The following is a 61499-nucleotide window of genomic DNA, read 5'->3' on the forward strand; positions in this document are numbered from 1 at the left end:
TTCCTTAAGAGACAACACCTTGGGCCAGAATTCCAGCTGCACAGGTGGGAGAGGGAGGGAGAGAAATCACACACACTGCACTGTGCTGACCTGGCCTTGCCACTGGCTATCGTGGAAAGCATGGCTGGAGACTTTTTGGAATCGGAGTGGAATATTAAAGGGATGAGTAAGGAAAACCAACTTCTCCTCACTTTTGATTTGCTGCCTTGGCTGGAGGTCAGGAGTCATTTTGCATCAACACACTATTTCTGGAGTCAGGCTGCCTGTGATGTGAAATGTGCTGATGCACAGGTAACTGATCTTGGAAAAAAACATGGGCCCATAACTGGCCTAAAGAACCATCTCAAAGAGAAGGTTTAAAATAGATGCAGCTGATGAGCTCCACTAGAGCTGCTGCCCCATGTGGACTGTGGAGTTCTCTGACCTTCAACAGCTTGGGCATGGATGACTGTGTCTCCTGGGCACAAAAGCATCAGCACTTTAAGAGGCACTAAGACATGGAGAAAGTATTTCTGACCTGAAAACACAGGTTCCCCACAGAGGCTTCTTGCCAACAATTCAGCTTTCTAGTTCTCCAAGTACTCACTGTCTATGCCCTATGCCCACAGCAACATTGCCTTGACCACAAAGGGCTTTCTTCTCCAACAGCAGAAAATCAGGGGGCCAGGGGGTGAAGGACAGAAAGGAAGAGAGAAGCCAAGGAGAGAGAGACAGATGGAGCAGGAAAGGGAGAGGGAGACCAGAGGACAAGTAGGTTAGGTACATACTGTGAGAAAGAAATTAAGAAAGAGAGTGAAACACAGAAAATGACAGAGAAAAGAGAGGAAGGGAAGAAGATACTGAGAAGGATGAGAAAGAATGCAACACTGAGAAAAAAATATTGAGATGGGGAGCAAGAAAATTCATGAAGAGGAGGGGAGAAAGAGACAGAAAGTAGAGAAGGAAGGAAGGAAGGAAGGAAGGAAGGAAGGAAGGAAGGAAGGAAGGAAGGAAGGAAGGAAAAGAGAAAGGAAGAGAGCAAACAATTGAGCACCATTTGGATGTTGGTACCTGACAACCTGGTACTGGACTTAACTCTGCGGCTTTTGATCACTGCCCTTGTGAACACCCTGCCCACCAACCCATATCACACCCAATACCCTACAATGGGTGCCTTGCTAAGAAGTGTAAGAGAGTGTCTTGAAAAACAAATCTGTTCTCTGAATCTCTGCTCTCCTGTCACTGCAGGAGGGGCAAGCAGGCTGTATCTAGTGCCTCATCACATCCCAAGGCCTTGGGAGCAGTGATGTTAAAATAAAAGGCTAAAAACACTCAAGTGGGGCAGCTTGGGAAAACAGAAATGCTTGTGGGGGCTGGGAAAGATGAGAAGAATGTGGGACACTCATTGGAGAGAGGAGAGAATGGGTTCACACTGCAGGCTTTGCATGACATCTGACTACTTTGCAAGCTGGTAATGCTTCTAGACACAGAGTCTAAATGTGATGGCAGACATACAAGTCAGTGCACAGAGTATTAGAATTTAAGCTAGGCAGGAAGTTTTCACATCCTAAAATGCTCTTGGAGATGTTAATAATTTCCTCCTCATTTATTATTCCAAAACATTTTTTAATGTTTGTTCCATCTTGAAAGATACCTGCCTCGGTTAGCCAAAAATCTGGCTTTAATGAAGAATAGATTATGCATATGCCTCCATATTGCAGTACTACTGAGCTACAGAACTACTGAAATCAAACAAGGAGATGCTTTGAAGTAACACAGAGAAAAATCTGTTTTTCCTAGTAGTGATTTGAGATTGTGAATGAGCCCTTGTGGAAGGGAGGAGAAAACAGGCATGAAAAATATAATACATCAAAACCCACAATAGTTCTGTGTGTAACTGCCTGAACCTTACCCTCTTGCAGGAGGTGTTAAAATTGATTTGTAGCTCATAAGTAATATGTGACAATTCTTAAGAAGAGTACAGCTACATCTCAGACGAGGATAACATAGATGTTTCTTCAAATCATGGCATTCAAAAGCAAGGTTATCAAAACCAGATACCTTTGTGGCACCTGTTATCTGTCAGTGATTTCAACTGCTCAGTATGTTCTCCGATGTTTTCTGCGAGGAGCAGTCACTTTTTCAAAATTGCACTATTTTAGTAACCCTGATTTCCTTTTGATCCAGATCCTTCTCCACCTTTAACTGCTTCTACCACCTGTTGTCTTTCTTCTAGACTGTTCCACCCAGACACCACTCAGCCTGCTCACCCCACACACCTGTTCTGTAACAGGAGCTCCTCAGCTGCTTTTGGTGAGTGATGGAAAGGGCATCCTGAAGGTCAATGTCCTCATCCAGGACTTCTCCAGATCTCTTCCATGGATGCTTCCTGGAAAGACAGGAGGAGCCTAAGTAACTGTGCAACTTTGATAGTCACTCAGCACCTGCCCAGATGTTGTATTTTTACCTTCTGCTCCACTTCACAGTTAAGTGATGCTGAAATATCTTTGGAGTTGCAGTTTCTCTCTTCCATCTCTCTCTCCTGAAATACAGAAGTGTGAAACATTGTACATGCTTATGTGGCATATCATGCTATACCATTAAGCTATATCATAATGCATTGAAAAAATTAACCCAAAAGCAATCTCAAGAGAGTAAAATTAGGAGACAGAAGGATCGTCCAAGTCCCTCCTGCTTTGGTGCATGGGACAAGGCAGTCTTCACAAATAAGTCCTAGCCCCAGAAATACTAGATTACTTTTTCCATGGCCAAAATTTCCCTGTACCTATTCTGTATCTCTTCCCCTGAATATTTTGAAGATTCTGGGGGTTCTGTTCATCAACCTGTTTTACTCAAAAATCAATTAACCCTTTCAGTCTTACCTCATATGGAATTCTTGAACTACATAGCACTGCAACACTACTTTGGATTAGACACTTCCTGCAGGGAAGCATACATTTCACCAAATCCATGCACTTACAGGAGAAAGGGATGTTAAGTTAAGGAAAGTGTGTCCTACCATCTCCAGAGTCCAGTGCCCAGCTGCATCTTAGTACTGGGAAGTGTTGGGATGAGAAGCCTTGCTCTGAATGATCAGTGTTTCAGCAATTCTGTTTCTTTGGTACTAACATTCCTGGCAGCTCTCGTTTTTCACAGAGGACAGCAGAAATGCTGCTGCAGTGGGAGTTGAGCATTCCTTGTCAGAGGGCTTATCAGGGGTCCACAGAGCACACTGATGCCTCCAGCATGCCCTGTCATACTGAGAGCATGGCTGACAACAGCACAGGCAAGCTGAAAATCCTATGGGGAATGTTTCTCAAATAGTGTTGCACTGAATAATCCACAGATTTATAAGATCTGACCACCTTTACCCCCTTTTTTCTTTCTTTTTTTTTTCCTTTTTCTGGAGATCTTGATGGTTTTCATTACTTGCAAATCACAGTTTAGTTTTTTTGTCTGACAAGAGTCACATCTGGCACAGCTGAGTATAAAAAAGAAGAAATACTGTTCATCTGCGATAAGATTAGCAGTGGCAGTCTGAAGGCATAATTGTTTCATTGTTGACCATTCAGAGACATGCTGTAATAACAATAGTGCTGCACCAAGAATAATTTTTATCAATATGATTAAGAGACAAATTATTTTTAAATGAAAACTATTTGTGGAGCTAAAATTTTCCCTCCAGAGTTACTTGTGAGTTTTTGATTGTAATGAAAATTTCAAGAACATCTAAAAAGCCAACAGATGATCAGGGTATAAAAAAAGCACAGACCTGCGCAGAAAATCTGATTTTTCACTAGAGAGCAATTAATAATGTTCCAGCTTTTTTTTATTCAATAGGTTTTGGAAAAAATAGAAGAGTATCAATACACCAAGAATACAGGGTACTTGTCCAGCATTGCTAAATGAATTGAAATCTGAAAAAACCTGAATTACTTTCTAGTGCATATAAACAGTGCTCAAATCAATGCTGGGGAAATGGAAATGGCAACAAAAATGTCAGGCTTTATGAGGGACTCAGGAGTGCTTCTGAGAATATATCCCAGCACTTGTACTTTATGTATCAATAAACACTGTTAAATAAGGACAAAAACATGCTGCAAGTATCAATTCAGCTTTTGTAGAGTAAAACCAAAGTGTGTGCAAAAATGTGTCATCATCAATGCTGAGTACTCCAATGCTCAGGCTGGAGCAGAGAAGTTCAGCAGCAGCAACAGAAGCTTCCTGGCAGCTGTCTGATTGAGACCAGAACCAAAAGCAAAGCAGTGCTCAATTACATATAAAAAGATATTCAAAAGGTTATCAAGGTAAATAGAATTTTCCATTGATGGTCGCTCATTTCTCTATTTAGATGACAAAGATTTGTCCACAACACTGTTACTTTCATATCAGGCCTAAGATCTACCCTAGGACAATAGGATTCAATGCAGGCAGTTCATTTGTGAAGGAAGTTTGAAGTGGAAGAGACATGAGAGACTGTGAGACACCCTCTTTTTTGGCATAGTTACTTTTAACTTTGTCTGTTCCTTTATTCAGTTCAGGTACAGTATCAGAAATACCTGTCTTTCTCTACACAGGAGGGAAGAAGTCTGAGATAAGAATTTGCTTAAACAATACTGTTACCAAATCTCCGTGCAGACATTATCAGAAATAATCAAAATGTTGGGGTGTGGACCAACTTCAAATATCTTCAAATCCATGTTACTAACATTATCAGGTATTCTATCCTGATTAGCCCATGAGAATGATTGGCAGGAATGGGTTACCAGCAGAACAACCTCAGAAAGGATGTAGGTATAAGTAGAGAGAAAGAAATTGGAAAAAAAAAAAAAAAAGACAGAGTCCCAAACTGTGGAGAAAAGTAAGAAAATTAATGTCACTTTAAGAAATAATTTCAAAAAGAAAACATATAAATAAAGAACAGAGAATAAGACTGTGAAATTAAATGTAACAGAAATTAATGGGAGTAATACAATAGCAGCATAGACATGCAGTGTCTTTCTGACACCAAGACTGGGCACAGTGCAGCCACAGCACAAATATGCTATGCAATTTCTGCAACTAGACAACACTATCTCAAAAAATTTGGGGAAGAAAATCCATTGGGATACCCATATAGGCATGGCTCTTATTTCTGACTCAGAGATGTGGGAAAGGAGCAGGGTCAAAGTGGACCAATTCCTTTTCTCAGTAGAGGAAATATGCAATGCCATAGTATTTTTGGGATCGGGCACAAGTCAGAAGTCAATACACATCAAGAACAAACCCTGTCTCCAAATGGCAGGAAGGGGTCCCTCATCAGGGTTCTATACACTAAACTCAAGTCCAACATAAGGGAGGGAATATGTAACTCCAGTTCATTTCCTCCTTTTTATTATCCAGCCACTTAGCCCTTGCTGAACAATGTGGAAGAGTTTTATCTGTATGAGTAACAGCAGCTGATCCATCATGCAGTGCAGTTAAGCAGCAGCACACTTGTCTTCTGCTCTACAAAGGCAAGCCTAGAACAATGACAAATCTGGTGACAACTGCAAAAGAATTAGTCATCAGAGAACTGTAGCTGCTGGAGCACAGACATACAAGCACTTCTGGGAAAAAATCACAGGCTGCAGGTTTCTGCAGGTTTCAACAAGATGTAACTCAGGAGCTTGAGAATACAATATTTGCACCAAAAAAAACCACAAAACAAACACACACACACACAAACAAGCAATCAAACAGTAGTTGTTAACAGACCAGTAAAAGAAAACACTGAAGCACACCCTAAAATTTTATAAATTATATCAATAAACCTTGCTTTGTACAATGGCAGTAGGTAATCAAACACAGGTTACTTGAAGAAGTGGGAAAGTCCTCTGATTCCTTCAGATATCCAATACCTGTCAAAGCTGCCTTTGTACAAGTCACGAGGAACACATCCTGTGGCCTGAGGAGACTGAGATCCAGGGACAGGTCTTGGGCACATGGAGTGTCTAAGCCCAGGTACTAGCATGTTCCCCTTGTACTTATGAACATCTACATTGACTCTGCTGGGACCTCATCCTGAACTGCCCGAGGAGAGTGGGGTGAAGTCTCTTGTGCCGTCAGTATTTGCGTGAGTGCTCAGTGTGTTCACCTGGTCTGACATGTGGCCAGCTGTGTATTTCTGTACATATGTGTTGCATGTGTGTTCTCCATGTGCCTATGCCTTCTGGAAATTCTTGCACAGCCTCACTGCTTGGTTGGACCTGGACTTGGATCTCTGTCACAGTACCAGACTCAGCTTTGTTATCTGACAAGAAAACCTCGGGAACAAATCCAGCAGGAAAGCTGCAGTTAAGGTGGAAAACAGGGAGGCACTGAGCACTGGGAGATAGGGAAAGGACTGATTCCCACCAGACAGCCAATCTGCCAGCTGATGCCCTTCAGCGAGCAGGGCTGCAGGGGCCCTTGCCGCTCAAAATATTCTGGCAGTGTCTGAGACAACAAGGGAATGACAAACATACTTAGCAAGTTCCTCTGGCTGACCTGGCTGGGAAGGCACTGACCTCTCTATTTCTTTTCTGTATTAGCCACATGTGTTAGTTGCTCAGTGCTGACAAGGAGGAAGCTTGATGGGAAGCAAATAGATCCAAATAAAAGGGAGGGAAACCAACCAGAATGGTAGGGTTGTGATGAAAGTGTCCAGCCCAATATGCCCTCAGAGAACTATAAGTAAAAGCCTTTGGCCACTGGCAAACCAGGCTTGTTTGTTTGAGACATTTCCCAGCAGACGAGATGGCAGAGCATTTGATTCAAGGTAATAGAAAATGCAGATATGTGTGAGAACCCTGTGCATTTCCACAGAGACACAAACTCACACATATACACACTCTCCTGCACATTAATATATCTTAAAAATGGTTCCCTCATCATCTGCAATTTGACCATTGCAATTCAAGGAACACATTTCCAGCATTTTCTTCTCTGAGTCTTACAGCCAAACGATAAATTTCCCTTTTCCTTTCTAAGAGACAAAACTGAGCTGGTATCAGCAGCCAGCCTGTGCTGTGTCCTTGCTCTGAACTCTTTGCTCTGTACATGCATTCCTGCCAACACACTGCTTGTGCTGGAAGCACCCTGAATGCTTTGCATAATGTGGAAGCCAATCTTCCTTGTTATGCAGATGAATAGATGCCACAACCTGTTCCCAAACAACCAGAGTAGCCTTGCATAAGTGGATTGTTTCCTGGGCATGTCAACTGCACTTTGCCACTGGCAGGATTGCTACATCTCAGGTGAAGAAGTGAGAGAACTGCTGCTTTGGCAAGTGCAAACTGCATGAAGCCCAGAACCTTCCCTGTAGCTAAACTCAAGTCACTGACAACCACAGCCCAATGTTGTCCAGTCTCTGTGGTACACTGTCAAGTTCCCAATAACACAACTCCCTTTTCTGCAATTCTGTGAGCCGGGAGTACATGCTGTTTTCTCTGGCACTGATGTATCATTCCCGGCTGAACAGAAGGAGGATGAAACTCATTTGAACATGAAATAGGTTGCTAAGTGAAATCTTCCATGACATTCATATATGCAGTCTACAACTTTACTCTGTTTTTGTCCTGAGTTAGTGCCTCTGGAGACTCTTGATTTTGAAGACTCAGAGAGCAGAGATGATGCTGCAAACAGCTTCTCATGAGCCAAACACATGATGATCCTGGTTCCCTGTGGAAATCTGATGCCACCTAGGATACCTCCCTCCTGTTGTATTACACAGGGAGGAGTTAATCCAACAGGATACAAGGACCCTTTTTCTGCAGTTCCACAGGCACACTTCTACTGCCAAAGGAGGAAATTTCAACTCCCAATGCAAAAACAGAAGTGGAGAAATCACTCTCTCTGGAGCAATTTTATCACCTAATAAGAGGGGAAAATTACTCTGTGACACACAGGAATCTCTTTTCTTATCAGAATGCTGTTTCAAATACTTAGGTGAGAATTGGGAGGACAAAACAGAAGAAAAGGGATTGAATATGGCCACAGTCAACAGTGTCCATAGTTCTCTGAGGAAAAATTAATCCACCTACACAATCACATTGAGATTCACTCCCTGGAGGGCTTCAGACTCTGCACAGCAAGAGGAAGGCAAATACAGATCAGAAATATTAGAATACTATAAATGGTGTGGGACAAGCATATGTGGGTATGGTTGTGAGGAGAACTATCACTTTAAATAAAATTCTAACATCTAAAACAAATGTATAAATCCCTGAGTTTTTATATTTGGCCCAGATCATGTTCCCTTTACAGCTGGTGGAGTCAAGTGCTTCAGAGACCTGTACCCTCCCCCTCAAATTTTACAATGTCAGCGAAAACTTAGATTCTTTCTTCTGAAACCTGACCCCTGAGAGCACTGATATCAATAGTCTTAAAAATAGGCCCATCAGCTGGGGTCATCAGAGATGTGTTTGTATTGGAATTGTTAAGCCAAGAGATTTTCATACCAAATCAATCTCCAGCGGGTTTCCCCAGCACAGGCAAGTTCATTTTGAGAACTTCATAGGATTTATGTACACAGTAGACAGACAACTTTTTCACCTCTTCAACACTAACATGAATCAGAATGAGGGATATTTTCAAGCACCCTGCACCATCCCTCCCACTGAAAACGGCATTCAGTGTCATCTGACACAGGCATCTGAAATGTCAGCTCTTGAAAATGCTCTGTCAGCCTTGGGCCCTCCAAGCTGAAGAGGAGGCAATCAGCAGAACTAAGATAAGGTATGTCAAACCTAGATAGGGAAATGAAAGGGAGTGGATGGTTTGCTGAACTTCTCTATACCAGAAGTAGGAGCATCAGGTAAAATCAGCTGGTGGCCAAGCACAGAGGGACAGGATACTTAAAACCAGCCATTGTTATCTACTCAGATCATCACCACCAACCCTACTGAAGGTAGGTTCAAAGATCTGACTCAAAGATCTGCCACACAAACGCATGGGAACAGAACAAGGTGCAGACTCCTGATCCCACATACAACCAAGGCATCAAGACATCAAGTCTGGCATGTGCTTGAGCCAGGAGTACTTGAGGAATGGGGTAGTGTTTAGGGAAAGCCTGAGTACATCTGCCTGTTTCATACTCCCCTACTGTCCAGCCTCAGCCACCATCGAGCCACTGCCAGGACAATGCTCTGGGCTGGCCTTTGTGTCCTGCCATGTCTGTCACAAGAAGCCAACAGGCAGCATCAGGGCAGGGACATCCCCCTTGCCAAGGGGCCATGGAGAGCCTGGAGCCCAGGTGCTGCTGCTCTGCAGCCAGGACAGCTCTGTTTGCACAGGCAGTGCCGGGCACAGTCGCTGCTTGTGGCTCTGGGCAGAGCACACAGCTGGGAGAGGAAAAGCTCTTTGCTTCCAGCCCATGGGGTTTGAGCCACAGTCTCAGATGCCCACTGGGTTCAGGTGCCAGTGTATGACCACAGCACAGCTGGGCCTGCTAACAGCTGAGCAAATGCCACTCATGGGCTGCTATGGGCAGTGGGACACACCAGCAGAACTTTCAGCAAAGCTGCTGAAGTTTATCACAGATTCTGGCTTTTTTCTTCAATGCCTGGCCTATAACCTCAGTGTTAATGCTGTCTGATGAGATACAAGCTAACGTAGCGAGCCATGCTGTTATTGCACATTGTCTGTACCACAATCTGCAAAATCAGGCAGCAATGCCTGAACCGCATGTGTGCTGCTGCTTCTTCCCTAAGCAGAAGAGCCTTGACTTGCTACTTAGCCTGCTCTCTAGCTGGGATCATGAAATTATTCAGAACAGCTGAGATTTCAAAGCTGTTCAATGGTTACCTAATCCAACACCCTATTCAAAGCAAGACAAATTACTGCAGGTTGCTCAGGACTTGTCCAGCCACATCCTGAACACCTCTAAACATGGCATCTCTCTGGACAATCTGTTCATGACTTGGATCACTGCCAGGGTAAAAAAAAATTTTCCTTATTTTCCTAATTTGAATTTCCCACATTCCAGCTTGTGTCCACTCTTTCTCACCATAGCTGTGGATGGTAAGATCTCCCTTTAGCCTTGTCATCATATTGAATAAAAACATTTATTTTAGTTTCTCCTTAGACATCATGTGGTCTAACCCCCTGACCCTCTTGGTGGCCCAAATACTACAAAACAGTCTTCAGAAACCAAATTCTCACCCAGAGTTAGTTGTGACCATGTTATGTTCTTGGTAGTTTTATGGTGCCTTTTTAAACAGTTCTTTAGGCCAAACTCTCTTTCGTTCCACTGGAAAAGTGTTTTCTCATGTATCTTTTTTCACGGACAGGTTTGATATTGACTACCCTTCACAACTGCTTTTTGCTGCTTCTTAAGTCAGTGGTTTCTAGATCACTCTTTTTCATGCACCAAGACATGATTTAACCCTTTTGTGTCATGCCCTCACGGCCCTTATAGAGTGGGAAGATAACTCTCAGCAGCATGGGAAGGACATTCCTTCCCAGTGCCTGGGGCCCCTCAGTGATGGTGAGTGTGTGGTGCGGGGTGGCAGGAATCACATTTGATTTGTGATTCCACTCGATATTGCAATCACTCTGTTGTGCTTGCATTATGACTCCATCACACTGCTGTGTCATTGTGCTGAATCAAAATCGCATGCAACATCAAACATCTTGAAATAAGTACATTTTGTGTTAAACATTAAAAACCCTTCACATGTGCAATATCTAAAAGGACCAAACCTGGTCCCCGTCATAATTTCCTCGGAGGTGCTCACCTATGGATTTGTTGTGGGAGGCAACTGAGAGTAGGCTGCTTCTCAGAGCAGATAAAAAGGAATTGAGCTCTGGCATAAATTTTATAGGAGAGTTAATGACATTGCTGAATCTTTATGGGAGGCAAATCCCTCTGGAAACTTAAGTCACCAGGGACAAATGAGAAAGAACTAATAAGAACTCAATAAAAGCCAAGAATTCCAAAGCCCTGTATTCCAAAGGATGCCATGACAAATGCTGACCACGTCATTCATTTTTATCTGAGTTTATCTTCAACAGATCATAAAGCAGCTGAGAAATGTCACAGCCCCTTTTTTAACTGCACTCAGATTGGCAAATCTAAATCATTTAAGCCTGATCCCTCTTTGTAATATATTACCTTGCTTGGAGGATAAGTAGGGAAGGCAGTGAAGTAAATTGTCCAATTGTCCTAGCACACCTACTTAGATAGCTATTTTTGTCTTTGAGAAAGACGTGCTCTTTCCAATTAGCCTGTAAAGAAGGATTTTCACAGTAACTCAAGATGAAATCATGGCTTGAAGTGAGAAGGTGTGAACAAGCTGCAGATTTGCAGGCAGATGGATGGGAGCAGGCAGGGGGGAGATGGACAATGCAGGTTTTTTGTGGATCTCAATAAGAAAGGTCCAACAAAATCTGGCTTAATAAAACAGCCAGTCCAATAAGATAGTGCTGTGAATGGCATTCTCCAGTTTAGTACTCCTTCTAAAACCATGTGCCCAACCCCTTTTCCTTCCCCTGCAGCACACTGGAGAAGGGAATTGGAGGCACAAAAGGCAAAGATCAGAGACTGAGATAAAGACAATTTACTGGAAATAGCAATGAGATAAGAAAAGAATAGTAACAGTAAAGATACGGAGAGTACAAGAAAATATATGATTCACACAGAAAACAACCCCTGACAATATTAGATGTCTCCCTCAGCCACCTTTACTCTACTGGAAGGGACCCCTTCTCCTCCAAAGAGACTCCTTTCCCCCACCTCCAGCAATGATGTGAGGTAATACAGAATAACCAGATTCTAAGTAAATATCTTCAAACCCAGCTCCAAATGGGCCCAGGATGGGTTTTCTAAGGGTGCACCACACAGATCCAGTTAGTGGTTTCCTGTTTTCAAGTAATTCATGCTACTTCAATTATCTATAAAAACATGATTCTATTCATAAAGGATGTCCACATCAGAGTTTCTTTTTGCACTTTTAGGTGCAAGACTATGCAGGTGATACAAAAACATTACAGAGAGGGAGATGCCTGCAGGGATGATCTGGCTGAGTGTGACCTGAAGCTAAGAGATTTGTGATGCACAACACAGCCTTAATGTTGTGCAGAGTAGGCAGCACAGCTCAGTGAGGGCCTGGGCATACTGGGGTTAACTGTGCTGCAGATCACTGACTTCTCCATGTACAGTGGTCTCCTGGCCAGGATTGAGACATTCTACCCTTTGATACAGACACAATTTACCCTTCTCATAGGTATTTTAAGTTAAAGCTTACATTAATAAATATATGGAGTTCTAAAATCCACCGTGCAATGACCAGCTGAGTAGGTATCACCTGCTCCTGGAATACATTTGTCTTATGCAAGGCTCCAAAGACAAATGGTCTCTAATAAGAATCATAGTTCCACCCATGACCCCAGATCAAATCCCTGGCAGAGATCTAAGATTAATTTTTCACTGAAAGTTAATTGTAATTGAGAACTATGAAAATCAACAAATTCACACATCTTTGCAGCATAAATAAATTCTGTAATGTGATAAAATCAACACCATTGCACCCCTAAGCCTAATACTAATGTGAAGGATAGTGTGTAAGAACACAAAAAATGCAGAAATGGCACATCTAGCTCTGGGAATCAGCCAGTGAGCCAGGAGATTAGAAAAAAGGCATGGGAAAAATATATCCCAAGTATCCCTAACAAAATTGGTACATAGGATGGGTGGTCATATCTCCACAAGCTGCAGAAGGCCTCATCCAGCCTACAACATCCATTGTCCCAGTTTCTAATTCTGTCATCCCTAGATCTCTCAAGAAGTGTAAAATGTCCATCAACATTTCCCACCTTCTGCTGTACCCTCATTATCTGTTTTTGTGGTATATTACTCAAGTTCCTGAATTAACTTGCTAGACTCTTATTCAGTGGAGGCAAAATCTTCATGGAAACTTATTTCATCTACACTGAATGACAAGAAGATCACTGGGAGTCCTCAGCAGAAAGAATACGATCTGATCAAGCTTTCTGTGATGAAATTATCATTTTAGTGAAGAGGAAAAGAGCAGTGTCTGCTGATGAGTTTGACCTTAGTGAGTGTTTGTTTTCTTTTGATCCTGTGTCCCATCTTGTCAAATAAGAAGGAGCAGGAGAAGCTGCTCCAGGCATTGGGGTAGAGACTTCCTTGCAACCTGCAGAGAGGACCACTGTAGACCACTGTACAGAAGATACCCACATGCAGCTCAAGAACTCAGATCTGGAAGAGATGGAAATTTCCTGGAGGAATTGCAGCTCATGGAGAGCCCATGTTGGAGGAGGGGAGAAGTATGAAGAGGAAGAAGTAGCAGAGAGAAGCTGTTATGGAATCACTTCTACTTCCCATTCTCTATCTAACTGTCCTGCTGGGAGATGGAGGTAGAGGAATCAGGAATGAAGAAGTGAAGCTGAGCCTTGGTAGTCTTGGGGAAAAGGTTTTGTTTTAACTTTTGTTTCACAAGCCAACTGTGTTTATTTTAATTAGCAAAAATTAAATAATTTTTCCTCCAGAGTGGAGTCTGTTTTGCATGTGACAGTAACTGGTAAGCAGCCTCCCTGTCTTCATGTTGAACCATGAGCTTTTCCATCCTACTGTTTCCCTGTCTTCTGTCAAGGAGGGGACTCCAAGGCCAACTTTCTATCATCATGATCTTTCTCTGTGGCATGCTGTGACCAGGGGTAAGAGGCACAAATGGAAACACTGGAAATCTCATTTAAATATAAGAAAAAATAGTTTAATAGTGAGGGTATTCAAATGTTGGAATATCCTCCATTGATGAGATAGGCAAAACCTGGTACAAAGTTCAAATTCCTACTTATTTCTTGCAACACCATAACTTGTAGTTGCAACTACAATAAAATTTAAGTTAGGGACATCTTGCCTAATGATGGCCATAGTTTCAGTTATGGCTTGCCTGTTTGATAATTTTAAAGAAAAACTTTATTAACAACATAAATCATAAATTCAGAATAAAACCTTCAGACCACCCTTCTTCCCGTCTCCCACACTCTCTTCTTTTTTTTAACAACAACATACAGAAACACTTCAGTTAGTTACCAACTTAAAAATAATCTTTTTCAGTTTACTTTAGGGAGAGGAGTCTCCGCTTGTCAGGCTATAGGGATTTCTTCACAAAAAGAAAAAACAGTTCTTTTGTGGCTTTACTTTCCACAAACTGCAGCCTCCAATCTGTAATTGTGAAACTTCTTCCATTTTTACAGTCTTCCCAGAGCTGTGCTTATGGGCCATGTTAAACTCATCAGGTATTTACTTTTAAGAATGAGCTGTTTAAAAGCAAAACTTCTTTTAATCTCTTTTTTTTCTCTGTTCATGCTTCATGCCCAGGAACAAGATCCCCTTTTTCCCTTGGGGTAAAGGGTGGTCAACACAGGTGCTTTTGCTCATGATCTACCAAGTTGAACACTCCAACCCCCCCATGTCTTTCTCCATGGTTTATAGGAATTTTTAGTGTAGTACAGTCTATCCCTATAGCTTACAAAAGGATTTTCAGCTTAAATTCACAGCATCTCCTCATTCTCCTTTCATCTAGAACCTGACTTCTGCTTTACCGACTTTGGTGTATCCTTTCTGTTCTTTTCCCTCTCACTCAAGGGAGGATTGAAGGTCTGCAAGTCTTACCTGAGCATTGGAAGGGCCCAAATCTCCCATGGAGGATGTGGGGACTGTGGCCAGGCCATTCTAGAGCTGTGCCAGCATCTCAGGAGACTCAGGCCGTGCTGGGAGAGGCTGACCCAAGCCAGAAACAGCAGCAGCTGCTCTGGCAGGGTAGGGGGTGAATGTCTGGGATCTCAGTCAGCTCCCTGGGCCCCAGCTGCAGCACCCAGTGCCGGTGGCCACCCATCCTCCCTGCCGGGACACGGCAGCTCCCGGGCAGGGGAGCCCAGCCCTGCTCCCCGCCAGGCCTGCAGTGGAGCCAGGCCCGGGCCCTGCTGCCTGCACTCCTGCCCGAAGAGAAAAGGGCATCTCCCAAGTTTGTTCATTTCAAAATGTGAATTCATGAAGGTGGACTGAATCCTTCAATTTGTTTCCCAGGTTGTCAGCAACCAAACCAGCCTTGAATTGGTCCCATCAGCTCACAGAGGAAGTTCTCAAAGATAAAACTTCTGTAGATGCCCTCTTCTAAGTGCAAATTAATGCAAAAAACAGCACAACTTCGCATGAAGGAAACAAAGCATATATCAGTCTAAATAAGGAAGAGTGTCACCATCAGTTTGAAGGAAGTTACAATTTTCCCTTTATTAAAGAATGATGTGTGGAAACCTGAGAGCACAGTTGTAGGCTACCAAATTGGTCAGCACACTTGGCCTGCAAGGATTTTAGTGTGGCAAAGAGCCTGGGGCATGGTTACAGTCTGTAACTTCTTGACAGACCATCAAGAAAGTGAGGAAGATAAGCTCTTGGTAGTGTTAACAAATAAAGCACAAGGAGCAGCTTGGAAGTTTTGAGCTTCTTATTTTTTTTCAGTAAGTGGAGGCAACATGGCAACAAATATTTGAGGGATATGAAATAATTTCATTACTTGAAAAACATGACTAGGGATCCACAGCAATATCATATCACAAACTCTTCTATGGTCTTATGACATTATTGTTCTTTTTCTACTGTAGACAGATGAATTTGGTGAGTAAACACCTGCAAAGCATCAAGCAGAAGCTGGCAAAGGAGAAAGATGAATTGAAGGCTGAGGTCAATAAGTTGTCCAGTAGTGTGAAATCCATCTCTGTAATCACAGGAGAAGTAGAACCCTAACTCCACTGTATTTCTGAATGTCTTTCTATCCATGAGTGAAAAACCTTTATGCAAACCTTTGCAAAATTTGAAAACAGCAGAAAATAGCTTAAGCACAAGTTGACACTATCTCATCCTAGTTAAAAAAATTCTGTAAAAATCTGAAATATAATGGGTTCATGAGATATCAAAAAGATGGAAAAATATTCAGAAAAAATTTACAGAACATGAAGAGGCAAGGCAATCTATGAGAACTAAGAGCCCTAGAACGGCTTTTGGACCTGAGTTTTACTCACTGCAGGAAAACAGATATATATGAAGTTCTATATCCTGAACAAGACGGATGTAAATCAGGCTGTAGAAAGTGGTCCTTTCCTTTCAGGCTTCTACTTCAGGAAGAAACAGAGAAACAAATAATCTGTCATTCCTTCTTGAATCTGTTGCCTTCCCAGATGATTTCCATTACTCTAGGAGGTGAAACAAAATGCAAGATATCAAACTGACAGAGAGGATGATATACTACAAGAGTGATCTTTGAACCAGTGCACTGGCATCCATGTCATCTTTTTTAATTGACATGCACAGAGAACCCAGGAAGGAAGCTGAATTATGAAGAATCATTTTGCAGCTGCAACTAGACACCTAAACATAGTCAAAACTGTAAAAGGGGATATTGGATGGGGGCTCGCTTATGTCTATATGGCTCTCAGCTGGAAAGTTTTATGTTCCCACACAACTCAGAAGTCATGTCAGCAAAAAGAGACAAGTTTATCAAAAAACTGCAAATTCATCTTGGAGTCCTTTCACGGAACACATAAAGAACAGTCAAGTCTATTCTTTGTTAAGGTATTATGTTATGAATTAAAAAAAAGGGGGGAAAATCTCTCTCTCCCTTTTCCCTCTTTTGTGTGCTAGAGGATGATGTTTTCCTCAGTGAAAATTCTACAAATACACAGTTATTTTTCAAACAGAAATTACCTCTGCATTTATTTTTCAGAAAGACACTGGCAATCTCTTTAAAGAACACATGATCTCAAATGTTTCAGTCACACATGCAGTGATATAAGCACACAAATGTTCTTTAAAGAAGTGAATTGAGAAGACTGGTCATCGTCTCTGACCCTTCTTCCATTGCTTCAATTTTGAGAGAAAATGTGAGGCTTCAGAATAAGGTAGAGAAATACACCACATCCCAGCTCCATGGAAGAACTTTGAACAGTAGATCCTTCCTAATTTTTTGCAAAGGAAATGTAAAGGGTTCCAGGAATTCCCTGTATTTCAGTGGCGTTTGTGTTTGTGCTTGGGAAGGCTGGAGGAGGACAGCTTGGGACCTAAATCCCATTCTTGCAATTGGTAACCACAGCCACTGTCCAAGGTTTCTAAAATAGAAGGAGGTTGACAAGTTAAAACTGCCAATAAACTTAAAAGATGAAAGCTGTAAAATGCATCCTTAGGAATTCCTGCTAGTTTAACCTCACTGAAATTTCTGCTGGACATAGATCAGAACAAACCAGCACAGCCAGATATGGAGAATGGCAAAATAATAACTTTAAAATTTAATTTCAAATCACAGCCAAACAGTAATATTTCAGAAGTAGGTAAAAGATGTAATTAAATGTATGAATCAAGGGGGATAATCTGCCTTATCTGATCTTTTGAAAGTACCTACCAAAAGCTAAGGAGTTGTAAATAGGTGCAGTGACACAAGCATGATGTAGTCATCCAGGCTTGGAATTAGACTATACTAGATTATTCGTATTTTTAATTTCCAGAATATTTCAGAATAGTTTCCTTCCAAAGCTCTTGTGATAGTAATCCTTCTCACTACTGCAGGGTCCTGAGACACACAAATCTTATATGTCAAACAGCAATTAACAGGAGAAGAGAAGCCAAAAATTCCAAGATCCAGTGTCGTGCTCTTTTTGCTGGACAGCACTTCCTCCTTCCTAGATTCCTAGTCATAATATTTATAGGAGATTTATTCACATAGCTAGGAAGACCTCAAATATTTCTAAATATATCCACAAGCACGAATGGGAATCATGTACTCAGTCAAGTTTGCCAAACAATGCTTTGCCAAAAATTTTTTGACCTAAGAAAGAGGAGGAGGGAATTGAATGTGCAAACCAGAACCTATAAAAGTGCTGGTAGGACAAGCCTGTTCTGTCTCTGTGGAAGGATTAAAGGTAAGAATAGGGACAGTTGGGTCCTGGCAGAATCCCACAGCATTCCTGCTGCCTGTGGAACTGCTTTCCTCAAAGAACTGTCTCTCTCAATAGACATGTTGCCTCTCTGTTGAAATCACTAGCATGTTTTTACTCTGTGACTTATTACTGTGAGTCTGTGCAAAGATAACAAAGAAGTTGTGACTTCTCTTTTTCAGTATTGACCAGCTTCCAGGCTAAGAGTCAACTTGTGACACAAGAGGTAAGGCTGATTTACTTACTCCATAGGAACAGACTCCAGGTCTTGGCTTTTTATGCATTTCTAAGGCCACTTCCCACACCCCTTTAAACCTGTGCACACTAAAGCAGTACAATTCTACCTGAGCTGTGCTGTCTGAAAAATCAGATTTCCTTTCATAACTGTGTTGGACATATTTGTTTGGTACCAGCTAGGAAATAATTGACCTCTTACACACAGAACTCTTAAAAGGAGATTGACTGTAAACACAAATCCAGGAAAGAAAGAGTGAATGAACAGCACAAGTATAGTTAAGATTTTGTCAAATCCCTCCAAATGTTTTTTTATTGAGAAGTTTTCCTTTTCCTATACAAGTTAATATTAAAGGGCAAACTTGAGCAGGAAAAGGCAGAATGATTGGAAAAGACAAAACTCTGATTTCTCTACTGAGGAGAAAGATTTGCATAGATAACTCAGACCTCTGTTTCTGCTTACTCCACATCTTTCCCCTGATGACTCTCAACCTCTCTAGCTGGCACAAATTACATGGGCTGAAATGGGAGAGAGAGAAAGAAGATAATTGGGTTTTCATAATTTTGATTAGATTAGAGAAGACTCTTGGTAACTCTTCTGCTTCTGCTTGGTATTTCTGCTGCATCTTTCACTGCCACTGAATCTGCCAATCAATCTAAATTTCAGCATAGCCTATTAAAACACGGTGAGATCTAGTGAACTGAAAGTGTTGTCTGGAAAAAGGGAAAAAAACCATAGCCTCAGTCAAAGACAGCTATATTCTTTAAGATCAAAGTAAATTAAAAGACATCTAGGGTAAAAAACAGGTAAAGCAGAAAAGAAGACCACAATAATAGGCAGAGCAGAACACTGCAGAGCCTAAGGTTGCTGCTAAAAAGAAATTTCTTCTTTCATTCCAAAGTGCCTCTCCATTTCAGTGCTGTGCCTTGCTGCACACGGTAAACCACAGCCATGTCTACGGACGCCGAGATGGCCATCTTTGGGGAGGCTGCTCCTTACCTCCGAAAATCGGAAAAGGAGAGAATTGAAGCCCAGAACAAACCTTTTGATGCCAAGACATCCGTCTTTGTGGTACATGCAAAGGAGTCCTACGTGAAGAGCACAATCACGAGCAGGGAATCGGGAAAAATCACTGTCAAGACTGAAGGGGGAGAGGTGGGTAAAATGTAAGATTTACAAGCAGCAGTTCATTCCCACTCTGGATTCTTAGTTGACATGCATGTACCTTCCTGCCCCCTGACAGACCCTGACCGTGAAGGAAGATCAAATCTTCTCCATGAACCCTCCCAAGTATGACAAAATCGAGGACATGGCCATGATGACCCACCTCCACGAACCCGCTGTGCTGTACAACCTCAAAGAGCGTTACGCAGCCTGGATGATCTACGTAAGTGGCAGCAGCAGCTTCCTTTGGGCAGCCTCAGGAGCTGCTGGGCCAGGCTCAGGGGAAGCCAACGTGCTGTGTCCCTTCCTCACAGACCTACTCGGGTCTCTTCTGCGTCACCGTCAACCCCTACAAGTGGCTGCCGGTGTACAACCCCGAGGTGGTGTTGGCCTACCGAGGCAAGAAGCGCCAGGAGGCCCCTCCACACATCTTCTCCATCTCTGACAACGCCTATCAGTTCATGCTGACTGGTGAGTAGCTCTCATCATAAGCATCCCACCACAACTCTACTGCTTTGTCTTGATAAAGCCTGTCATGGAAAATTAAATGGGATTATGTAGTGCTGCGAGTTTTGCTTCTGCCTTTTTCATTCCTTTCTTCCACTGTGCTGTTGAGTTCCAAAGTGTTACCCATGATCAGGATTCCTTTGTCATGGGTCTTTACTCTCCCTTTCTCTGCTGCTCTAAATGCAGCCTGTGTAGCTGAAAATTAAAACAATTTACTGTATGCAGGACAAGGAAAAACCCATACAGTAGAACAGAGAAGAAGCATATGGCTTTCCAGGCGTTTTCAGTGTCAACGGCAAAGCATTAGAGAATAACACAATATTTTGTGCTGGATAGGATCATGGCATGTGGAAGAACATTTGTGAATATGTTTCAAGGAAAGACTGCAAGTTCAAATAGCTTTGCTAGAAATTTAAATGGAAAAAGACTTAAAAGTTAATGAAGAAGAAAATCCAGATTTTTTTCCATGACATGGCTTACATTAATTTTCAATATTTTTGTGTTCTTCATTTACAAACTCTATTTGTTTCTGCCTTGTTCGCAGATCGGGAGAACCAGTCCATCCTGATCACGTACGTACACCCCCTGCGCGGGTCCCTGCGGGGCTGCCCGGTGCCAGGGCACCTCCTGCCTGACCACGCACCCTCTGCTTCTCTCTTGGCTTTGGCAGCGGAGAATCCGGTGCTGGGAAGACTGTGAACACAAAGCGTGTCATCCAGTACTTTGCAACAATTGCAGCCAGTGGGGACAAGAAGAAAGAGGAGCAGACCTCAGGCAAAATGCAGGTGAGGTCCCAGGACTAGACACCTGCAACTATCCAATTTCTTGAGGAGCTAGATGGTGACAAGAAGACTTCTGTTTCAGGGGACACTTGAGGATCAAATCATCAGTGCCAACCCACTGCTGGAGGCCTTTGGAAATGCCAAGACTGTGAGGAACGACAACTCCTCACGCTTTGTGAGTTGCTACTTGGGACAACTGTCAACACCAGTTTGAATATTATTGATGTCTGGATTGGTAACATAAGTCTTGATTGACTTTCCTGCTGCTTTCAGGGTAAATTCATCAGAATCCATTTTGGTGCCACAGGCAAACTGGCTTCTGCTGACATTGAAACATGTAAGACATCTTTCTGGCCTGATCCCCTTCCCTCCAGCCTTCCCCACTTCTTGTTCTTGACTGTGTCCTACCATCCTTGCCAGATCTGCTGGAGAAGTCCAGAGTCACTTTCCAGCTCAAGGCGGAAAGGAGCTACCACATCTTTTATCAGATCATGTCCAACAAGAAGCCAGAGCTAATCGGTAGGAAAGATCACTGACTCCTCCAGGCAAAGGTCACAGAACAACACTGAATGCCTTTCTGTGCCCATTGCATTTGACGTGCCTGGGTTTTGTCCTTCTTTTCAGAGATGTTACTGATCACCACCAACCCCTATGACTATCTGTACGTGAGTCAAGGTGAGATCACAGTTCCCAGCATTAACGACCAGGAAGAGCTGATGGCCACTGATGTAAGTAGCAGAATTTGTTTAAGGTGAAGTTTCATTTCTCTGACCATTATCACCTGGGGTACTCACCTTAACAACTCTTTTGTTAGAGTGCCATTGACATCCTGGGCTTCAGTGCTGATGAGAAAACAGCCATCTACAAGCTGACCGGGGCTGTCATGCACTATGGGAACCTGAAGTTCAAGCAGAAGCAGCGTGAGGAGCAGGCAGAGCCTGATGGCACAGAAGGTATCAGCACAACCCATCCCAGAGCGTGGAAGAGACTGGACACTCAGTTACAGGCAGCATGTCAGGGTCAGAATGATTGACTCAGCCTGTGCATTTCCCCAGTGCCAGCACTGTAGAATGGCAGTGTGTCCTACCCAGAGGACTTCTCTGGAAGTACACAACTCAGATTACTTTGAATTATGCAAATTGTAAAGTCCGGTGTCTCCCAAAGAGTTCTGCCGTTAACATGTACACCTTTTTATCTTTACTAATATTGTGATTTTTATTGGAATTGCCCTTTAATATATTTTTTTAATGGAACAGTAATGTCTACTGGTACCTTAACAATTGATTGTTTTCGGTTTAGTTGCTGACAAGGCTGCCTACCTGATGGGTCTGAATTCAGCAGACCTGCTCAAGGCCCTCTGTTACCCCCGAGTCAAGGTGGGGAATGAATACGTGACCAAGGGCCAAACTGTGCAGCAGGTAACAAAACCACTTGTTCTATGGATAGGTTTACTGGACTTTCTTGTTTGTCCTGCATGATAAATACAAGCTTTCTGTTTTAAATTTCAGGTGTACAATTCAGTGGGTGCCCTGGCAAAGGCTGTCTTTGAGAAAATGTTCCTGTGGATGGTTATTCGCATCAACCAGCAGCTGGACACAAAGCAGCCCAGACAGTACTTCATTGGTGTCCTGGACATTGCTGGCTTTGAGATTTTTGATGTAAGGAACAGAGGTTTATCAGCATGCTAGTTAAAGTCATACTGTTATGTGACAAAATATTTCAGAAGGAATGCTGCTGGTTTGTTGAATTTTTTTTATTTTCTTTGTTTTGTGTTTTTGTTTATTTTTTTTTTGTTAGAACTGGTTTGATCCTTTATAGTGTATTTAGAGCATTATGATTCCCATGAGATTTTAATTGGAAATAAGTTTTAGTTTTGCACAGATGCCAATGAAATCCCTAAGTGCAGATTATTTGCTGAAGGCTTGGCACATGATCGAAATAAACATTTGTGAATGTTCGTATAGTTTTGTGCTGTGGACTCTCCTGTAACTGAATTAGTTCAATCCAGTAGATGTCAAAACTAACAAAGTCTTAGTTACTAAAATTATCAAAGCTTCCAGAGTCATAAATACATGGATAAATTTCAGGTTGACAAAAGAGACACACTGACAGAAGTTCCAAATACTGAATCAATAAAGACAGACAGATCCTCCTGTGTTTGGTAAAAAGACCCAGCACTGTTCTTTATTCTTAACTTACCTGATTTACATTAATAATAATCTCTATTTGTAATTGTGCAGTTCAACAGCCTGGAGCAGCTGTGCATCAACTTCACCAATGAGAAACTGCAACAGTTCTTCAACCACCACATGTTCGTGCTGGAGCAGGAGGAGTACAAGAAGGAGGGGATTGAATGGGAGTTCATTGACTTTGGCATGGACCTGGCTGCCTGCATTGAGCTCATTGAGAAGGTATTTCTATAATCCACAGTGTGAGGTATTTTCAGAAATGCATTAATGTTATATGTATTTCTAAATGCAGTTTGAAATGGTAAATATGATGCTGCAGATATATCAGTTTATATTATTTTACAGTTTGCTGAGCAGAACAATTCCTGAGAGCAGTAATATTGTCCCGCTCAGGAAGTTATTTAATCTCTGAGTCTTTGTGATTTTTCATCTTGTTGTCCCTCCTTCCTTGTGCTTCTCCCAGCCCATGGGCATCTTCTCCATCCTGGAAGAGGAGTGCATGTTCCCCAAGGCAACTGACACCTCTTTCAAGAACAAGCTCTATGACCAGCACCTGGGCAAGTCCAACAACTTCCAGAAGCCCAAGCCTGGCAAAGGCAAGGCTGAGGCCCACTTCTCCCTGGTGCACTACGCTGGCACAGTGGACTACAACATCACTGGCTGGCTGGACAAGAACAAGGACCCTCTGAATGAAACTGTTGTGGGGCTATATCAGAAGTCATCCTTGAAGACCCTAGCCTTACTCTTTGCCTCTGCTGGAGGAGAGGCAGGTCAGTTCTCTGAAATTCATATTTCCGTGTTTATTTCATGACTCTTCCCAGCACCATGAATATCTGCTATTGTTCTTTTCTATGTGCCATTCTTATCATGACTGGTATTTATGAAAAAAGTTGGTCTTTATAAGTTGTAAAACCATCCTTCTTTCTCTTTTATTTTCTTTTTTTTGGTGTGTTCTTCAGAGGCTAGTGGTGGTGGTGGTGGTGGCAAGAAGGGAGGCAAGAAGAAGGGCTCTTCTTTCCAGACTGTCTCAGCTCTTTTCAGGGTGAGTCCAGAAGTCATCCTCTCCTTCTTCCCTGGGCTGTTTTTTGTTTTGGTTTGTTTGTTTTTTGTTGTTGTTGTTTGGTTTTGGGGTTTTGTGGCTTTTTTTTGGTTTTTTTAGGGTTTTTTTGTTTGTTTGTTTTGTGTTGAAGGTTGCAAAACCTCACTCTAGCTGCAATAAAGCCATTTAACTGCAGCTGTTAATGTTTTTCTGTATCAAGAATAATTCTTTCGTTATTCATAAGTGAGCTGACGGCAAGGGCCAGCTGGCTTCAGCTGAGAAAGATATATCTTGATCTCACCTTTTTTAAAATGCTGGAAAGAGAACTGAGGTCAGCCTATACACTAAGGTACAAACTGTAAGAATATCGTAATTGCAAAGAAACATATTTTACTCAAAATTATGCTTTTTGCTATGAACAACTGGTCACCATACTCCACAGGTGTTCTTGCTGAGTGGATATATTCCCCAGTCTTGTAAAAACATATTGCGAAGTTCTGTGACTTTCTCTCTTTCTGCTCAAGAGTGAAAGACAGAAGAAAACTCACATTAAAATGGCTTGGGAATTGCAAATCTGTTAATGTTTTACAAGACTTTTCTGACATCTGCAAGTGTAACTGTGGAGGTATTATTTGTTAATTAGCAACCTTTACTCATGAACCCACAGGAAAATCTGAACAAGCTGATGACCAATCTGCGGAGCACTCACCCCCATTTTGTGCGCTGTATCATCCCCAATGAGTCTAAAACACCTGGTAAGAACCCTAAGCAGAGACAAAAAATAGTGTGATGCAGCCAATTTTCTCTGTGTTTTATCATACAAATAGAATTTTCTTTTTACCAGGTGCCATGGAGCACGAGCTGGTGTTGCACCAGCTGCGCTGTAACGGTGTGTTGGAAGGGATCAGGATTTGCAGGAAGGGATTCCCCAGCAGGATCCTCTATGCTGACTTCAAACAGAGGTCAGTTTCCTTTCTGATTTCCATTCTGTTTTTCCTGCCAGCATTTTACATCTATCACTTGTGGATATTTTTTAACACTAGGTCTTTCTGGTTATTATGGAATGCTAGGGTGCATAACAAAAGGCAACATATATGGCTAACAAAGGAAAAATTGTTGAGAAATGAAGAGTGTCAGGTGTCCTCGCTGAATGCTGGGGCATCTGAGTATGGAAGCAAAGTAGAACTGCAGAAGTCAGGGATTACAAGACTAATAAATGTAGTTTGGGATTAATGGCAGCGGGTTCTCAGCTAAAAATTAGAAATTAATCATTCCTTGGTCATTGCATCAGCTGCAAGTTTTCAGGGGATGAGGCTTTTCTCCAATACAGAGTGTATGAGAAAGTGGCAATGTTCCTCAAGCAATTCTTGACAACATAGTTTCAGTAAAAGGATATGGATTGAACTGACTGGAAAATAATGTTCTCTTCATCATGGCTGGTCCCCTAAAGACTGGAAAAGTTTCCTTAAACTTGTTACCAACTTCCTCAGCTTGATTCTGCTGCAAACACTGATCTTGGTTTCAATAAACAGAATATTCTTACGACCTGACATTGTCTTAATTTCTATTTCCTCTAATTCCACAGATACAAGGTGCTTAATGCCAGTGCCATCCCCGAGGGACAGTTCATCGATAGCAAGAAGGCTTCTGAGAAGCTCCTTGGCTCAATCGATGTGGATCACACCCAGTACAAATTTGGACACACCAAGGTACAAATGCCCCCATTCACTGTCTGCCTGGGCTTTGCTCTACCTGACAGTGATGTGCTGACACTTTCCTTCTCTCAAGGTGTTCTTCAAAGCCGGACTGCTGGGACTCCTGGAGGAGATGAGGGATGAGAAGCTGGCACAGCTCATCACCCGCACCCAGGCCAGGTGCAGGGGCTTCCTGATGAGGGTGGAGTACCAGAGAATGGTGGAGAGGAGGTATGGCTTCCTCTTCTTCAGTTAAAGTCACTCTGCTTGGGGGAAATTGTTGACACTCATCAGACTGAGAATATTCATTGTACTTTTTAATTCTGCCTCAGGGAATCCATCTTTTGCATCCAGTACAACATTCGTGCATTCATGAATGTCAAACACTGGCCATGGATGAAGCTGTTCTTCAAGATCAAGCCCTTGCTGAAGAGTGCAGAGTCTGAGAAGGAGATGGCCAACATGAAGGGGGAGTTTGAGAAAACCAAGGAGGAGCTTGCAAAGTCTGAGGCTAAGAGGAAAGAACTGGAGGAGAAAATGGCATCTCTAATGCAGGAAAAAAATGACCTTCAGCTCCAAGTGCAATCTGTAAGTATCATTAGTGTATTTCTTCCATGTACCCTCACAGCACATAACTCTCATGCACAATAAAATTTCCGAGAAAATATTTTAATATGAATAATGGAAGGCAAAATCCAGACCACTCAGTGTGACCATTATAATATGAGGTTCCAGCCTGGGAATGACTTTTGAAGCATCTATGCACATAGGTCTGTTTCAACAGGCTCACAATATAACATCCAACGTACTCACTGGAAATTTAGTATTTACAGTTAGCAGAGTCTGCAGAGCAATTAATTCGCCAACTTAACCTGGTTTCAATCAGTTGCCCAAATAAAAGACCTCTATGTCATTTTATATGATATATGTTATGTCACCTGTCTTTCTGCAACAACAATTCCAGGAGGACACGAAAACCCTCTATGTTCCGTCACAGCCCTATATGTACATCTTAAGTCCATTGGAACACCAAGGAACTGGTCAATATTTCAACATTACCTTGTGTCTTTAGATATTGGCTTCACAGATTCAAAATGAAGTCAGGTTCAAATTAAATCCGTAGATGGCACCTAAAATATATATCAATTTATCTTGCCCATAGAAAATTTATTCAAAGTCCGTCTTGCCTAGACAAGTTTATAAAAAGGTAAAAAAAAGGCTCTACTTCCAGAAAACATTTGAGAATAAAAGTACTACAGGACATTATCATCTTAGCCATTAGGAAAATAGGAGAGAATATTTGATGAGAGTAAAAAATTAAATATAATAAAACCCTATTCTGATTTAAAGGAGGCTGTCGAAAAAAAGTCACTTCCAAAAAGAAAACAAAAAAGAATAATTCCATGTGTCTTTTCCACAGTGAGAAATACCGTTTTCTATTCAGCCTTTGCCAACACTTGTGATTAGCAAAGAAATCCATGTTTCTGTAATAGGAAGCTGATGCTTTGGCTGATGCTGAGGAAAGGTGTGACCAACTCATCAAAACCAAAATCCAGCTGGAAGCCAAAATTAAGGAGGTGACTGAAAGGGCAGAGGATGAAGAGGAAATTAATGCTGAGCTGACAGCCAAGAAGAGGAAACTGGAGGATGAATGTTCAGAGCTGAAGAAAGACATTGATGACCTTGAGCTAACACTGGCCAAGGTGGAGAAGGAAAAACACGCCACGGAAAACAAGGTATGAGGCAGAACCTGTCACTCACACTCTGGAAAAGAGCCTGGTGCTATTACAGGACTTGTATAGATACATCCTGTATTTAAATTTGCTGCCTTCTTCTCAAAGGTGAAAAACCTGACTGAGGAGATGGCAGCCCTGGACGAAAACATTGCCAAGCTGACAAAAGAGAAGAAAGCCCTCCAAGAGGCCCATCAGCAGACCCTGGATGACCTGCAGGTAGAGGAAGACAAAGTCAATACTCTGACCAAAGCCAAGACCAAGCTGGAACAGCAAGTGGACGATGTAAGCACACAGACATAGAGCAGGAACAGGACAGGTGTGGAGCCTGGCCTGGCTGTTAGAGCACTGATGGTTTTGTTGTGTTTAGCTGGAAGGGTCCCTGGAGCAAGAGAAGAAACTGCGCATGGACCTGGAGAGAGCTAAGAGGAAACTGGAAGGGGACCTGAAGCTGGCCCAGGACAGCATCATGGATTTGGAGAATGACAAGCAGCAGCTGGATGAGAAACTGAAGAAGTAAGTGTGGCTCTGGGGCACCCGAGTGCTGGGCTGCAGCACTTGTCTTTTTCCTTTGAGCTCTAACACGGTTCACTTTTCCCAAAGGAAAGACTTTGAAATCAGCCAGATCCAGAGCAAAACTGAGGATGAACAAGCCCTGGGCATGCAACTTCAGAAGAAGATCAAGGAGCTGCAGGCAAGTGTCTGTTCCTTGCCCTGCCTTGCTCAGGTGCAGCACAGGCATGAGGAGGACATGGGTGTGAAGGGTCCCTGCTGTTCTGCAGGCCCGTATTGAGGAGCTGGAGGAGGAAATTGAGGCAGAGCGAACCTCTCGCGCTAAAGCAGAGAAGCATCGGGCTGACCTGTCCAGGGAGCTGGAGGAGATCAGCGAGCGCCTGGAAGAAGCAGGAGGGGCCACAGCAGCTCAGATTGATATGAACAAGAAGCGTGAGGCAGAATTCCAGAAGATGCGCCGTGACCTGGAAGAGGCCACGCTGCAGCACGAGGCCACGGCTTCCGCCCTGCGCAAGAAGCACGCGGACAGCACAGCTGAGCTGGGGGAGCAGATCGACAACCTGCAACGCGTGAAGCAGAAGCTGGAGAAGGAGAAGAGTGAGATGAAGATGGAGATTGATGACTTGGCCAGCAACATGGAGTCTGTCTCCAAAGCCAAGGTACATCAATATTTATAAGCTCATCGACTCAGTGGAATACAACACAATTCTTGCACCTGGCCTTCTTTAGAGTGTGGATGGTTCACTCATCAATTTCCATTTGCTGAAACACAGGCTAACCTGGAGAAGATGTGCCGCACCCTGGAAGACCAGCTGAGTGAGATTAAGACCAAGGAAGAAGAGCATCAGCGCATGATCAATGACCTCAATGCTCAAAGAGCTCGTCTGCAGACAGAAGCAGGTGAGACACACATGTCTACATGGGCACATCAATGGCGTCTCAGAGTTACTGCAAAAATTGCTCTTCTGGGCTTATGGTCTCTCCAACACGCTTTGTGTCATATCTACTGTGAAATGCTTGAAATGGGATCATAAGTTTCAGCATGGACTGCAAACTATCTGTTTTTACACATCCAAATGTTAGCAGTTTCATGATCAATGGTGCTAAAACTGTTGTGTATCTGGAAATTTTCTCAGGAGAATATTCACGCCAGGTGGATGAGAAGGATGCTTTGGTTTCTCAGCTGTCAAGAGGTAAACAGGCTTTCACCCAACAGATTGAGGAACTCAAGAGGCATCTGGAAGAAGAGATGAAGGTGAGAAAGCTTGTTCCTTAATATATGACATCAGTTAATTAACACGATGAAAGGGACGAAAGCAACCACTTAGATCATGGAGTGCAAGTTTTCCCATAATAACATTGCATTTTTTTTTCCCTGTAGTCTATCCATCAATTCTGCAAATTTACAGATTTTTCTCACCAGGTTTCTCTAGGATCTTATTAAGGACATTTCCCAGGATATTTCCTTTCATTTTCACACTTCATTTTTTCCCCCACAGGCCAAGAATGCCCTGGCCCACGCCCTGCAGTCCGCTCGCCATGACTGTGACTTGCTCCGAGAACAATATGAGGAGGAGCAGGAGGCCAAGGGGGAGCTGCAGCGAGCCATGTCCAAGGCCAACAGTGAAGTGGCCCAGTGGAGAACCAAATATGAGACGGACGCGATTCAGCGCACGGAGGAGCTCGAGGAGGCCAAGTATGTGGGGCATGTGGAAAACACAGGCAGAGGCTAAGAATGAAAATTTGAGGAGCCCACATGACATTGTCAGGAAGAAGTCAGTGTCCTCATTTGCATGGCTTCAAAAAGAAACAAAATATGACAGAAAGCATGTACACACTGGGGAAAAGCAGAAGTGTCCAGAATACCAGAGATGCCAGCAGAGAGGCAACTGCTGCAGGATTACTCCAGAATTCAGACATGGAAATAGAGTGGCTTTCTGGGAGAAGTATGACACCTCCCTTTGAATGGGGGTCACAGAGTACCAAGGGGTTAAGTTTGCTCTTGTGTAAAATATGCCGCTTCACAACACAGGCTTACTTATGCTTACCACTTTCTAGGAAGAAGCTGGCCCAACGTCTGCAGGATGCAGAGGAACATGTTGAGGCTGTCAATGCCAAATGTGCCTCCCTGGAAAAGACAAAGCAGAGGCTGCAGAATGAAGTGGAGGACCTGATGATTGACGTGGAGAGATCCAATGCTGCCTGTGCTGCTCTGGATAAGAAGCAGAAGAACTTTGACAAGGTCTTTTGGCCTCCAGCACCAGCACTCCTGCCCAGAGCATGCCCCCATGATGGCCACAGCCCTACTCACAGCCTGTTTCTCTGCAGATCCTGGCAGAATGGAAGCAGAAGTATGAGGAAACGCAGGCTGAGCTGGAGGCCTCCCAGAAGGAGTCACGCTCTCTCAGCACAGAGCTGTTCAAGATGAAGAATGCCTATGAGGAGTCCTTGGACCACCTGGAAACAATGAAGCGGGAGAACAAGAACTTGCAGCGTAAGTCCCTGGCCCTCTGCTCCTCACTGCCCTTTCTCACAAGCTTGTCTATCTGACACACTAAACAGTTCTGGGCCTGCAGGGATAAGAACGTGCCTTGCCCCTCGATGCACCAGAGCCTTTCTCCATTCAGTGCCTGACCATGCTGCTTTTCACTTTTCCTTGCAGAGGAGATTTCTGACCTCACGGAGCAGATTGCTGAGGGAGGAAAGGCGATTCATGAGCTGGAGAAAGTCAAGAAGCAGATTGAGCAAGAAAAATCGGAACTGCAAGCTTCCCTGGAGGAAGCTGAGGTACATTATTTAATCACTGATGTCTGCACTGAATAAATGAGGAAATAGGGCTGAAAAGGCCTGGATTCCCCTTTGCTCTGGCTGGGGAGGGCAGACAGCTTACACTTTTGGAAATACTTTGCAATTTCCTAGAATGTAAGAACATTTATCAATGTTATCAATGTTTGTGTCCACTTGTCCAGGCCTCCCTGGAACATGAGGAAGGGAAGATCCTGCGCCTGCAGCTTGAGCTCAACCAAGTGAAGTCTGAGATTGACAGGAAGATAGCTGAGAAAGATGAGGAGATTGACCAGCTGAAGAGAAACCACCTCCGAGTCGTGGACTCCATGCAGAGCACCCTGGATGCTGAGATCAGGAGCAGGAATGAAGCCTTGAGGCTGAAGAAGAAGATGGAGGGAGATCTGAATGAAATGGAGATTCAGCTGAGCCATGCCAACCGCCAGGCTGCAGAGGCACAGAAGAACCTGAGAAACACCCAGGCAGTGCTCAAGGTATGGTACAATTAAAGATGTACTGTTTTCTGACACAGCTAAATTTTTGCTTACAATTCTTTCAGTTCTAAGTTGATGGGGAAATAGGAAATATGAAAATTGAAATCACACACCTCCCAGTCTGTGGTATCTCTCTTTCCAGGATACCCAGCTGCACTTGGATGATGCTGTCAGAGCACAGGATGACCTGAAGGAGCAGGTGGCCATGGTGGAGCGCAGAGCAAACCTGCTGCAGGCTGAAGTTGAGGAGCTCCGGGCAGCCCTGGAGCAGACAGAGAGGTCAAGAAAAATGGCTGAGCAGGAGCTTCTGGATGCAAGTGAGAGAGTTCAGCTCCTCCATAGCCAGGTCAGTCTATAAACATGGTATTTATACTATTGTTCCATATGTATATATTAACTTAAGCCGGGATGAGCTGTAACAGTATTTTATTAAATTCAGTGGCTTTCCCAGTAAATAAGAAGTAATAAATGGTCGATAATATTAAGACTGTAGTTTCAGATCTAGATACATTATGAATTCCATTGGACTATAATATAGATTCCTTAGTATTAAGAAATTCTGAGATGTGTGTGAGGTTCTTTCTCTTTTACTTGAGTTCCACACCTTTCCTATTTCCATTTGAGACTTTAAAGGTAAATGTAGGCTCATCATAAACAGAATAGGACCACACTGACTCTGTCATTAATGTAATTTGACAATATCATTACAAGTATTCTATAGAACCATCTCAAAGTTGTATGGTGACTAGACTGAAAACTATAAGGAAAGTAATTTTTTTCATTTTTCTGTCTAAATTCCTTATTTGTTGTCTGAAAAACTGTGAGACAAGACTTCATGGAAGTTGCTCACAAAATACCAAAGCACATCATATCTGAGAAATTAATAGCTATAACTGTAGTTCTCTGAGAATTCAATGTGAGCTGATGGCAAAATCGATATTAAAAAAAAACTATGGTGTACTTGATGTGAAAATGCAAGCTAACAAAAACAAAGTCATGTTCATGCTCCTCAACAGAACACCAGCTTGATCAACACCAAGAAGAAGCTGGAAACGGACATTGCCCAGATCCAGGGTGAAATGGAGGATACCATCCAGGAAGCCCGCAATGCTGAGGAGAAGGCCAAGAAGGCCATCACAGATGTGAGTTGGGTTCTCCTGGCATTGCTGATGGTCAGTGTACTCTGCCCAAAATATCTCCAGTCCTAAAGTGGCTTTGACCCTTGGCTCTGATCAGGCGGCCATGATGGCAGAAGAGCTGAAGAAGGAGCAGGACACCAGTGCCCACCTGGAGAGGATGAAGAAGAACCTGGACCAGACAGTGAAGGACCTGCAGCACCGTCTGGAAGAGGCTGAGCAGCTGGCACTGAAGGGAGGGAAGAAGCAGATCCAGAAGCTGGAGGCCAGGGTGTGTAGGGCTGGGGCTGTGGCTGGGTGAGCGTGTCCTTGGAGAGACATTGGCAGGGAAGCTGCAGGGATGGGCTTGTCCTTGCAGGTGCGGGAGCTGGAAGGGGAGGTTGATGCTGAGCAGAAGCGCAGCGCTGAAGCCGTGAAGGGTGTGCGCAAGTACGAGCGGAGGGTGAAGGAACTGACCTACCAGGTAAGGCAGGAGGTCTCCTGCTCTGACAGGCTTTTCTCACAGTGAGTCACCTTTTGCACACACCATCCCCAAGGGGAACTGTTAACCTTGCCTGATGGAGGACCAAAAATGGACTCTCTATCCTGTTTGCCAACCTCCCTAGTCTGAGGAAGACAGGAAGAATGTCCTCAGGCTGCAGGATCTGGTGGACAAGCTGCAAATGAAAGTCAAATCCTACAAGAGACAAGCTGAGGAGGCTGTGAGTATCAGTTTGTCCAAACCATACTTTTTCTGGTGGAGGTGGAATTCTATATTAATGTTTTCCTCTGTAGAACTTATTGGAACCTTCACTGTTTTGATGCAGCATGATGTCTTTTTGATACAATGAGAAATGTGAGAGTAAGACTTGCTGGGTTTGGGAGGAAATATACTTGCCCAGCCCTTTTTGTTTTGCTGTAAGCCTTATTTCTCACTCTATTTCTTTGCTTATATTGTGCCCTGGATGGCGAAAGCAGCTGTCAGTCTGTGTATTCAGGACTATGACATGAACTCTGCCCAGGCCATGCTGTGTATAATGTCTTTTTAACATTCCAATATTCTTTTCTCTTCTGACTCATGTAACATCCTGGGCAGCTTCTTATCTTGGTTTTGAATCTGCTCTGCTAGCACAGCTCTGGCATTTGAATTTTTGCTTTCCCAGTTTTCTGGTACTAAATGGTCCCACGCTGCCTGTTTTCACAACTCCCTCTTACCTCACAGGAGGAGCTGTCGAATGTCAACCTGTCCAAGTTCCGCAAGATCCAGCACGAGCTGGAGGAAGCTGAGGAGCGGGCTGACATTGCAGAGTCACAGGTCAATAAGCTCCGAGCCAAGAGCCGGGAGATTCATAAGAAGATAGAAGAAGAGGAGTGAGGTTCCCAAAACTAAAGAGTGACCTGAGGCTTGCATAAAATGTAAACCCATGTGTTTCTTTCTTCAGTATTTATCATTTATGTCTAGGTAATAAAAACAGTAGAGACCCTTGCATACGGACAGTGACTATCATGTTTTATTTATTCATTCTAGCATTCATTACTTTTGAAGTACATGTACGCAGTTCATCTTCACATTTCAAAGTCTAACAAACAGCAAAATATTTTAACACTTGCTTTTTTAAAAATACATAAAGAATGGTAATAATTATATCAATTTATTCTTCCTCCTCCTTCCCTCATCTAGGACCTGATTCCTCCTTCTTGTCTGACTTCAGTATTTCTGTGCTGTTTTCTGTGCATGTTCCATCTCTGTCATTTTCCACTCAAGAGAGAGAACAAAGTGTCTGAAAGTCTTATCTGGCCAGTAAAAGAGGTAGTATTTTGCCTGGACCTGCAGATAGTCACCCTGCTGGTGGCCCAGAGCTATTTACAACAGGGAGCTTTTCAGCAGCCGTGCTGAGGCTGGCCAGGGTAACAGGGCCCAGCCTGAAATGGTGATGGCTGCTCTGGCTGCATTACATTCTGTCGGTGTTCCCTTACTCTTTCTGACTTGCTTTGGCTAGCTCAGAGGTCAGAAAGATAGGGGATTTTTATCCAGCATGAACAAAAGCAAAAGATTAGAGGAGGCTCTCCTTCCCGGGATAATCCAAGTTTTTTGTCCTGAAGGGTTCCAGGGAGAAGAGAGTGAGTACGGGAAACACGGGGTATTTTCAATCCCAACTCAGGGGCGGAGGAACCTCTGGTCACAGCCACTCAGGGCTGGCCAGGGGGAAAAGGCAGGGGTTAAGGGAAGGGGAGAACCATGCTACAAACCGAGAGGGGAAACAGAACAAACCATCTTCAGTGCAATATAAAACCATAAACATGCAATACAACACCTTTCCAGGGGTCCCTGCTCAGTCCCCCGCTGGGCAGTAAGGGCGTGGCAGGGCGGGCCCTGCCGGGAGCTGCGCTGGGCCCGGTGCTCGGCGCGGGCAGCGGCAGGACCCCACATTGGCCATGTGTTAGCAGAGCAGTGGTGGCGCTTCAGCGGAGCCGTAGCCCCCCAAACACATTGAAGAGGGGGGATCTAGGATCTTAGCAGCTGAGTGGGAGTCCCCTCCCTCTTTCTATCAGACATCGGGCCCAGCCAGAACAGGGCCTGGCTGGCTACCTGAGCCCTGTGTTGGAGCCCGGCCCTGCTGGCCCAGGCCGTGTGGAGGGGCCGGGGCTGGCGTTACCTGATTCTGACCAGAAGGGAAAGAGAGTTTTCCCAGGGTTTTCGGTTTTAAAATGCATTTCCACAGAGGTGTGTTCAGCTTTGTCAGCGGTTTAATAGATTGTCAATTCTCAAAACCAGTCACTAAGTGTTTTTTGTCAGACACAGAGGAAGCTTTCAGAAAAAAAACTTCAGTGGGTGTCTTTCTTTCCTCCTCACTAAATACCATATATGTCAAGACAGCAGAAAGAGAAATTTCAGTGAGGGATAGAGGTTCAATACTAGGTTTGTTATTAGATTAAATTCCAAACTCAATTATCTATTTTTAGTCATCTTCCTGCGCAAATGAATCTGTAGGTGAGTGAGCTGGATGTCTGAGCTGCCATTGTAGACAACACCATTAGAGTCAAGAATATGTTTTAGCTCAGTTTAAGGTAGACAACTACATTGGGACAACTGATTCATTTTCCAGTCCCTATGAGCTCAAGCTCCCACACTGGTAGGACATTGACTGGGAATATAAAGGTAAATAAAGGAAAGGAAAAATATAAGTGAAAACAGATCAAGTAATATGTTACAGGTTGTGAAAGTTTTCAACTTCATTTTGAAAAATGATTCATGCTTTTGAAAAACTGAAAAGTTATTTTGAAAAATCCTTTGAAAAACTACTCCCTTCCAAGTCTTCAAACCTCTATGGATTATTCCTTATCTATTAGAAAAAAATCTTGCAAATCAAGGATTTTAGGCAGCTATCAGCTTTACCTCAGTATTACATATGACTGTGGGAAAACCTTGAGATTTTCTTTTCTTCTTTTTTTCTTTGCAGCCAGTTTTAATCCAGGTCAAAAACTGCATGCACGAGCAAAAAAAGACAACATACAGAGCCCTTGAAATACCTGAAACTAACCCTGAATTCCAGTTCTCACACATATGAAAGGCATGAAAGAAGTGCTGCTTTATGTTCCAATGAGGGTTTAGCTGTAAGGGCTAAAGCATAGGCCTCAGGCTTATCTTCAGTGGGAATTTAATCCAAACATGAAACTGATGTCTGTCAATCTCCTTCCCACACTCAGGATTACAGTGCCATCAAAGAGACACAGACAGCTGAGAGAAGAGGTGGAAGGAATTACCTCACTTTCTTATCCAAACCTCTGAGTAGGAGATGCTAAGAGAGATGGGAGCACAACTGGAACTGTAATTGGGGAGGCAATATGCTGTGGGACCAGGTGAAGCTGCTGAGATGTGACCTCTTTTTAGTAGGAGCTGTCGTTTGGAAAGTGAAGGCCAATACATGAAAAGAAACAAACTAAAACCCCCAAAACCCAAAAATCCCAGCAAACCAACAAACCAAAAACACCACACTGAAAAAAATCCTACTTGAAACCAAGCACCCCCAAACCCTGAACAAATCCAGATCTGTTGCATGAGAAGGAAATTACTTCTCAGTAAAGTGAATGGTTCCACTGCTCTCTTTACCACTATGATCCTTGTGAACATAGAACATGTCCTCTCCTTAATCTGGGTGAGGAATATCCCAGAGATTAGAGCAGTAGATTTGCTTTTTACATGAACTATCATGAGGTTCAGATCCCTCTAAAAAGAGTTTCCTGTCTTCCAGAGCAGCACAGGTTATGACTGACTCTATTTTAGAGGATGTAAATTTATTAAATCTTTCCTAGCACACATACCTTGCAAAACTAATGCTGAATGACCACCCTATGTTGAGACAGCAGCTATCTTTCCTTATTCCAATGGGATCTGTGTCTTAAGTTCAGTACAATACTTCCATCGTGTTGCTCATATGATCTTTGAAAACCTTCAGCTCCAAAAACAAGAATTTGATTCCTGTGCCTTTTGTATGGGACTTAATGACCTCAGGCTTTGAAGTTTTTATCTTGAGCTTTTATTGCTTCTTTTGACCATGGTGACTTGCTGTTATCCCACTGGAATCACATCCTTATATACTTCACAGAATCACAGAATTAACCAGGTTGGAAAAGACCTTTGAGATCACCAAGTCCAACCTGATCTAACACCACCCTATCAACTAAACCATGGTACATAGTGTCATACCCAGTCTTTTCTTTAACACCTTCAAGGACTTCCTCTTCTGTATTCATGTATCCTTCCTTATCACTACATTCAGTCTCATTCTTCCTCCCCTCACTTGCTTTGGCCTTTGGTCCATTCTAGTCCTTGGTCTTCTTATCATCTCTTGATTCTCACTTCTGCCACTTCTGTTCCTTTTCAGATGCTTCCTCCTGCATTGCGATTTTCTTCCTCTAGCAATAACCCTGCCTCTCAGTAGGACCCCTTCTGCTTTTCCACACTGAGGGCTCTGAGTACTTGCAGCAAGCAGGAACCTGTGCTTTCTCTCCATTCCTACATGTTTCCTATGAGAAACACTGGCTCTTACTCTTCACTTTTTCTGTGCGAGTCAGCATCCGATGGATTACAGAACCAGTGTAGCCCCTTTCATCTCCTTTAGCATGCCCTCCCACTTCCCCCCCTTCTCATGCTTTCTTGTCAAATTATTTATAGGACATTGATTCACAGACCTGTTATGTCTAATTATATCCATTCACTTCTAATATGAATCGCAATTCTGTTAGGAGTTAAGATTGCCAAAAATGTTTTGACCTAAGAAAGAGGAGGTGGTGGCTACATATGCAGATCAGATCCTATAAAAGTGCCCTGGGATCTGAGTGTCTTGTCTTTTCTCAGAAATCTCTAAGGTAAGAGTTTCAGGGCTTGGGACTAGGGAGGTTGGGAATGAAGGGAAACTGGCCCTGCATTCCACAAGTTCCAGTACATTCCTACGGATGCTCACATTCATTCAATGGGGGTCTGCCACTGTCAGCTGTGGTTTTCAGTCTGCTTTCCAACCATCCATATGTTTTCAGTCTATAAATGTTGTCTGGGGTGCAGCAGTAAGAAGTAAGTTACTAATTCTGTTTTTTAATACCCTCCGTCTTCCAATCTGCAACCCTTTGTCTCACAAAAGGTAAGATCTTGATTTATTCACTTTTTAGGGTCAGGTAGATTTGCTGTAAGGCAGGGCTTCTATGCAGGTATGCTGGAAATCCTGATAGTCATTATATTTGCATCCATTGCATAAATACAGTATGAAAATTTGGCTGGATTGTTGCTATTTTTGTCACAAGATTCTTAAAGAACATGATCTTTAAAATACTGATCACCGCAGCATTGCCTACACTCTCCCCATGAATCTCCAGCAGACACCAGTTCCTGGAGAAACTGTCCTGAGGGAGTAAAAAAACATCAGAAAGAACTTTCCAATTATCTGGGGTGTGTTTTTTGCATTTGTCTCAAACATCAAGGGTCACTGGTGCTGACTCTGAAGCAACAGGAAAAGAAATATATATTTAAATAATGTTAATATGTTCTTTTTTCACATGGAAGATTGAGGAATGTTGTTAAAAATGTTGTGTATCAAAACATCAAAGTGCTAAAAGCAATCATTCCACTCTGATCTTCCTTTTAGTCTTTTTTCTGCCTCTGAAAATATTGCATAACTGTGACAAAAATATAAGTAAGTATTTGTAATAATAAGGAACTGAATGAAGGATGATACCTGCTTGGATAACTGGGAAAAGAGAGATGGAACTGCAGCTAAGTTCAGTTTTAAATATTTACATTGACGAAAATAAATTATTCACATTTACTTTCTACAGTAATTAATGTTAACTTTGTCAAATATCTCAAAATTATAAAATAACAACGAACAATCCTGTAAGGAATATAACCAGCATGCTTCAAATCAGTGAAGGGGAGTTAGCATAGCATTGATTTCAGGAAATGTCAAACAAAACAATCAAAAGAAAATAGTTTAATCCTTTAAAAAGTGAATCTACTAACACAATACACACATATATTGATGTATACTAACCTGCTATGTCTATTGTAATTTTTTATAGTAACATAAGGATACATTGTGATAAAAGCATCCAGTGTGTATAAAACAACCCAATGTACAATATAGGTATAATGTACAAATATAAAATATTATACTGTAATATATAACATAATAGATATACTGACATAATATGTACTAAAATATATAATATAGCAGTCTTATTTCTCCTAGGAATAGTTATTATTACTCCTGTTAGGAATCTTATAAGAAAATGTGAGATAATATAAGCAGTGTTAAAATTGCTGATAAAAAACTGGGACTACTTTTCAACCTTATGTGATTATTTTGTGGAATTGTCTCATTTGAGTCTATCAAATGAGATAAATATATTAATCAAGCGAAAAAAATATGTAGTTAGAGACAAAGCCAGTCAGGAAATTGCACCCAGTCAGTTGAATTGATAGCACCAATTTGTGTCGTGAAGTTTGTCTTTGGCTAAGATGGCAAAGTTTTTTTTTTTTTTTTTTTTTGCTGCAAAGAATATGCTTCCTAATATCTAATCTAAACTCATTCTATTTCAGTTGTGAGCTAATCCTCTTTGTTCTGCTGCTCCAGGTCCTGGTCTAAAGTTCTCTTTCAAGTCTCTTGGAACTCCTTTAGGTACTGAAAGGTTGTTAGAAGCTCTCCATGGAGTATTGTTTTCTCCAGACTGAACTACTCCAGCTGTACCAGACTATTTCCAGACCAGAGGGGCTTTGTCTCTTGGAGCATCTCTGTGGCCTCCTCAGGTCTCACTCCAACAGCTCCATGTCCCTCCTATGCTGGGACCCACCCAAAAAAAGACAGAAAGTGTTCTTCTGTAAATGCAATTGTCTAGTAGGACTAAAGATCTGACCACACAAAAAAAAATAATTACAACAGGAAAAATTTTCAGAAGAGAACTCTGAATTAGCAGAAACAGGAGAGGCACGTTAGTTGATATCTAAAGAGCAATCAAATGTGCTATAGGAGTGTTTCTTCTATCACACACTATTTTAATATATTCTCTACTCTCACAGATACTTGCTGCATTACGTGTAGTAAGCAGCAGCCATGTCTACGGACGCCGAGATGGCCATCTTTGGGGAGGCTGCTCCTTACCTCCGAAAATCGGAAAAGGAGAGAATTGAAGCCCAGAACAAACCTTTTGATGCCAAATCATCTGTCTTTGTGGTACATGCAAAGGAGTCCTACGTGAAGAGCACAATCACGAGCAGGGAATCGGGAAAAATCACTGTCAAGACTGAAGGGGGAGAGGTGGGTAAAATGTAAGATTTACAAGCAGCAGTTCATTCCCACTCTGGATTCTTAGTTGACATGCATGTACCTTCCTGCCCCCTGACAGACCCTGACCGTGAAGGAAGATCAAATCTTCTCCATGAACCCTCCCAAGTATGACAAAATCGAGGACATGGCCATGATGACCCACCTCCACGAACCCGCTGTGCTGTACAACCTCAAAGAGCGTTACGCAGCCTGGATGATCTACGTAAGTGGCAGCAGCAGCTTCCTTTGGGCAGCCTCAGGAGCTGCTGGGCCAGGCTCAGGGGAAGCCAACGTGCTGTGTCCCTTCCTCACAGACCTACTCGGGTCTCTTCTGCGTCACCGTCAACCCCTACAAGTGGCTGCCGGTGTACAACCCCGAGGTGGTGTTGGCCTACCGAGGCAAGAAGCGCCAGGAGGCCCCTCCACACATCTTCTCCATCTCTGACAACGCCTATCAGTCTATGCTGACTGGTGAGTGATTGAATTCCTTTGAGCTGCTCTTGAAATCATCTATCTGTAGAGGGAAATAGATGTAGGGTATTCTCTGGCAATATGGTGCCACACTTAAAAAAAAAATGGCGTGTGTGAAAGTAGTGGAAGATTCATTCACTTAACTGTAATGGTCTGTGAGAGCTGATTGTCAGTGTTCCCATTAGAATCACTAAAGACCTGGACATAACCTAGGGGGTGCAAATTCACTGGAAAGAAGTCACCTATTGTGTGGTGTAGACCTTATGCCTATAATGGAATCTTACATAAATGGATGGATGGATTTATGTATCTTAATCACTAAATTAGTCTCAGAGAGTACGGGGTACAGTTAAATGACAGATACCCTATAAATGATGTGTATAATATAAATTAAATTTTCAAGCATTAGTGTTGAGAAATAAAACAGAGATCTCTACCTTAAATGGGTACATAAGCCTCACTGGAGGCATTTATTATGAAAATGGATTTCATTATGTAGATCATGGCCATGTGATCTAAATTACAAGCAGCCTTTAGTGATCTCTGGAACTTCTCCACTGATCTGTAGTTGCATCTATGAATCAATTGCACTGTATAGTGAAAAGTAAACTTCATATAACAAAATAAAAAAATACAACTTTTAACATTTATACTGACTTCAAAAAATTTCATTCTGCTTTTTCCTCTTCCTTTCACCTCATTTTCTCTTCCTTATATATATATTGAAGTAAAAGGTGTGCAGGATTTTAGAACTTCTCTTTTGTTCTTTTCTTAGACACTGGGAAATGCATTCAGAATAGAAAAATAAAAAAAATGAATGTTGTTGATGTATAATCTCAAGAATACATAATTTCTGTATATATAGGGATTAAAAAACAGAGGTGAAAAAGGATGCAAGAGGTTGGTCAGATGTTTCTGTAATTAATGATGCCTCCAAATTTCCATAAGATTATTCAAGAAACTATTAGATTCAGAAGAATTAACATACAAAAAAAATTACAACCTCAATATTTTCATTACCTCTACTCTCCTATTAAGAGAGAAATAAGTAGCCTGATGAAAAGACAATGTCAGCAAAGGCATAAGACTGCTGAAGTTCCTCTGAAGTGTTTCCTTTACAGAACCTGTTGCTAATAGCTGATGTACTGCTGATAGCATCAAAAGTACCCACTAGAATTCTCTGGGCACTTCTTGGTATTTTTCTCTTCCTGGGTCCTCTGGAAAATTCAGTTCTTCTTTTTCTCCTAGTTCTTGAATTTCTTATTTCTCTTTCTTACCTCTGTCTCCTCACAGATCGGGAGAACCAGTCCATCCTGATCACGTACGTACACCCCCTGCGCGGGTCCCTGCGGGGCTGCCCGGTGCCAGGGCACCTCCTGCCTGACCACGCACCCTCTGCTTCTCTCTTGGCTTTGGCAGCGGAGAATCCGGTGCTGGGAAGACTGTGAACACAAAGCGTGTCATCCAGTACTTTGCAACAATTGCAGCCAGTGGGGACAAGAAGAAAGAGGAGCAGACCTCAGGCAAAATGCAGGTGAGGTCCCAGGACTAGACACCTGCAACTATCCAATTTCTTGAGGAGCTAGATGGTGACAAGAAGACTTCTGTTTCAGGGGACACTTGAGGATCAAATCATCAGTGCCAACCCACTGCTGGAGGCCTTTGGAAATGCCAAGACTGTGAGGAACGACAACTCCTCACGCTTTGTGAGTTGCTACTTGGGACAACTGTCAACACCAGTTTGAATATTATTGATGTCTGGATTGGTAACATAAGTCTTGATTGACTTTCCTGCTGCTTTCAGGGTAAATTCATCAGAATCCATTTTGGTGCCACAGGCAAACTGGCTTCTGCTGACATTGAAACATGTAAGACATCTTTCTGGCCTGATCCCCTTCCCTCCAGCCTTCCCCACTTCTTGTTCTTGACTGTGTCCTACCATCCTTGCCAGATCTGCTGGAGAAGTCCAGAGTCACTTTCCAGCTCAAGGCGGAAAGGAGCTACCACATCTTTTATCAGATCATGTCCAACAAGAAGCCAGAGCTAATCGGTAGGAAAGATCACTGACTCCTCCAGGCAAAGGTCACAGAACAACACTGAATGCCTTTCTGTGCCCATTGCATTTGACGTGCCTGGGTTTTGTCCTTCTTTTCAGAGATGTTACTGATCACCACCAACCCCTATGACTATCTGTACGTGAGTCAAGGTGAGATCACAGTTCCCAGCATTAACGACCAGGAAGAGCTGATGGCCACTGATGTAAGTAGCAGAATTTGTTTAAGGTGAAGTTTCATTTCTCTGACCATTATCACCTGGGGTACTCACCTTAACAACTCTTTTGTTAGAGTGCCATTGACATCCTGGGCTTCAGTGCTGATGAGAAAACAGCCATCTACAAGCTGACCGGGGCTGTCATGCACTATGGGAACCTGAAGTTCAAGCAGAAGCAGCGTGAGGAGCAGGCAGAGCCTGATGGCACAGAAGGTATCAGCACAACCCATCCCAGAGCGTGGAAGAGACTGGACACTCAGTTACAGGCAGCATGTCAGGGTCAGAATGATTGACTCAGCCTGTGCATTTCCCCAGTAGCCAGCACTGTAGAATGGCAGTGTGTCCTACCCAGAGGACTTCTCTGGAAGTACACAACTCAGTGGAAGACGCAGAATATTTTGAACAGTGCAAAAAATTATGCCTAGTGAATCCCAAAACATGCTTCTCTTTTCTGTCAGAGTAGGAGTCAGGCACAAATAAAGCAAGCTGTGCTGCTGTTTTGAATGGAAGCTTCCCAGGCTTGACACAGAACCAGGAACAACTCTCAAGTACTAATCAATAATTATATAATTACAGTAGCATAGCTTATATACAGCCACAGTGTCCATATACATACATTATATATATATATGTTTAATTTTTCTAGTCACAAATGTACCTTAAATGTCTTGTTGGAAATAATAAAACTTGCTCAAAATAATAATCTGTTATAAATCTTCTATAATGAGGTTTGGCCTTCTCACATGGAAGACCTATGTAAATAGTACTGGTGCTTGCTCTGAGCTTCCCTGTGAGACAAGACAAGCAGCAAATTGGAAAGTGATGACAGAGTATATGCAGTGCTGTGTTGCTTGTATTTGTTATCCTAGATGCAGATAAAGTGAGAGCTGGGAAAGACTTAATGTGTTTGATATTTATTGTTAGGGATAATACAGTCTGACTGTGAAAGTTGTATGAGATATCCTATTCATACTTTTGGCATTATACCTTGTTAATTTACCTCTCTCTCTCCAATAACAGGGGAGTTTCACTGGCCACAATTTTCAGTGCAGTGTACTTGAATGTCATCTACTTTCTTATTCTGTTTAATCAGAAATTGTGACTGCTTGATCTGCCATTTTCATGATCCTTGGTCCTTTTGTGTATCTAGTCTCCTGCATGTTCACTGTAAAAGTATTGGAATAATATTTAACTTTATTAATCATATAGATTAAACCAGAAACATTAGCAAGTCAAGAAAAACTACAATATTTTAAAGGACATGGTAAAGTATATGTGGCTTCTGTAGAAATCTGAATTACCACAAGATCCTTTCACTGGAGAGGTAATACCTGATCCTGTTCTATGCTTGTTTTCTTAGTTGCTGACAAGGCTGCCTACCTGATGGGTCTGAACTCAGCAGACCTGCTCAAGGCCCTCTGCTACCCCCGAGTCAAGGTGGGGAATGAATACGTGACCAAGGGCCAAACTGTGCAGCAGGTAAGAGACAAGTGATAATAGAAGACAAAATGACTTGATTTAAAAATTTTGAACTTCCTCTTTTACTGCAGATGGTAGCTTTCCTTTAACCTTTTCTTAGGTGTACAATTCAGTGGGTGCCCTGGCTAAGTCCGTGTTTGAGAAGATGTTCCTGTGGATGGTTGTTCGCATCAACCAACAGCTGGACACAAAGCAGCCCAGGCAGTACTTCATTGGTGTCCTGGACATTGCTGGCTTTGAGATCTTTGATGTAAGAGGAGGATCTTCATTAAACTCTCCTTGAAGAGGATTAGGAAATTGGAATAATTGGGTGTTGGGGTGGGCTTTATTTCACATAGGTTATTTCTATTTATCAGATAAACCTGCCTTTCCTCTAGGAATGGTACCCTTCTAGTTCTCATTGTATGTTGTATTCCACAGGGGTCTATTTATTTGTAGATGCTTGTTTTTGCATACAGAAGTGAAAATTGCATTGAAAACTGTTGAACAACTGATAAATAATAGCAGAGTGAGATTCTGAGGAAGTCAAAATATGCCTTTTTAAAGGAATATTTTTGTTAATGCGGAAGCCAGATTTCCTCTGAATGCTGACAGGTAATGTATACAAAGTCAAATGAAAAGCTGTACTTGGACTAAGCTCTGCAGATCTATTCAGAGCTCAGAAATATGTTGAAATAGTGCCAGGGCCCAGAAAGTTAGATAGATTAGAGGATAGAACATGCCAGACACCTGTCCAGTTCCAGCACTAGAATTCAAGATTCCAATCATGGAGACCTTAATGGGATAAGAATAAAGCCTACTGAAAGAGAGAAGGTGTTCCCAGAACTGAAATTCACAATTAAGTAAATCTTTACCTTCTGCAGTTCAACAGCCTGGAGCAGCTGTGCATCAACTTCACCAACGAGAAACTGCAACAGTTCTTCAACCACCACATGTTCGTGCTGGAGCAGGAGGAGTACAAGAAGGAGGGGATTGAATGGGAGTTCATTGACTTTGGCATGGACCTGGCTGCCTGCATTGAGCTCATTGAGAAGGTATTTCTATAATCCACAATGTGAGGTATTTTCAGAAATGCATTAATGTTATATGTATTTCTAAATGCAGTTTGAAATGGTAAATATGATACTGCAGATACATCAGTTAATATTATTTTTACAATTTGCTGAGCAGAACAATTCCTGAGAGCAGTAATATTGTCCCACTCAGGAAGTTATTTAATCTCTGAGTCTTTGTGATTTTTCATCTTGTTGTCCCTCCTTCCTTGTGCTTCTCCCAGCCCATGGGCATCTTCTCCATCCTGGAAGAGGAGTGCATGTTCCCCAAGGCAACTGACACCTCTTTCAAGAACAAGCTCTATGACCAGCACCTGGGCAAGTCCAACAATTTCCAGAAGCCCAAGCCTGCCAAAGGCAAGGCTGAAGCCCACTTCTCCCTGGTGCACTACGCTGGCACAGTGGACTACAACATCTCTGGCTGGCTGGAGAAGAACAAGGACCCTCTGAATGAAACTGTTGTGGGGCTATATCAGAAGTCATCCTTGAAGACTCTGGCCTTACTCTTTGCATCTGCTGGTGGGGCAGAAGCAGGTGATTTCTTTGAAATGAGTTCTACTATAATTTACAGAAAAATAAATTAAAATATTGTAATAATATTTTGCAATTATATTTACATTTCCAAAAGTGAAAACCCAAAACCTCATCTACTTTTTGGATCTCAGTGTAATAAAAGATATTAGAACTCCCTAAAGATCTTAATAGATCTGTAGATTTTCAAATGAGACTAAGGCATTAACCCAGGCTAGCTGAGAAACAAGATTTCTGCAATATGGGCCATTCTCCAATACTTAAGGGAATACAATCAAATGTATCAACACACTGTTAATTTTATGCATACCTTTAGATGTAAGAATACATAAACACTGCATTTGGTGTATTTACTTGCTACTAGTTTAGTTCCTCAAATAGCTTTCTATTCAAAATATTACATTTTATTTCCCTACTGCATTTTCTAAATTTCAGCTTAAAGTCCTTAAATTTCCTTCTACTGTCATCTGAAAAATTCAAGTCTCTTTTTTTAACTTTAACCTCTGCATGTGTTTGCAAATTTTGATCATATTATTTTTTGATAGATTTTTTTAAGATGAACATAGAAGCTTTTTCAGATTCTGTGTGTTTTGTTATTCACTTCTTTATAAAAAAAATTATTACTTTTTAGAGAGCAGTGGCGGTGGTGGCAAGAAGGGAGCCAAGAAGAAGGGTTCTTCTTTCCAGACTGTCTCGGCTCTCTTCCGGGTACTGTAGAATAATCATTCTAAGATTGACACATTATGAAAAGCAAAACAGAAAATTCAGTTCAGAAAAGCTTTAGATTGCTCTATTATATCTTTGTGTTCAGTAAGGATAAAATAATTTTCTTCTGCTAAAGAGGAATTCTTACCGAGTCTTGGGAAGTATTCCTTCAAAATTGCCCAAAAATTCTGTAAAAAAAAATTACTGATCACGGTTTTATTGCAGTGTTTTTATCTCCACCTAATATTGGGTTTGTGTTAGAGACACTTTTAAACCCAAGGCTTTGTTCTTGCTCCTAAGGAAAATTTAAACAAGCTGATGAGCAATTTGAGAAGCACACATCCCCATTTTGTGCGGTGCCTTATTCCTAATGAAACAAAAACACCTGGTAAGTTGTTATTAAAGTTCAGAGGTGTGATATAACTGATATTCTCTGTGCAGCAAAATGATATACAATATTGTTCTGTGATTTATTAGGTGCCATGGAGCATGAGCTGGTGCTGCACCAGCTGCGCTGTAACGGCGTGCTGGAAGGGATAAGGATTTGCAGGAAAGGCTTCCCCAGCAGAATCCTCTATGCTGACTTCAAACAGAGGTCAGAATATATGTCATCAACCTCCACCATATCCACAAATGCTGAATAACTTCAATTTCCTAATTATTTTAAATACTGTGGAAGTTATGGGAGAGGTTCACTGCACTTACCTTTGAGTACAGAAAATTTTCCAAGTGAGTCATCCAGGTTCTTTCTATAGCTATTGAAGAAAAAAAAAGGGCATTTTCAAAGAGATATTATTTATTTCTGTTCTTTATTCATATTCTGGTATGAGATAAAGTATTGTCTAACTAAGTATCCAGAAGCAGACTTTGTGAGACTTCGGCACCTGGAGAACAAAGATGACTTTCACCTGTCAAGACAGATATGTGAATAAGGACACTAAAAACATTCTAGACTAACTTGTTGGAAAACCAAATACAATTAAAGTGTCTTGCTTGGTGTTCTATATCAGCTGGAAAATAGATAGTATATACTGCCACTATTTAGGACTGAGATTGGCTTCTCCTTGCCCTGTATTTTGTTCTTGCACATAAAGTTTTCATTTATAAATAAGGCATTTAGATAACATGGCATGTGAAATACATCTGCAGTTACCCACAGAAATCAGTACCCATTCTGTGTCAAAAATCTTTGGAGTGGACGAAATGCAGTTTTCCCTAAAAACATATTTCCCCATGAGAGTGCAATTTCTAAACAATGGAAGAGTTCAGATTTCTTCACTTACCTTCCACTCTCGATCCCCCTTCAGAAAATCTTAACAATGGCATTTTTTGGTACAGGTTTGGTTGAGCTTTCAAGAATCTGACCTTCCCAATATTTTATTTCCTGCCACAGATACAAGGTGCTTAATGCCAGTGCCATCCCCGAGGGACAGTTCATCGATAGCAAGAAGGCTTCTGAGAAGCTCCTTGGCTCAATCGATGTGGATCACACCCAATACAAATTTGGACACACCAAGGTACAAATGCCCCCATTCACTGTCTGCCTGGGCTTTGCTCTACCTGACAGTGATGTGCTGACACATTCCCTCTCTCAAGGTGTTCTTCAAAGCTGGGCTGCTGGGACTCCTGGAAGAGATGAGGGATGAGAAGCTGGCACAGCTCATCACCCGCACCCAGGCCATGTGTAGGGGTTACCTGATGAGAGTGGAGTTCAAGAAAATGATGGAGAGGAGGTAGATATTTACTTGGCTTGCTAGGCCAATCCTTATCAGATACTAATGGCATGAACAAAATTGAAAATAAGCTGCTTCACAAAAAAATCTAATAAATTTCTCATTAATTCAGTTTGTCAATATGAAAGTATGTTCTGAAAATAGATGAAGTAGTATAAAATCCCAACTTAGGGAAACAAATATATATTTTTAATACTTTGTACTAATAATTGCTGAATTAATTTAATGGCTATATTATATGTATGTTCAGAAACTCAATATCTAGTCTAAGCTAATTATGTCACTGCTAAATAAAAAGAAGACATATCTCTGTCATAAGAAGAGCATTGTCTTCCCTTTGATAACTTTCATAAAAGCAACCAGGTCAGCTTACAAAAGTGTTCCTTTTCATTGGCCATGAAAGTGAGCCAAACATCTGGACTCCAAAACTGTCTACACACGTGGACAATATACATAACACTAGAAGGTTTTCTGAGGAAATATATATAAAATATGATCTAAATATTATTGAGAAATGTATATTGAATAACACATGGCAAAAAATTTCACATATAGAGATAGACAGAACTACATATGTATACATATATACTATATATAGATTTTATATATATATACAACTAAAAATTATTATTGTCAAGCCGCATGTTATACATATTAATATATACTGTTCACTATGTTTTATAGATGCTAAAATATGCACCAAAATATATTTTATTATTACCTTTCAGAGAATCCATCTTCTGCATCCAGTACAACATTCGTTCATTCATGAATGTCAAACACTGGCCATGGATGAAGCTGTTCTTCAAGATCAAGCCCTTGCTGAAGAGTGCAGAGTCTGAGAAGGAGATGGCCAACATGAAGGAAGAGTTTGAGAAAACCAAGGAAGAGCTTGCCAAGTCTGAGGCTAAGAGGAAGGAGCTGGAGGAGAAAATGGTGGCCCTGGTGCAGGAAAAAAATGACCTGCAGCTCCAAGTGCAGGCAGTGAGTATTGCTATACTTTTTGACTTGTAACATTCTATATGAAATCATCCCAAATGTCTCAGTAAAGGCATATTATCCCCAAATAGTATTTACTTTTTAAACATACACATCTTTTATAAAATAGGAAGAAAAGCCACATAGAATAGCTAAGTTGAAATCTGCAAACATTAATACATCTGCAATTAACTACTGAAGATGGTTCTTTATACTTTTAAATCAGGAGAGAAATCATTAATTTCCAGTCAACAGCTAGTACAGTTTACAGTATGAAATTTTAATCCCACAAAGTAATTCACAGAAGCAATTAGGATCACAAATAGTCTGATTTGGAAGGGTCTCAGAAGGATCATGATGTCCAGCTCCTAAGTGAATGGCCCATATCAGGATTGAACCCACAGTCTTGGTGTTACTAGCACCATGCTCTGACTAATGGAGCTGATCTCAGAGTCATTATCACAACTTTATAGAACTTTATTTATTTTCATACATTTTAAAATTTTGATATGTTATCAACTGAGCAATTAAGATTGTCTGGAGGTCCTATTAACACATTTTGTTTGGAGATTCAGAAGTGAATTCAGGTGGAGTAGGAAAGGCTGACAGTGTCAGATATTTCTCTGGCATTTGCAGTCCTGGCCTCTTCAAGAAAAATGGTGATGAAAGTTCACTGCTTCCTTTTTTCTCTGGGAATAAGAGAGTAGCAGCAATAATGTCCTTAAAACTGTATTTGCAAACAAGAATTTAGATTAATCTGATGGCATTTAGAAGTTTACAGCCTAAAAGTACATCTGACTCAGTAGCCTCAGATTAAAAACTGTTTTATTTAAATGAATCATGTAGGAAGCTGATGGTTTGGCTGATGCTGAGGAAAGGTGTGACCAGCTCATCAAAACCAAAATCCAGCTAGAAGCCAAAATTAAGGAGCTGACAGAGAGAGCAGAGGAAGAAGAAGAGATGAATGCTGAGCTGACAGCCAAGAAGAGGAAACTGGAGGATGAATGTTCAGAGCTGAAGAAAGACATTGATGACCTTGAGCTAACACTGGCCAAGGTGGAGAAGGAAAAACATGCCACGGAAAACAAGGTAAAGCACCGGGGATCACTGAACTGGTCAAAAAGTCAGTGTTTCTAGGAGAAAAAGAAGGACATATTGCCATTTGAACATAGGAACTGAGCCTGGCCTAAGGAGTGAAACGAAAAGCGCAACTTCTGGCTAACCAAGGCAGAGGGAAAATTTCAACCGATCAGCCAGCATGTTTTTCCAATAAATTCGGACAATTGCTTTTATTTTTAGGTGAAAAACCTGACTGAGGAAATGGCAGCCCTGGACGAGACCATTGCCAAGCTGACAAAAGAGAAGAAAGCCCTCCAAGAGGCCCATCAGCAGACCCTGGATGACCTGCAGGCAGAGGAGGACAAAGTCAATACTCTGACCAAAGCCAAGACCAAGCTGGAACAGCAAGTGGACGATGTAAGCACACAGACATAGAGCAGGAACAGGACAGGTGTGGAGCCTGGCCTGGCTGTTAGAGCACTGATGGTTTTGTTGTGTTTAGCTGGAAGGGTCCCTGGAGCAAGAGAAGAAACTGCGCATGGACCTGGAGAGAGCTAAGAGGAAACTGGAAGGGGACCTGAAGATGGCCCAGGACAGCATCATGGATTTGGAGAATGACAAGCAGCAGCTGGATGAGAAACTGAAGAAGTAAGTGTGGCTCTGGGGCACCTGAGTGCTGGGCTGCAGCACTTGTCTTTTTCCTTTGAGCTCTAACACAGTTCACTTTTCCCAAAGGAAAGACTTTGAAATCGGCCAGATCCAGAGCAAAACTGAGGATGAACAAGCCCTGGGCATGCAATTTCAGAAGAAGATCAAGGAGCTGCAGGCAAGTGTCTGTTCCTTGCCCTGCCTTGCTCAGGGCCAGGTGAGGCAGGAGAAGGGCACAGGTGTGAAGGGTCCCTGCTGTTCTGCAGGCCCGTATTGAGGAGCTGGAGGAGGAAATTGAGGCAGAGCGAACCTCTCGCGCTAAAGCAGAGAAGCATCGGGCTGACCTGTCCAGGGAGCTGGAGGAGATCAGCGAGCGCCTGGAAGAAGCAGGAGGGGCCACAGCAGCTCAGATTGAGATGAACAAGAAGCGTGAGGCAGAATTCCAGAAGATGCGCCGTGACCTGGAAGAGGCCACGCTGCAGCACGAGGCCACGGCTGCCGCCCTGCGCAAGAAGCACGCGGACAGCACAGCTGAGCTGGGGGAGCAGATCGACAACCTGCAACGCGTGAAGCAGAAGCTGGAGAAGGAGAAGAGTGAGATGAAGATGGAGATTGATGACTTGGCCAGCAACATGGAGTCTGTCTCCAAAGCCAAGGTGCACAATTATTTCTTCTCATTAATTCAAACATTATCAGGTATTTATCTTTTAACATAGAAATTTTAGTTAGTACTATTTTTTATATATTATTTCACTTTGCAACTTGAATGTGTGTTTAAACATTTCAGTATTATTTAAATCATTTTTGTATCCTTTGGGTGAGAGCTAAAAAATTTAACCTGTAAAACCTAACCTAAGGAAATCTGAGGTCTCATTGCTTGGTTCAGAATTTACAAAATAAGAAGCACTGACCATATTGCTTTTTATCTAAAATAGAAATTAATCCTAGAATAGAAATTGCCCCTTCTTTTTTATTCTTATTTTTCTTTTCTTTAATACCTCAATGATATTTTCTCTGAGACACAAACAGTATCTTAAACTAATTCTTCATTTTACGGTGCCCCATCATTTCTTTATCTATTGAAAATGGATTAGTGAAAATTGATAAATGATAGAATCATAGAATGGTTTGGGTTTGAAGGAAGTTTAGAGACCAATGCATTTCATCCACCCTGCAGTGGGCAGGGAATATACAGCTGTTGGAACTGGGGACACAAACTTTATAGAAATATGTAGAGATTAATCCCTCTGCAATTAGTCCTGCGACAGGCCCCTGTATCCTTCTTTGAGATAAGAAAAACTACTTGTTTAGAATGACTCATGTTAGAAAAATGCAAGCTCTTCTTCTTATCTTTTAACAATATTATTGGTTAGGTTTGGTTCTTTATAATTGGTTGTCCCAAACAAAGAAAGTTAATGTAGTTGGCCAAAATGTGTTAACCCTGTTTTCCATTGCTTTACTTGTGATCCCCCCAAACCCTATAAAAGTACATGTGTGATCACCCATCTTTGGATTTGTGGCCTGACCCCTTCACAGATGATAATAAAACCTGTGGAAAAAGTCTGAGCTACTCTCCTGGTCTTTTTATGACGGCTGGAAACTACAGGTTTCTGTGAGAAGCTAAGCGCCTGAAAGGCCAGCGCTCACAAACCTTGTAACTTTCCCCTGCCCAACAACAAATGGGCAGGGAACACAACAAAAAATACAGAAATATGTATCAGTTAAGTCAAAAATTTTGGCTTCTGAATCATTCTTTCTTCCTTTATAAGACTTCAGATTCTTACAAATTATGAGTTGAACCACTAAACATATTTCCTTCCATTACTAATGCAAACAGGCAAATCTGGAGAAGATGTGCCGTTCCCTAGAAGATCAACTCAGTGAGATTAAGACTAAGGAGGAGGAACAGCAGCGCATAATTAATGACATTAGTGCTCAAAGAGCTCGGCTACAAACTGAATCCGGTAAGACACTTGTGTTTTTAAGAGAATACAGTATATTACCTGGTCCTTTAAAAACAAAAAGAAAAAAGGGAAAATCATCTGGAGTCTTGGAGGACTGAACATGAAGTTGAACCTGAGCCAAAAATGTGTTTTTGTGATGAAGACAGCCAACAGAACACTGAGAGAATCCTGAGTTGCATTAGGACAAGCACTGTCAACGGGTTAGCGGAGAGTGATCCTGTCCCCTGCTCATTATACATGAGGCCTTGCCTGGGTTGCTTGGCCTTGTTAAGCCTCCTGAGATTCCCATGAGCTATAATCCCTCTTGATGACTCTGTAGTTCTCATTCTGTAAACTTAATGCTTAACACAAACATAGAGTAAGGTTGGTTGGATTTTACATGACAGGCCATTTCTAGCCTCTAAGAAACGCGGGTAGGTATCAGTGATTAGGAGTCCATGAAATAAATAACATTTTCTTTAACTCAAAGTATTTTTACATGGGAATTTATTATCAAGATTAATACTTTTACATAAATCATAAATTTTGTTTACTCATCTGAACACTCCCAGGTGAATATTCACGCCAGGTAGATGAGAAAGATGCTCTGATTTCTCAGCTGTCAAGAGGCAAACAGGCTTTCACCCAACAGATTGAGGAACTTAAAAGGCATCTAGAGGAAGAGATAAAGGTAAGAAGGCTCTCCAAATTCTGACTTGTCCATTGGGTTCCTTTTGCCTTGGAGGAGCTTTAGATACATATGAAATCACAAAATCAACGAGATGAAAGGGAGGCAAAAACCACTTAGGTAATACATTGCAAGCCTTCCCATACTAGTTTTGTTCCTCCTTCCCCACAGACTATATGTTGTTTTACAGATTCCCAGACCTTCCGCTTTCATTCAGTAGCTTGCCATTACTCAGCAGGATCGGTGGCCATCTGCATTTCAGACAGGAGATTTCCCAGGATATTTCCATTCACTGCCACACTGCTATTCTTCCCTTAGGCCAAGAATGCCCTGGCCCATGCCCTGCAGTCCGCTCGCCATGACTGTGACTTGCTCCGAGAACAATATGAGGAGGAGCAGGAGGCCAAGGGGGAGCTGCAGCGAGCCCTGTCCAAGGCCAACAGTGAAGTGGCCCAGTGGAGAACCAAATATGAGACGGACGCGATTCAGCGCACGGAGGAGCTCGAGGAGGCCAAGTATGTGGGAAGAAGGATGGGAAATGGTGGGAGAAGACAGAAACTGGTCAAGGGAAATTGGAGTCTCTGAGAGCGGGTTAAGACAAGAGTTGGATAGAGGCAACAATATACTGTCATTGTAAAAAAGGGGAAAAGCGTAGGAAGAGGAAAAAGTGCAGATTGGAAGGGAATAGAAGACTACAAGGGCTAAGACAGGCCTAATCCTCCATAAATGATAAGACACAGAAGTGATAGATCTTGTTGGCTGCATACACTCCTGGACAACAAAAAAACATTGTGGGAAGTGTTTGGATCAAAACCTCCAAAGTAACCAACTCATGACAGTATAGAACTGATGCCCTTCCAAGCTCTAACATGGCACTCTACCTCCTCCCAGGAAGAAGCTGGCCCAGCGTCTGCAGGATGCAGAGGAACATGTTGAGGCTGTCAATGCCAAATGTGCCTCCCTGGAAAAGACAAAGCAGAGACTGCAGAATGAAGTGGAGGACCTGATGATTGACGTGGAGAGATCCAATGCTGCCTGTGCTGCTCTGGATAAGAAGCAGAAGAACTTTGACAAGGTCTTTTGGCCTCCAGCACCAGCACTCCTGCCCAGAGCATGCCCCCATGATGGCCACAGCCCTACTCACAGCCCGTTTCTCTGCAGATCCTGGCAGAATGGAAGCAGAAGTATGAGGAAACGCAGGCTGAGCTGGAGGCTTCCCAGAAGGAGTCACGCTCTCTCAGCACAGAGCTGTTCAAGATGAAGAATGCCTATGAGGAGTCCTTGGACCACCTGGAAACAATGAAGCGGGAGAACAAGAACTTGCAGCGTAAGTCCCTGGCCCTCTGCTCCTCCCTGACCTTTCTCACGATCAGCCATTACCACCATTGCTCATGGGTCTGTGCCTGCAGGTCTGCAGAGATGCCTGTAACCTTGGTGGGACAGGACCCTTCCCATTCTGCTCTGTGCCTGACCATGCCATTGATCTTTGTTCCCATAGAGGAGATTTCCGACCTCACGGAGCAGATTGCTGAGGGAGGAAAAGCGATTCATGAGCTGGAGAAAGTCAAGAAGCAGATTGAGCAGGAGAAGTCTGAAATCCAGGCTGCTCTAGAGGAAGCTGAGGTACACAGCATTATTTCTTGCTGTCTTACTTGTCCTGGATCTCTGTCTTGTTTATCTCATTCCCAGACAAAAGAGAAGAGGTCTTATAAAAGTAGAGATATTACCTAAAAACAAAGCACTCTTTTTAACTCAGAGCTTCAGGTTCAACATTTGTCACATGAGAAGTGTTCTTACTTATTCTTCTCCAGGCCTCCCTGGAACATGAGGAGGGGAAGATCCTGCGCCTGCAGCTTGAGCTCAATCAGGTCAAGGCTGAGATTGACAGGAAGGTAGCTGAGAAAGATGAGGAGATTGAACAGATGAAGAGAAACCACCAGCGAGTGGTGGACTCCATGCAGAGCACCCTGGATGCTGAGATCAGGAGCAGGAATGAAGCCTTGAGGCTGAAGAAGAAGATGGAGGGAGACCTGAATGAAATAGAAATCCAGCTGAGCCATGCCAACCGCCAGGCTGCAGAGGCACAAAAGAACCTGAGAAATACCCAGGGAGTGCTCAAGGTCTTTTGAAGAGAAATTGTCTACAGAGAAATACCTTGGTTAATACTTTCAGTCCACAGGAGCTCTAAATCTGGTTGTAATTTCTTTCAATGGCTCTACAGGACACCCAGATCCATCTGGATGATGCTCTCAGGACACAGGACGACCTGAAGGAGCAGGTGGCCATGGTGGAGCGCAGAGCAAACCTGCTGCAGGCTGAAGTTGAGGAGCTCCGGGCAGCCCTGGAGCAGACAGAGCGGTCGAGGAAAGTGGCTGAGCAGGAATTAATGGATGCCAGTGAGCGTGTGCAGCTCCTCCACACCCAGGTGAGGTTATCTGTTGAGGAATGGAGAACACCTTTATGCTTTATTCCAGTCACCATTGGAGGCTCAGCTTGGAGGAAGGCAGTCCTCTTTTCTGGAGTATTCATCATGTTACTAAAAGCGATCTTTGCTGAAAAAATATGTGCACTGGTTGTTTTCCCAAGCTGCATAGAATGACACCCATGCTTCCACCTTATTTGCATCTTCAGACTCTTTATTCACAGGGACATGCCAACTTCTCTGAGCAGTCAGGGAATAGAACTCTGAGACCACAGCAACATTCATTCCTTGTTAGCTGAAATGTAGCTTTGAGGAATCCTCATGTACTTGTTTACTAGCAAGAAACTGGGGATGAGCTCCTGGTTCTGATTTAGCATTTATCAAGGAGAGTTTGACAAGAGCTATGTGTCATAACAGCCATAAAGCAGTCAAGTGCTGAAATCTATGGGAAGTGCCCAGTTTCAAGTGATGAAACAATTCTGGAAGGGATTCATCCCATCTACATTCAAAATTTTTAGTCTTTTCAGTTGTCGAGAGCAGATTACTATCCCTTAATGCTGAAGAGCAGGCATTTCATTGACTTTTCCCTTACTCTATTTTTGTTGCTTTCCTGTGCCAGCCTTAGTGGATAAGATGTGGCACAGATTATATTTCTGAGCACTTTTCAAATTAATAAAATCAATTGTTGGAGGAAAAAAGCTTTAAAAAACTGTCTTTTGCCTAGTGACAAGAAAAAGCTCTGGTATAGATTCTTAAATTATTGAAAATCCTCTAATGTTCTTGATTTCAAATAATGAACTTATTAAAACAAACCTCTGATGCTTCTCAACAGAACACCAGCTTGATCAACACCAAGAAGAAGCTGGAAACGGACATTGCCCAGATCCAGGGTGAAATGGAGGATACCATCCAGGAAGCCCGCAATGCTGAGGAGAAGGCCAAGAAGGCCATCACAGATGTGAGTTGGGTTCTCCTGGCATTGCTGATGGTCAGTGTACTCTGCCCAAAATATCTCCAGTCCTAAAATGGCTTTGACCCTTGGCTCTGATCAGGCGGCCATGATGGCAGAAGAGCTGAAGAAGGAGCAGGACACCAGTGCCCACCTGGAGAGAATGAAGAAGAACCTGGACCAGACAGTGAAGGACCTGCAGCATCGTCTGGATGAGGCTGAGCAGCTGGCACTGAAGGGAGGGAAGAAGCAGATCCAGAAGCTGGAGGCCAGGGTGTGTAGGGCTGGGGCTGTGGCTGGGTGAGCGTGTCCTTGGAGAGACATTGGCAGGGAAGCTGCAGGGATGGGCTTGTCCTTGCAGGTGCGGGAGCTGGAAGGGGAGGTTGATGCTGAGCAGAAGCGCAGCGCTGAAGCCGTGAAGGGTGTGCGCAAGTACGAGCGGAGGGTGAAGGAACTGACCTACCAGGTAAGGCAGGAATCTTCTTAGTGTTGATAAACTCTTACTCCTGGAACACAAAATGTAGCCCCAGGGGATTTCTTTCTATCTTGAGTCACGCATACAAAAAGAAGAATAATGAAAGCACCAGGAGATCTTTCTATTTCATGTTTACAATATCCAGCTTATCCTTTCTGTCTTACTGGGAAGCAATGTCAAATAGAAATGTTACTTTCTATTTCACGTAGAGGAGGGTAAAAGAGATGCTTCTCTGTCTTGTCATTCTCTTTAGTCTGAGGAGGACAGGAAAAATGTTCTCAGGCTGCAGGATCTGGTGGACAAACTGCAAACTAAGGTGAAAGCTTACAAGAGACAAGCTGAGGAGGCTGTGAGTATCACTGTGTTCAGTTTATCCAGGTGGAAGTGGGATTCTGTGTTGATATTTTCCCCTGTGTAGCTCTGTTTGAACCCAATCAACATTGTGGTAGTAGGTCTCTGCTTCATTTCACTTTCTTTATTTCATATTTTCACCTAGCAGTGTTACAGTGGGATTGTTTTAAAACCTATTTTATGTTTCTTCCTATCTCCAGGAGGAGCTGTCCAATGTCAACCTGTCCAAGTTCCGCAAGATCCAGCACGAGCTGGAGGAAGCTGAGGAGCGGGCTGACATTGCAGAGTCACAGGTCAACAAGCTCCGAGCCAAGAGCCGGGAGATCAGCAAGAAGGCAGAAAGTGAAGAGTAAATGCCTCCAGTGTTGTAAACTGAGAGAATTGCACAAAATGTGTCATTCTATCACTTTAATTTTGTAGTCACTGCTTTGTCCTTCATTAATCTGTAGATGAGTAATGCCTACATAATAAAAATTGTAGAGCTTATGCCATGTAAATTATGAGAAGTTGAGTGTTGCATTTTAATCATTACCCTGAATTCTTCTAAGGTTTACATTTTTCCTTGATTATTTTAAACTTATTTATTCAGTTAAAAATCTTGTTTTGGTTATTTTCAAAGTTTCAGCCACTTTTAAAGTGGTCTAATCAGACATCCCACTTTGTTCTCACCAAGCAATTGAATCCAATACTTCCTTAGCTGAGAAAATATTTTTTTCCTCTGAAACATAATATAATTACCCCTTACAACTGTTGCTTTAGCAATACAATAGATATTATCTCAAATGTTCTGTCCAAACAATAAGAATTTATTAATCTTCCTCCCTATTCCCACTTAATCTTTGATTGTTCATTTAATTCTTGTGTCTTCTTTGCAAGATCTTACTTCAAGTTAAATTTCTTCAATCATTTAAACCACTTTGAAATATAATTTCAAGGACATTTAAACGTAAAATGAGATCTATTTTCAACTTTTACTCATGAAAGTGATGTGCAAACCAATATTCCCAGGGCAACATAACCAGCAACCTCATATAGTCAGTTGGTCACTGGCTGTATTCTGCTTCCAAAACTACCTCAGATTTTCTAAACTGGTCAGGCAGATACTTACCTCCTATGATGTCTCCAGCATAGTCCTGATAACTTTGCCCAACATGGGCTCACTCAAAAATCTGTGTTTTCATTCTTTATGTGTATCAGGAAACAGAGAAATCCATGGTCACCTCTTAAAAAACACATTGATGGTTCAATGTCATTTCATGCTGATGCACCCAAGTGATCTATTAACAAGAACCTAGGTTACTCTCATCTCCTGGGATGGCTTGTACCATCAGGGACACCTTCCACTAGACTCGGTTATTCCAAGACTCATCCAACCTGGCCTTGAATGGGATGGGGCAGACACAGATTCTTTGGGCAACCTGTACCAAGGCCTGAGCACCCTCACATGTGCTTCCTAATAGCTTCTCACTGAAAGAAAGTAGGTTTAGATTAGATATTTCCCCTTCTCCTGTCCCCCCATCCCTTGTCCCCAGTCCCTCTCCAGCTCTCCTGGAGTCTCTTCAGGTCCTGGAAGGGGCTCTCAGCTCTCCCTGGAGCCTTCTCTTCTCCAGGAGAACCCCCCAGCTCTCCCAGCCTGGCTCCAGAGGGGCTCCAGCCCTGGAGCATCTCCATGGACTCCCCTGGATCTCTCCAGCAGCTCCAGGTCCTGCCTGTGCTGGGCCCAGGGCTGGGGCAGCTCTGCAGGTGGGGTCTCACCTGAGCACAGGGGCACAGGGGCAGAATCCCCTCTTGACCAGCTGCCCATGCAGGGGCTCAGCCCAGAACACAGGGGTTTCTGGGTTCCAGTACACATGGCCAGGGAATGTTTGGCTTTTTGTCAACCAATACTGCCAAGTCCTTCTCCTCAGGGCTGCTGTTGATTCATTCCCCACCCAGCCTGTAGATGTGCCTGCCTATACATCATATAGATATACGTGTGTAGATATACACACATAAATACATATTTATATATGCATACACACACCCATGCAGATATATATATATATATGCATATATATATACATACATACACTCACTCATGTAATTTCCAAAGCTATTTTTTGAGCAGACATCCAGTTAAATGAAAATCTGTGTTATTCTTTCATCACTGATACATAATCAAGGTCAAAAGTAGTCACTCTTTTCAGCATTCAGATTCAAGGCTTTGATAAATACTTTGCAGCTTTACATGACAGCTTGCCCTGACTGGATTCCTAGCTGAGTGTCATGACATCTCTAAATATGTTGCTGGAGTCACAAGGCAGGCACCTGAGAAAAGACGTCTGTGGTATTGATTGCTACCTGTGAAAAGGATTGCTACTGAGTTCTTTTTGGAGAAGGAAAAAGCTGATAAATTAGCATGCAACTTTTGTTCTGTGTGACTACACAGATAGTCCTGTTTTAATATATGCCTACTTGCTCAGACACCCTCTTATCTGCCAAGGAATTATTCAGGTTTTATGGGGTCCCACTTCCTACTTTTTCTGATGGCTTTTTCCTGCCTCTGAGTCAAGCAGAAAATCTTTCTCTTTCTGGAAGTGTGTGGACTTCTAACCAGAGCACAGCTGTGCAATTCCCCCACAGGATGTACACACGTGTTCTGTATAAATGTCTGCTGGGAACACATTTGCAGTCTTGGCACTGGTGGGACCTGAGGGTGTGTAGCTGCAGCAGTCATGTCATTCTCAGGTTAACTGATCCAGCTTGTTATAGTCCCCCAAAATCCTGAGCTTGCTGAATTGCTGTTACAAAATTATCCAGGAGTTCCTTCAAAATACATTAGTTGGAAAAACAGGGAAGGTAGCTAAAAAGAGTAGGTGCAGTCTTGCCTGTTTAATGTGGAAGAAAAGGACAATATGGAGTTCTCTGGTTGTTTTGAAAACTAGGGAAGTGTAGCACATTTCACAAACATCACTTTTTACTGTACCCATCCAGCCAGATATTTTCACAATGAGAAAAGTAGCAGTCCTTGAAGCAGCTGGCTTTGGTTTGGCTCCCTAGAGACGCCTTGGAGAGCAGCTTTGGGCTGGATGACTGCTCAGGCAGTGACAAGAGCAGAGCCCTGATATGAACCCAGTGACCCAGCTCTGCACCTGGCTGCTGGCAGGGCTGCAGGTGAAAGGTGAGGCTGATGTGGGCAGTCAGAAGGCAACAGGGAGAAGCAACCTTGCTGTGATGGTAGTTCTCTCCTCCACACTTCATTTACTCCATGCTTTGAGACAGCTGGAGCAAAGCACAGTGTTGATGTCCCAGATACAGAATATATTTTACAAAAAGCAGAGGAGTCCTTAGCAGCAGGCAAGGTCCTCCTGATGCCCTGGTAATCCCTACAATGAGGGCTGTTTCATGACCTGCTAGCAGGCTCTGTGCAGGGGGACAGCAAGGGTATAGGAGATGTTACTGAGTAGGGCTGTGAGGTTCAGCCAGGACAAAGAGGATCCCAGGATGTCCCTAATGAAATATGTACATAAATAAAGCTGCTGGACTGAGCTTTCCTCCAAGCTGCTCCTGGGATTTGCTTCAGATCAAGCCACTTTGGACACTCAGGCACCATCCCCAGGGACACTCATACATCTGCAACAGGATTATCAGCCTGTCCTTGTCCAGGATCACTTCACAAAACTATCCTAAATAACATCACAGACACAGACTTAGCTTCTTTAAGAAAGGTGATACAACTTCTCACATGGCTTACAGATATTCATTAAGACA

At 42.5% G+C, this 61499-nt stretch overlaps 2 protein-coding genes across 10 annotated transcripts; both read left to right on the plus strand.

The window, feature by feature from the left end:
• The first annotated feature begins 19114 nt into the window (after window positions 1-19114).
• On the plus strand, window positions 19115-33552 carry LOC134052121 (myosin-1B-like). Of its 4 annotated transcripts, none has more exons than XM_062506386.1 (38): window positions 19115-19318; window positions 19407-19550; window positions 19642-19798; window positions 20379-20406; window positions 20505-20619; window positions 20699-20791; window positions 20890-20953; window positions 21037-21135; window positions 21241-21344; window positions 21431-21569; window positions 21916-22034; window positions 22125-22274; window positions 22857-23027; window positions 23269-23579; window positions 23772-23847; window positions 24512-24599; window positions 24689-24806; window positions 25430-25553; window positions 25633-25769; window positions 25871-26126; window positions 27032-27274; window positions 27380-27556; window positions 27642-27787; window positions 27875-27965; window positions 28054-28443; window positions 28558-28684; window positions 28921-29039; window positions 29284-29480; window positions 29843-30026; window positions 30113-30278; window positions 30447-30571; window positions 30754-31062; window positions 31205-31408; window positions 32079-32204; window positions 32299-32469; window positions 32557-32661; window positions 32804-32899; window positions 33400-33552. In XM_062506386.1, exons 1-38 carry the CDS (start codon window positions 19115-19117, stop codon window positions 33550-33552), a joined length of 5826 nt encoding a protein of 1941 aa, XP_062362370.1. The 4 variants fall into 4 exon arrangements, with proteins under 4 accessions (XP_062362370.1, XP_062362369.1, XP_062362372.1 ...); XM_062506385.1 differs by having other exon boundaries at window positions 23269-23575; window positions 23765-23847; XM_062506388.1 differs by having other exon boundaries at window positions 23269-23575; window positions 23801-23847.
• A 6229-nt stretch (window positions 33553-39781) lies between these two features.
• On the plus strand, window positions 39782-58102 carry LOC134052115 (myosin-1B). Of its 6 annotated transcripts, none has more exons than XM_062506359.1 (38): window positions 39782-39985; window positions 40074-40217; window positions 40309-40465; window positions 41759-41786; window positions 41885-41999; window positions 42079-42171; window positions 42270-42333; window positions 42417-42515; window positions 42621-42724; window positions 42811-42949; window positions 44097-44215; window positions 44316-44465; window positions 45079-45249; window positions 45492-45819; window positions 46430-46506; window positions 46804-46891; window positions 46981-47098; window positions 47897-48020; window positions 48100-48236; window positions 48965-49220; window positions 50061-50303; window positions 50514-50690; window positions 50776-50921; window positions 51009-51099; window positions 51188-51577; window positions 52759-52885; window positions 53437-53555; window positions 53871-54067; window positions 54444-54627; window positions 54714-54879; window positions 55051-55175; window positions 55364-55672; window positions 55774-55977; window positions 56807-56932; window positions 57027-57197; window positions 57285-57389; window positions 57652-57747; window positions 57950-58102. In XM_062506359.1, the coding sequence occupies exons 1-38, from the start codon at window positions 39782-39784 to the stop codon at window positions 58100-58102; spliced, it is 5844 nt and encodes a 1947-aa protein (XP_062362343.1). The 6 variants fall into 6 exon arrangements, with proteins under 6 accessions (XP_062362343.1, XP_062362344.1, XP_062362345.1 ...); XM_062506360.1 differs by having other exon boundaries at window positions 45492-45801; XM_062506361.1 differs by having other exon boundaries at window positions 45492-45797; window positions 46432-46506.
• The last annotated feature ends 3397 nt before the right edge of the window (window positions 58103-61499 follow it).

Source organism: Cinclus cinclus, chromosome 20 (assembly GCF_963662255.1).
Source record: "Cinclus cinclus chromosome 20, bCinCin1.1, whole genome shotgun sequence".
NCBI lineage: Eukaryota > Metazoa > Chordata > Aves > Passeriformes > Cinclidae > Cinclus > Cinclus cinclus.

Coding starts and splice junctions, on each gene's coding strand:
- LOC134052121 (XM_062506385.1), top strand. CDS start 19,115: ATGTCTACGGACGCCGAGATGGCCATCTTTGGGGAGGCTGCTCCTTAC. Junction 32,205..32,298: donor CCAAGAAGGCCATCACAGAT/GTGAGTTGGGTT, acceptor GGCTCTGATCAG/GCGGCCATGATGGCAGAAGA. Junction 32,662..32,803: donor TGAAGGAACTGACCTACCAG/GTAAGGCAGGAG, acceptor CAACCTCCCTAG/TCTGAGGAAGACAGGAAGAA.
- LOC134052115 (XM_062506359.1), top strand. CDS start 39,782: ATGTCTACGGACGCCGAGATGGCCATCTTTGGGGAGGCTGCTCCTTAC. Junction 42,172..42,269: donor ACGACAACTCCTCACGCTTT/GTGAGTTGCTAC, acceptor TGCTGCTTTCAG/GGTAAATTCATCAGAATCCA. Junction 55,176..55,363: donor CTGCTCTAGAGGAAGCTGAG/GTACACAGCATT, acceptor ATTCTTCTCCAG/GCCTCCCTGGAACATGAGGA.